Here is a 72,089-nt window from a genome sequence, read left to right as displayed (position 1 = left end):
AAGCACACTCTGCAGTGACCAAACCTCTCATCAGCAGAAATCATAAATAGGCTAGACTTGCCTTTGCTGCGGAGCATGTTGTGTGGTCCAGAGTACACTTCAGTGATGAGAGTTCAATTATTTGGGTCTGATGGGAAACATTATGTTTGGCGTAGGACTGGGGAAAGACTTAAGTGTGTAAAGAAGTCAGTTAAATTTGGAGCAGGAAGTGTCATGGATTGGACCTCTTGTACAGCTACATGGCAGGGTGAATGCACATGTTTATGTGAACCTCCTTCAGCAACATGCAATACCTTCACTGCAATTGTATCCTAATCAGCCTACAATTTTCATGCAAGACAAGACATGCCCCCTGTCACACTGCAAAACAGGTTATGCAGTTCCTTGAAGCTAAGAATATTGAAACAATGAAATGGCCAGCCCAGAGTCCAGATCTAAACTCCATAAAGTAGCTCTGGAAAATCCTTGTCAACCAAGTAATGTCTAAGAAACCCACTACAGTTACCGAACTGTGGAAGAGACTGCAAGAAGAATGGACCAAGATCAAACCAGATCAGTGTGAGAAACTAGTGATGTCCTGTGGGCGCAGATGTGCTGGAGTCATTCAAAGTAAGGACCTCTACACTTCCTATTCATTTTTTAATCCTATAGCCCTAAGAAAACATTGTTTAAATTGTCTCTTCTGACACAATGGTTACTGTTCTCTAATTGTGCTCACTGTTCTTTTCACAAAATGAAGTTTTTTGTTGAAGTGCCTTGGTTATTTAAAAAAAAAAAAAAATGCTAATACAGCAGTGGTATAGCCACAGCAGATATTCTATCAAATTCTGAACAGCAAAAAAATAACAGTATTTTAGGATAAATCAAGTACTTATACTTTATTCTCTAAATTTGATCTCCAGTGTATATACTGTATATACATGGCCCAATACATGAGCAAGGCCTAGAAATGAATCGGCAAAAACACCAGGGGCGCAAAATAGCAGCTACTAGTCGACAGAGCAGCCACTCGAGACTGTAAGAACAGACAAACTAACCTGAAAACGTGACTAACAAGAAAACCTACGACTTGATGGATGGACTTGATGGACGACTTGTGGATAATAGAATGCTTGGATCTGTATAACACCAAAAGGACACTAAGAGCCTTCATCGAGAACTCAATGAGACTGTGGAAGATGACCGTAGAGACTGACTGAAAGCCAATTGCACAAGTTAACAGCAAGTGCGGCATATACAAAGGAGATGCTCTGTCCCCGCTGCTGTTCTACATAGGGATAAACTCACTCAGTCAGATCATCACCAAGGGTGGCTAAGAATACAGGTTCCAAAGTAGAGTGACCATCAGCCACCTCCTCTACATAGCTTGCATCAAGCAGTATGCCAGGAGTGAGCGTGACATTGACTCACTGATACACATCACAAGGATCTGCAGCAATGACATCAGAATGTCATTCAGACTGGATAAGTGTGGTCGGATGGTATCAAAGAAAGGCCAGGGTCTACCATACCAGACAGTGTAAAGATGGCCCTGTGACAGTCCAGCATATAACAGTGGGATGTAAGATGCAGGCAGGTACGGCATATATGGAACGCCATAACCATCTGGTTGGCATAGTGTACAGGAACATCTGTGCCTAGTATGGGCTGGAAGTCCCAAGGTCAAAGTGGGAGGCACCTTCAAAGGTGACTGAGAATGACAGAGCTAAGACTTCCAGATTCAGAATGATGGTGATGTCTAACCAACCGGACATTGTGGTGATCGACAAACAGCAGAAGAAGGCAGTTGTGATAAATGTAGAAATCCCAAGCGACAGCAACATTAAGAGGAAGAAATACGAGAAGCTTGGAAAATAGCAAGTGCTTAGAGAGGAGCTAGAAAAGATGTTGAAAGTGAAGACAACAGTAGTTCCAGTGATCTGAGCACTTGGGGCTGTAACTGCATAAGTGTGACAGTGGCTCCAGCAAATTCCAGGAACAACATCTGAGATCTCTGCCCAGAAGATAGAAGAGAATAGTCTTTATTGTTACTGTACATATACAACGCCTCTGGTAGAGGACCCGAGCTTGGAGGAGAAAGACTGCCCAGACGAGTGGGGATTATATATATATATATATATATATATATATATATATATATATATATATATACATATAGGTTTGGGTGAGATGCAAACTTCAGCCAACTCAAATCAGACATGTGTTTTATTTATGCAGTTTCACAATGTCTTACCTTTCTTCTACATGCGTTTGAATCTCATTATTCTCTGTAAATATGCTAATAAGCTGTTAACACTGACTTTATTTCTGTCTGGTGGGAACAGAGAAGGATATTGAAAGCATGAGGATAAGTGTGCATTTGTGCTTAGCTTTTGTGAGTATCTTGTTCTGACAAGCAGCTAGCAGATTTCAAGCTTAATCCCAACCGAACACCGCTGTGAAATTCAGCCAGCAGGAACATTCTTTCAGCCAATATTGGTCGTGAGAGAAACAAGTTAGTGGGCTGCTGTGCAGTGTGTGTGTGTGTGTGTGTGTGTGTGTGTGTGCGTGTGCGTGTGCATGGGCGTGTGCGCGTGTGTGTGCGTGCGTGTGCGTATGCGTGTGTGTGTGTGTATGTGCGTAAATGAATATATGGGTTAAGCCCCAATAATGTAAATTGATTGATTACCTCATCTAACAAAACCAATTTAAATATTTTTAAATGCCTCTCACAGCAAATATTGATATATATATATATATATATATATATATATATATATATATATATATATATGATTGATTAGGGATTAATTAATTAATCACGCAGCATAACAAATTAGATTTTTTTGACAGCTATAATACTGGTACTATATATAAAATATTTCCATGTTTATACTATCAAGATATTGGAACTAGGTCCTTTAAGAGATAATAATAATTAAAAAAAAAAACGTTCTGTGTTGTACAAGAAATGCAGTGGAGTCAAATACATCAAGTCTGGGCAAATACCGAGAATATCTGTTACAGTGATTTATGTCAGATTATTCAAGGTACAATAGGGAGATGGAATGGAAAGGGTTGTATTCCCTGTGTCACGTATTCAGCTAATCAGATAATAATACACCTATTAAGTTGTCATGCACTGGCTGAACAGGATAAACCAAATGTCCTTCATTTCAAGCTGTAGGCCAGAAATAGAGCCACAACCTGCCCATTTGTGATTATGAGCCTGGCAGGTTGCCTCATGCTGTTAGTCCGTCCTCCTGTCACTTGTCCAACCAACATACCATGCAGTGGTGCATCTCAATTTACTCCATGTCCTCATGCCTGTGCTTGTACTCTACTGTTTTGGTTCTTCTATCATACCAACTTTGTTAGTATGGGGACACATTTGTACTACTGAGTAAACAATCAACCACTAAATTAACTGATATATAAATATATCACATTGAGATGAACAATTCGTGAAAAAGTAAAGAAATGTGCTTATTGATGGAAAACCTGAAACCTTGCAACAGTTTACATTGACAGTCATGAAAAACACCAAGTCAAGAGATAATATGATTGTTAAAAGAAGTTTTATAAGTGCAGGATCACACACAGTGAGTATTCCCTTTAACAAATTGCAACTAAACAGGTTTGTCCATTCTATGACACAGACCTTAATCAGTAGCTATAGTGACCAAGTGTTTTGTTTTCTCTGGAAACCAAGCTCCACCACAGCAAACAATTAAGTTGTATTTTATTATACTGTATCAAGGTGATGTGATTTACAAGTGTTAATGACAAAGACCTGTGTATCCTAGCAGCACCCTGTTATATAGTTTTGCAGAGTAAGCCAATGCTTTCATTACTGTATGTACACAGCTGACAGATGACTGATCTAATCTTTGAGCTGGTATGGAATACAGATTAGCCTCCAAAATGCCTGTTTGTTGTTACCTAGTGGGATTAAGGATAGCATTTGGCAAAGGAGTGGAACAAGATACTAAATCAGCAGTCAACATTTTAGGTGCAGGATCTAAGTGAATAAGTGTTATACATCATACAAACACACATTAAGTCAAACGTAGTGAGGAGCCAAACTATTGCTGCTGTGTCACACTGGAAAGAGTAAAATGTTGCAGCTTGAATGTCAAACTTAACTACTTTGCTTTTTTTTTTTTTTCAAAATCCAGTTCTTTTTAGTACAATCTGCAGTGACAGTATCTTTCTTTTGAGGCAGCATATAAACTGAAATTTATTTACCAAGTCCTGACATGATAAGGCTGGAAATATGTTATATATGTCTTACTGTAAACAAATCCAATGGGAAGACAAAAACAAACAATGGATTCATCCTACAAGTGGCCTCTATTACTGTCCAAAATATATTAATACACATATACTAAATAAACCACAAGGTTGCAGTGGGTGACATGCTCCTTCATTACAACGGACATGTCACTATAGTTTATTTCAAGTTCCACAAGTCATGTTGCTGTAATTACTCACAACTGGTTTAATCCATGTCTGAAAAAAAGACCTCAACTAATGTAGTTTTGAGTAGTGTTGCGCAAAACTACAGGGCCCACTGTGGTCTTTTTTCTACACTAACCTATATATTTGTGACCCATTTTTCATCTTCATAGGGAATTATTGCACCTGGGGCTGAGTGCGAGCAAAAGTTAGACACATACAAATGTGTTCATGGTTTTGGTCTTTTTCGGGGTTTAACTGAGAAAAAACAAAGGATAGAAAAACACTTGCGTTACCCTTTAAAGTGCCAACAGATGCTAAAACCACCACAAATGCCACTCGACATAGCAGTTACATAGTATTGATATATCGCAAAATATCTCAAGCAATGTATTCACTTTAGAAGGAAATTATTGTATGCCATAACTATATGTTCTTCAACACTGTCTAAGAACTGTTTTAACACATTCAATACCTTAGTGGAAACATTTACATACACAAAAAGGCCTCAACAGATAAAAGTGCATGAACAAATGAAGATTAATTTTGAAGGACTTTAACATTTGTGGCTAAAATACTATATACACAAATGCATGCAATTTCCCTTGACTCTTTACCTGCTAAACCATTAAGGAAGACATTGTCTGGAAGATTGTACACCTGCCTTGTACCTTTGTGTAGAATTTTAGTCTGAATTCTACACATTGGACATGTTTAACCTTAGTTTTCATCATGTTTCTTCACCGGATCTTCCCCGCATGATTAGCTCTATACAGCAGCAATAAGGATCTTGAGGTTTATTACTTCCACATTGTGCGTCATGATCATGGGACTGGTTGTAGGAAACAGCAGTGGATAAGCTCTTTATCAGTAGTAGCCTATGTAACACTTTTGTCATAAGGAATGTTGGCCTCTCACCCCAATCCACGTGAATTTCCTCTATGTTATCACCAGACACCAGAAAGGCATTTCGATTAGGTAACATATTGACAAGACAACTCATCCAGATCAAAAGTGTTGGTAATAGGGTTACATTTGACCATGGCTTAAACTTTTACAAACATGTAATGGTTTGGTGATGTTTACAGGCATATTCAAAAATAAGTCTACAGTAACGCAAGCAGCTCTGTGAGGCTGCAAGTAAGCACATCAGTGTGCTATATAAATACCATCTAAAAATACCCCTGAACAAGTATTGGATTCAAATGTACTTAAAGTTTCAAAAGTAAGTAGTCAGCATGCAGCATAGCTTCTTTCAAAAGTGTTATATTATTATAAAAGTTGAGATGGCTTAACGCAAACTTAACTTTTAATTAAGTAATTATACTACCTCACATATGTCATTGCTTTTACATGCTTTCATTATTTGTTACATATATCTGCTACATTTTTAATATTTTTATCATTGTCTGCTAAAGCTGCTGCCCCCGTGACCCAACCCCGGATAAGCGGTTGAAGATGAGATGAGATGAGATCATTGTGCGGTACTTTAGTATTGACATTAGGGCCATTTATAATAACCTGCCTAGCGACGACGACCATTTACAGTGAGGTGGAAACTAAAAAGATTGATTAATGTCCAATATTCCTGTTAAATAAATATTAGATTATTCTGTTTTTTATCACTATTGAATACATATAAGAGCATTTCAATAGTGTAACTCATCAATGCAGAACCAATGTTAGATACATTTCTACATACTACTGGGTAGATTAGTAGTTTAGCACCGCATTATATCACATTAGCATATACATTTTTTTTATGAAAAAACTAACTAATACTTATAAGGGTCAAATACATGTAGTGTAGTGGAGTAAAAAGTACAATATTTCCATCTGAACTGAAGTGAAGAAGAAGTATGAAGTGTAAAATGGAAATACTCATGTTATGTAAATACCTCAAATCTGCACTTACTGTGACTACAGTACTTGAGTAAATGGACTTTGAAAGTACAGGTACATTCCACCACTGATTTTACCTGCATATATTTTTTATGTTTTTCTCTATTATGTGTCATAGATTTAATCGCTTATTGCTTAAATGTTTTAGAACTAATCTGCTATTTATTAATCCTCTGAGAAGAACAAGCGTTGTGTTTCATAAACATGCTGTATAAACAATATAACGTAACAATTTTCCAAAATATAATATGTGTATGAACTTAGAATGCTGTTCTTCAACAGGAGTCAAATGATTGAGACTGGCTCATAATGAATTAATGAATGAATATTTAAATGCATGCTTCTTTATTTACCTGTACAAAACCTACACTAAATGGATTATTTACTGACTTTTGTGTGTCACAATATTGTTTGTTTGTATGATTGTTTTATACAAAAATAGATACAAACATTTCAAAGAATTTTAAATACCATGAAACAGTACGGGCAGAGAAATTCAACATACAGTATTTTACAAGAACAGTAAGACGTACTAAAAATACATCCTTCTAAAAACAGTTTTTAGACTATTTGTTATCTAATATAGGGAAAAAAAGTTGCGGTTCATTTCTACTAACTCTTGATTATAAATCATGCTGTAGTAAAAACTAAGACTTCAAATACATGTGGATTAAATCAGTCCACTTCTAGTTGTTGAACTTTACTTCCCAGCAGATGGTGCTATGACCTTAATCAGCTGCTGCAAGACTTCAATGTATCTACAACATATGTATTTCACTTGTCAGGTCAAAAGCCTGTATCTCCAAAAATAACCCTGTTGGATAATAATACATGTTTAAAAGCCTCGGGGGGGGGGGGGCACATGCAAATGATCATCATCAACTGTACTATACAGTACATGCAGACTGATTACCAGCCATTGTACCTTTCTGCCAGGTGTTTTCTATTTTCTTTATGTTTTTTTCAATGGTAGGGTTGGGATAAAATTATACATTATCGATACACTGGTGCCAAATATTGATACTTTTATTAAAGCAGCAAGCAGCTGCATGTTTTTATTAAAACATGCAGCCCCTCCTAGCAGATTCTTCTTAGTACATAGGCAACACAATGAACATGTATAGCCATCTTGTCCATCTTGTACATGACGGATAAAACAAGTTAGTTATTCTTGTTAAGCAATGAAATGTGTTGGTTTAATCTTTTTTTAGATTCAATTATGTTTTGCATTAATATTTTCTTTGTTTTCTATAAGATTAATTTACACAGATTAAAAGCTTTCAGTGAGTCATGGTTATTACTTTTAACCCCAGAACTGCTCTACATATTCAGCTTTCAGGTTGCACATTGGTTTTAACACACTTGCTCTTCTCCCTTCACTGCTATAGAGACTGCGATAAAGATGCATGCTGCCCTCGGCAAACAAGGTCACCCAGTGGCCGCAAAGTTCATATCAGAACAAATCTCTAGACATGATTACTATCTCCAGTATCCAATTTCCAAAGTAATAAAACCTAAAAGATAACATAGAAAATGTATTCTCATGATTTCCCATCATCCTTTATAGCAGTTATGGAAGCTTGAACAACATACATTAGTTAACTTAGAGATAGAGCAGAGTCTGAGTGACAGAGTGAGGCTGGATAGTTTTATATTTTTTACACACACCTACTCATCTAGACTTGCTGGTCAGTGACTTCCCTATGTTACAATGATCTAAAAGGTCCCTAAGGTGGCATGGTGTGTTGCTTTGCTGACACCTAGAGATGAGAGGTCAAAGGTGTGTAAATAACCCAAACATTGTATATCACAGCCACACATACACACTAACAGGAATGTACTATTTGCAAAAAACAGATATCTCAGTTTTTATCCATTTTCCCAAATCATTTTTTTTATGGTGCATTTAAGTGAATATCAGTCAAGCTGCTTTTGTTTTATTCATCTTAAAAGTGTACTTTCTCTATTTGCAGGTTGAGTCTTATTTCAACTCAGGGATATTTATATTACATTGTAATGTTTTCCAAGAAATGACTCACCTTGTCAATAATCAGAATCTGAATCAGAAATACTTTCATAATCCCAGGGGAAAATTGTTTAAAAAGATAACCAAATAAAATAAAATAAAATAAAAAGATAACTAAACTTTGATCAAAAGTTGGGAATTTTCTTTGACCAATTCAAAACTCAAAATCACACACATTTGAGTACAATAAGTCCAACATCAATTGGTCCCAAAGGAATTATATAACACAGATGAGGCATGGTGTGAGAGATGCAGGAAAGAAGCAGTGACACACAGACTGCTCACCGTTAATGACTATACCATACCTTGTAGCCCATTTCCCCCCTTGATAAGTAACAGTTAAATGTTCTGCGTAAATGTGCCTTCTACTCAGTAGCTGGATTTCCACAGTCTTGTTCTCTGTCTGAGTTGAGTAGATGGAAAAAACAGAGTTATTATATTCTGGTTGAGAATAATCGAATAGGACACACCTACATGTGTAATGCAGCTATTCATGGCGTAGTCACTCCTTTGTTTGTAAAATATGTTGCTATTGTCAGGTTATATTTAATTTCTTTTTTAATAAAACCTTTTACAGAATTTTGGAAAAGTGTACGCAGAGTTCTGTATACTGTAAATACTATAAAAAACACAACTAATGCAACTTGATAGGTCCAGGTTTTCCAGCCTGATTATTATTATTTTTTTTAGAGAATAGGATCCCTCTCTATGTGCATAGTTACACTTAGGAACATTACCATTAACCATAGACTAGAGGACACACTTTGTTGCGTGAGCTCTGTGAAAATTGATAATGAGGTTCACTTTTTTGTTTTAGTTATTTTTCTCTCTTCCAGTCTTGGAGCAGGTCAAGTCCAATATAATGTTGTCAGTTTCCGTCATCTGCAATGCTCCCGAACTAATAATAAGTCAGCAAAGTGGAGGTTTTGTCTTCCCCTCCACCATATGAGGGTGGAAACATGGAAGCTTGCCTTTGCTGTTCATTGCTGTCGTTGTATCACTTCCTAAGTTGAACAATGTGAACAGACACTGGTTTTGTTCAGTAAGAAATAAGGTCATAGAGGATAAATGGCTGACTCATCTCTTCCTTCTTTAGACTTCTGTGCCTTTTCAATGTAGAGGTTTCTGGACGGGTGATAGTAAGACTTGTAAAGCACTCAGATTTTTCCTGTGACAGAAAACTTGGCCTGCCCTTAGGACACAGAGAATCTGAGAGGCCTACTGGGTCTGAATGAGATCACTGAGTCTCGTTTGATTTTGACGGTCTTTTGGCATCTTAGACATTATGAAATCATTACAGTGACTGTTGAAGGATGATTTTATTACCAGCTCCCTCATACACAGATAATATTTTATCCGTGCACAATGGAGATTCTGTTAGGATTCGGCATTAAATTAACATTACAACTCCATTTCTTATTAGCAATGAACTGCATTGTATAAAAGCTCTAATTGTGCTGATGGGGACTTTGGTCAGACATTCATATTTTTCTTTTATTATTTAAGTGTATTAATCACAATATTGTTAGATATAAATGTCCTTAATTTCATTATGTTGCATTTTCACTAGTAATCTAAATGCTTTCTTTTGTTTTTAGAGCTTGATGCAAGTAGCATTTCAGTAAATTGGAGGTCTAACAAGGTCATCCAAGAGGTCAACCATTAAAAAACAGTAATTTCTAATTAGCTTATTTGTTTAATTGTTATAGTGTGTTGTCATAAAATTATGTAAGGAAAGTGTGTGTCTCCACATGCTTGACTTTCTGAAGGGACTCAAAGCTAAGTTGGGACACTGGAGGAAGGACAGGTACAGTAACATTACTCAGGTTAGGCATCATAACAAGTGGAATCAGCAGTGCAATTAGAAACAAGTAAAGTGACAGTAATGGTGCTAAGGTGATTTTAATGATCTGACAAATTGTGGGGGGAATATTACAAGTCAATGAGATGATGAAGAACGAGTTTTTAGGCAACTCTCCAGATAACAAAAAAACAAACAAACAATTATGCAACTTGTTTTCTATAAAATATGAAGTTACAACTTGTTGATGTTTAATGACATATTCGTTACACGTTTTTAAACATACAGTATATCAATGTGTACTATATTTACTGTTTGCATGACATCATCATATTTGTTTTAGCCTGGCCATTCAATTTTCACAATAACACTGATCAAAATACAATCTTGCCATTCTCCTCTGTAACTTTCACCTGCTGCATCATTTTACACACATCATGTTTGCATATGCGCTGCAAAAATGTATTAGATTTAATTTCTGGAATAGATTCTATGTCTATGCTACGAGAGAGATTAGTCGCATAACTTCTGTCATCATAATGTATGCTGGTCAAGAAGTGTACATTCTCCTTGATATTCCATTTTTTCTTCAACTTAATACAAAATGTATTATCTTGTACTCTTTTAATGAACTGCTTATACAACTAAGCTTCTTACATTCTTATACATATTTGTAAAATGAATACAGAGTTGTGCTCTTAATTTTATGCAGCTGAGAAAGTAAGAGTTTTTTCTCATAAATGGCATTTTCAATCAAAAAGAAAAAATTACACGTGTGTTCAAAGTGCTGCTTTAATGTATGTGCAGATGAAAGAGAATGCTGATCAACAGAGAGCGGGACAAACAGGACTACCAGCTGGACCTCGATATCCTCTAATGGAATGTACTGTTTTTATTGGACCATTAGGGCCCAAAGGACCACAGTCCTGGGTCACCCAGATCAGAAACATATGTTGTCATGTTTTCTTTGTGTTCAGTCTGTGATGCCTGTGGTTGTAACCTCTGGAATCACGGGGAGTTACAGCAGCTAAACATGGCAGGAAGCTCAGAGCAAGGCTGTGGGCTTGGTGCTGCTGTACGACAGAATCATTCAACCCTGACCGAAAAGAGTCCTGCCTCACCAGCCAGATTAAGCTTTTGAAATCCTTCGTCCTGTATATTACTTGCTCAACTTTCAAAATATGTGACCTATTTTATTTTTAACTCACACTGACTTCAGAAAGGTAAAACAGACCTGAAAACAGATATAACTTATACGTATAGGATGACCTCTTTCTCTGCAGGACAAGTAATGTTGCACTGAAATTTTCATCTAAACAAGTGGCTAAAATTCATACTGTGTGTTCAAATTGATTGATTGATTTATTAATTCAACTATCTTGCTTTAAGGTAAGATAATACTATTAAACTAGAGACCACCTTGTGGTGGGATCTCACCAGTTGCGGTGCCAAGGGGCGTAAAGTCAGGGGTACTTTTGGCACCCTTGCATTATCCCCATCCATCTTTGAGTTTGGCCTTCATTTTGATCTCCACTTGATATCTGTAAAATGTTTTGAGCTTGGTTAGCTATCGGACCAGAGGTTAAGGGGAGGGGGCATAGTCCCTTTTCTACTTTACAGGAACTGTGTGCGGTAGTTTTCGCCACACAACCACATTTTCCCATGATGGCACAGACCAAACAGTTCCTCTGTCACAGATGACAACAATGTTTACACCAAATCATTTCTCACTTGTTATGACTATGTAACATGACAACATGTCAAACGTGACATTTTTCTCATCACAAAATATTTCTCGATTTAGACAACTGCATGTCTTTTCATTCATTAGGGCCGTCTTTGAATTACACACAAGCTACAAACCAGCACACAAAATAAACAGATTTTTTAATTCACATGTGTGACCAAAAATTCATCTGGAGTAGCAGAGCGGTGGAGACCATTCAATTATTACCATGGTAACCCAATCATTGCGGTCACGGGAATAAACAAAGCAGTAAACACATGAGTTTACAACTCTCTGGAATGACACTGTGTTTTCCTGGCATGTTTACACTTACCAAGAATGAGGTCAGATCCACGCACACTAACACATGACATTTGTGCATACAACTGCACATCAACCAATGGCATCAAAATGATTAAAGGTGCAACCGAGTACAACATTTTGACCAAGGGCCAAAACAATGGTCAGAACAAAAGACGAAGTAGGGAATGGAAAATGTCTGTTTTGATCTGTTTTCTTCTCCCTGCAGTAAAAATAACTTCTGTTGATCAAAAACTGACTCACACGTTCCAGGCGGCAGTAAAGGATGCATGGAAAAAGACAAAAGGGAAAAAAGGGGGGGGGAGAACAAATGGCTCACTACATGAGCCAGTTTGATCCTTGCACTCCTTCATTGTACCCCACTGTGTTTTTCCGAATATGACCTGTAAAGAGAATAGGTTGAGCATGTTAAGCTGGAGCATAATTTACGAGCTGGATCTAAATAAAACGTGCACAGATCAGTATGAATGCACCAAAAATACAGACAGAGCAGTGAGTGCATCACAGCTGAAGGCTGAAAGCTTAAGTGACTACAAATGTTAAACCATACTGTTCACATAAGTTACGAACTCCCCCATCTTCAGCACTGATGTAATCTGCTGTATTAAAGCTGTATTGCGTTTCTCATTATCACATTACAAAAGACCAATGAAGCAAATGTCTCAGTACATTTACGTTCCACAAACACAATAATATAGACTTTTATATACATGGGTTTTTACAAATATTTTTCAGGTTTACTAGTAGCAAGACAAATTGTGTGCTTATGAGCAGACTTTAAGTGGAAGGCAAATTGACAGTTTAGCAATGCATACAGAGAAAAGAAAAAATACTGTTTATGTCTTTCTGTGTTGTTTGAAACAGCAAGCTGGATTCCTAAGAAACTACAGAGTGACCTCTAGTTTGACATCAAAAAAGAAAAACATCATTAGGGAGCGCAAACATTGTTGACACACTGCAGCCAACTAGTGGAAACAAATTGATTGGCTGTTAAAGGTGGGACTAATTGAAAACAGCCATTTAAAATACTGCTAATATGAATGTTTGTCACATAGCATATAGTACATTTTCAGTGAACAATCAAGGTCCATCTGCCCTCAATTCCACCTGTAAACACGGCGCTGTGATATAATTGGCCGAATTTATTCTATTCCCTTATCTGCCCTGACAGAAAAATCTGCACACACAGAGACACATACACACATAGGCAAACGGTAATAAGTCCGCCGACTGCTTCTTCCAGTCTATGCTGAGGACTCTGCAGCAGTTAGGAAGGGTTGGGTAAGGGATATTAAACATGACAAAGTTCAGCGGAGTTCAGTAGAGCACTCTCCTCAGAGGCCAATTGAATTAATTCACCCCCAGACTGTTGAATTCTGAAGAACAAAAAGCCAAAAACAAATTCAAACAGCTAAACAGAGTTTTGCCGGTATAGGCGGTATAGAAAATGAGAGGATAGGGAACTGAGTCGAAATCAATTACTTTTGTTTATCTCACTCTAGGTTTTTTTTCTGACCTCTGTTCTTGTGTATATTCATAAGGCTCATCTAGCGGTCCTCCCAGAATCTCCAGTGTTTCTTCACTATAATGAGCATTTTCTGTGTAGCCAAAACTCTTATCCCTATCGCTGTGATTAACAAGCTCACTGTCACAGAAGAGAGACAGTGACATATTTGGAAATCAGCAATGACCAGGTCAATGCCAAACAGCCATGTGGATTTCCAGGGCTCCAATAACATATCTGGGTAAAAATATCACCAAATTCCAAACTCTCCGAGCTCAGCAGAAATGCCAGAGTTAGACATAAGCTGTAAACTTGTACCAATACACTGCATGACATACTGCAGTGCCATATGGCCCAGTTCAACAAATCTCTCTTTTTTGAGTTCATGATGGAAATAAATAGGCTCATACAGTAGAATAAAAAAAGTAATAAAGGTTACTTCTTAAACATGAAAACTGTGATGTATGCCAATTGCACAGTGATGTATTTATTAATGAAGGAAATAATACAAATTGGAGATACTGGCTGATCATTTAATCAGTCCATCACACTATCACTACAATGCATGGATGAAAGTCTTGAGAGAAAGTTATTTTAATACAAATAGAGTGAGTCATTTCCTCGAGACACTTCAAAGAAAACTTCACACACACACACACACACACACACACACACACACACACACACCACACACACACACACACACACACACATTCATACGCACACACAATCACAAGAGGAAAAAGAATGTGTGAACTGTCACAGACTATGAATGTCAGCACAGATCATGTTTCTTAAAGCTCCAGGAGGTGTCACAGTGCACACTCAAGAACAAACACATTTAAAGTCTTGGTATTCAGGGTGGCAAGAATCTGACAAATGTCAAGTAAAATTTCAATGCAGATTAAAAAAGCCGTAACATCTGATTCTGACATAAATTAAAGTAGTCCTCACCATTGCGATTCAAATACAGATTGCAATAACTCCCAGATTGATTGACAGTGGTTTTTACAAACAGACAATTATTGGCCAACAATATTTCCACGTTAATGCTATAACTATGTGGATACACCTGTAACTGCTTAATAATACTATTAGAGTAATACTACCATTAATAAACATATACATCAAATTGTAAGCAAAAGTTTGTAAATTATGCATGATTTTAAAATTGTGCTGTGGTTTTCAAACTTTCCTGCTAAATTACCAGCAAACCAGTTTGTGACAAAAAGTGAAGTATAAGGAGACTAAATTATTTGAAAACCTGTTCTACTGTAGTCTGTTAGAAGCAACTGGGGCATATCTCAATTTGATGTAGTAGTGAAACATATGTAAACAATGCGCATGAGGCATGAAATAGACCCACCAAAAGATGGCCTTGTTCACAAAAATAATCACACATGTTTCTGACAATAGCATCTGAAGCCAACTGAGAGCAGAGGCTGTAGCTCCCTGACAAAAGGTCAAAGTCCTACAGGTAATGATCCGGGGAGCAGACTTTTAAGAGATGCTCACAGATAACCAGACAGTTGCTATTTTGAATCCCAAATGACTAGTTCACTGGACACTGGGGATTGCTAGGGCCAGGTTTCATAATAGAGCAATGTCTCATTGACGCCCATGTTAAACCGGCCATTTTCATAGCATAATTAAAACTTTTTAAGACCTGATACAAAAAACACATTCTAGTCTGTATGTCTAGGTCATATCTCCATGACAACAGTGAGGGGGGTGCATTTTTTTGTACCAGGCTAGTTTTAATTTTATTGGAGGTTAAGGTTTATGAATAATTAGGGGCACTGCTTCTTGAGTGACAGCTAGCTGCTGGCATTATTCATGTGAGGCCAAAAAAACTTGAAACAAACAAACAAGTACACATCTTTTTGACAGAGCCAGATATATTGTGAGCTGCTGCAGCATCCCTGTCTCACACAATAGTAGCAATGCCATGTCATGACCTGAAAGGTTACATCAGACTAACGACAGACAGCTGTTAACATGTGTGACTAAAGTCACTTTGGTCAGACGTGTCAAGAGAACTGGACTCCTTTTCATCAGTGCTGTTGAGAGTCTATGAAACCTGAGTCAGGACGTGTGCAGAAGTGAAGTCACAGAATTGAATTCCAGGAACTGGGTTTCTCTAAAACTCACATGTCACACAAACACTGACACTACCTATCTAAACAAAGAAAAAACACATTTTATTTCATTACTAACATTAACAGTACTTTTTGTGCATGCCCAGTGAGATGAAGACTCATTACATCAATTTAGAACTTCATACCATCCCTCAGGACAAGGAGCATCTGCAACCACATTATTCATTTGTGACATAAGGCTACAACCACAGGGAACCAATCTTTCATACTAGTGTTAGTAATACTAGTCTACTACAGTCAGGGATGAGCACACACTGAACAAACGGGCAGATTATGATATAAGGGTCAATAAACTGGTCACTCCCCCAAATCACACAAAGATGGATTCCTGTAAGTGAATCCACCAAAACAGATATCAGCATCCATCAAAACAATTACCGACAATTTGTGCAGCAAAGGCAAATAAACAGAGGAAAAATGCTAATTATGCCTGTCTGGAATGGTTGACTCAACAGTTGTGAAACCAAATTGTTGCTGGCCATTTCCCCTGCATCATTCATGATACCCAGGACCTTTAAAAATAAAGAAAAGAAAACTCCTGAGTTTATGTCTGTCCATGTGCTGGGCTTGCATTTTGTAATCCCTTTCTCAAACTACCGAAATGTAGGATTAAAAAATAATAAATACTGAATATTCGTACTTCACTTTGATGCCTATCAAAACTGTGAAAGATGTATTCTCTGTTTGTTTACCACTCTGTAAAACATGCTGCTTGAGCCAGCACACAACTGATGTTTAGACGCATAAACTTTAACTACGTTAATATCTTGTTTATCACAGTAGCCACAGAAGCACTTTGATTTAGACTTAAACCATGTGCAAGTTTACATTACTTTCTAATGTAGACAACTAATTGTGTCTAATTAGAAATATTGATTGGTGTGAAGGAAAGAAACAGAATAAAATAAAAATCTGCATATCAAAAGACAATCCCACGTTAGGAAAAACATGACAAGGGTGTTGAAAGAGCGTTTCATGTAAGGTGATATGTTTTTTTTTCTAAACCACACTATTCCTGTCATTCACCTCCCACAGAGGTGGGCCCCCAGTCATAACCGAGCAGTGAGTGTGAGGAGCTGAGGCCAATACCGTATGTGTCTACAGATTCCTCAGAGCCTACCAGCTAGCTGTGACTTTTACCAGCTGACCCATTCCTCCACATCCCCTTCAGCCCACACTGAGAGTAGACAGAAGAAGAGAGCAATATCAATTTATCATTTCCAGTCAGTGAGGGGATAAACTGTGTATGCAAACACGTGGAATTTCCTTAAGTTAAACAACATGCTGCAGAATCAAAGTAAGCCACCAAGAATCACAAATTTACCTCCAGAACATTTTAAGTATTTTAGCTTGAAGAATAATACAGCTGCCTCTGTAATACTCCATCATCTGGAATAAATTAAAACCAAAGGGAAACTGTTTCCTTGGCAAGAAAAAAACATGGACCAGATTCAACTTTGTGATTAGCAGAATCCCAAACAAACAAATCACATTGTGCTGGCCACAAATACAAATACAAACACACAAAAAAACCTGTTACAAGCTATGTATGCTCATCTCTTCTCATCTTTCTCTCTCTCTGTCCACTCTTCGACCCTTTGAGCCTCTTGTCACTTTAAATTAACATCTCTAAAAAGAGGTTTGACTCTTCAGCTATAATGACGACTTGGATTAAGACATAATTAACTCTACTATGTGCCTTCCTAAAAGTTCTGCTCTATTAGCAGAACAAATCCACTTTGATTGGGATTTAGAAACAGGCATGAAATCCTGCATAATTGAATTGAGTCTTGTTTGTATTGAGATTGTCTTTGAGAGAAGAGAATAGAGAATCCCTAAAACCAACTAAGTTGTTAAGCGAATCATGTGTGGCTATCAACAAGCCTCTGAAAATATAGGATTACTGCAATAGTCCTCTATAAGGGCTGTTGGTAAATCAAGAGAATGTGTTATTGTCAGTGACTGTTGCATTACTCTTCATTAAGAGAAACAACAGCTACAGCTAAATAATTGAACTTCTTGGTTTCTGGCTGAGAAATATGACAAACAAAAAAAATCTGATTTAAGCATCAGTGAGGCAGGCAGAGAAGAGGAGGGTAGAGAAGGGAAGAGGAGAGAAGAACGGAGAAGAGTTGTCCACATGTGTTGGTGTGTTGTCCAGATGTTCAAGTAAACAAGCCTGTGACCTGAAGTCATGCATCCCCATGAATCCTTATTCCATGTAAATTGTAAGTCCGCCGACACATTTGAAATTAAGTTCAGATCGTTTTGGTTATTCCTCTGTGGTCTAAATATGACTGCAAGTTTAAACAGACATGTCCTCTAACGTACAGTTACTGTACCACTAATGGCAGCATGTGGAGGAAAAGTCTTTGCCTCAAAGGCTACGTTCTCACTGCAGGTCTTAATGCATAATTCCGATTTATTATTAAATTCAATTTTTTGTTTGGCTGTTCACATTACGTCTTTAAATGTGGCCTGTCTATGGATTGCTGTGTGAACAGCTCACACTCCTGAAATCACTCCACAACAGTGTTTACGGAAGCGAACATGGCAACGGCATCCAGTATTGTAGTTCTTTATGTCTTAAAACAGATCGGTTACAATAAGACCCTTCAAGTCTAGCTTGCAACGAAGTGTCACCCCAAATACTAATGAGGTCTAAAACGTCACTATCCCTCCACTGGCCACCTGCTGTTCCTGGCTCCGATTCAGTACCACATTTAAAAGTGGCCTAATTCTGATTTGAAAATGTCAGATTCACACTGTCAAAAGTAAATCAGATATGGGTCACATATGAGCGAAAAAAATCGGATTCGGGTCACTTGTAGCTGCAGTGTCAGCGTAGCCTAAATGTGCTGATTCATGGGCACAAAGGGACTCATTGAATTCAACAAATCAGTCAAAATATTAGGATTTTGGAAAAACACAAAAATTGACACCCACATGCCTGGAATGGTGGTTGGTTTGTTGTTATAAGAATAATACACAAACAAAAAAATGAGATTCATACGGTGGAAAAAATAAAGTAAAATGCTTATTTAGCTAATCTGAAATGTACTGTATTTTTCCTTAACCTCTATGACTGAAGGATACTTTCATCTGAAAGAGATGAAATCAAATCAAAGAGTTTGTAGGATAAAGAAGCATGGAGCACTTGTTATATCATCTCCAAATTTAATCATGTAGAGTAGGCTAGTATCTATTATTATAATAGAGAGGCAAGTTCAAGCACACATTAATTCAGGAGCTAATGGGCCTGCCCTTAATCACATTTAGATTCTCCTTCTAAAATGTGCTTCTGTCCAAAACAATTTGGTGACCTACTTCTAAAACTTAATCAAATAAATTTAGTGTATTATTGTCTTGGCAGCAATGAATAATCTTGGTATTCCAAGCAGACCACTTCCACGAGTAGGGTATGTCATAGTTGCAGTTACTCTGGGATTACATTACAGCAGATTACGGGGGTGGGGGAGGGGTGGGGGCGGAGGAGACCAAAGTGTGCTCCCGGTTTGCAGGCGCTCACACAGAAATGACTCCCGTCCCTCTGCTCCTCAGGTACAGCGGACTCAGCTGACGAATCAAACTTGAGAACTACTGACTACCGTGGACTGCGGACCTTTTACTCTTTCATCGCGACTTTTACACTATAACAACTGAAGCAGTTATATCTGTTCAAGTACCGTAGGTAATTCAGATTATTGGGGGTTTTTTTGTTGTTTTTTTTTGCCGTACTATCAATGTTATAGGCTACATTATCCGATAGTTTTACAATTTTACACAATATTTTGCGTGTGACGTTTTTCTGTTTAACTTTATTACAATCCTATGTGTGCTCTTATCATATATTTCCCTTGTGATAAATAATATTATTATTAATAATAATAATAACCACCCAGCGTTACAATATGCTAATAAAAACCGTTTTATGACTTTTATGATTATAGTTTGTTCCGTCTATCCATCTATTCGGAGTAACGATGTGCTTCTCTCTCCAGGTGGGTTTTATTAATGGTTCAGGACTGAGTCTACCCCCTCTTGCCCATGCACAATGAGTGTGAGCAGCTGCAGCGCTTCATACCTGTGGAGGTGGCTGTTTAAGGCTCTGTTGTTCTTGGCTGCTGCGCTGCCGACGAGCGGTGACTGCCCCAAGGCATGCGCCTGCTCCGTCCCCAGTGAAGTGCACTGCACCTTCAGATACCTGACCGCAATACCTGACCACATCCAGCCAGCTGTGGAAAGAATTAACCTCGGGTGAGCTTGAGTCTTCTTTCCAGTTTGTTTTTTTTAGCAGATTGTGATTGAACTACACATACATCTGGGGAGAAGACTGGTTTTATTGTTTGATTTAAAACCCAGACTGTCAGGTTATAAGCAGGGATAACATTACAAAGAAGTTAACTGTTACCAGCCCCTAAGAGTTTAAACCATAAAGTTATACATGTCACTGGTAGTAAAGAAAGTTACTATCAAAACTGAAAACAAATGCAGTCAAAATCACCACTTTCCTCTTTTGACCAGCTTCTATTAACTAGCCTCCCACAAATACGATGTTATTAAATGTATGTTACTGGTGTTATGTGTCCACTTTTGTGTCTCTTGCTCTCAAATGTCAATGTGCATTTAAAAACTACTGTGAAACATAAAAAATAGACTATGGCACCCCTTGGGGCTGTCCTCCAGGTAAACGGGTTTTTTGTTAGTTTTTTCTATCGGCCTTACATGATAGTGATAAAAGAGATGTGTCATTAAGTGTGTTGCAGTGTTTCCCCAGGTAACACATTTTAAAGATATGAACATATTATAAAAGCTTATGTCTACACCGTTTCAAGACCATGCACACCTACAGTATGTTACGCCCCTACAGGTGTTTTCACTTAATTTGCCTGATTAATCCTCTTCTCAAGGTTTGGTCAGACCAGAACTTTTCTTACTTGTGACTGGGGAAGTCCCCTACTTAAAATGTTCATAGTCGAATCTGAAATGTCACGTCTTGCCTATAGTCGACTAATTAACAAATCAGTTTATTTTATTGATTTATTTATTTTTCCTCTGATCCGTGCTGCGCGGTCATGCGTGTCAGGCAGAGTTACTGAGAGATGTGATTTCTGACAGGGGAATCTTATTAAAAGTATTTGTTAACAAAATGCTTTTTGTTTGTATCTCTCTTTGACAATAGCTGACGGTATATTTAGAACTGTAGTTTCACTTTTCACTTTTCATTTTCAAATTAAATTATGTTAATGGCAGACTGTTGTATTTCTGGCGCCCAGATAGATTTAAAGCCCAGCCAAGATGCGCTCTGATGATGCCGGATCCTGGATAGTACATCTTAGTCTACGAGGGGAGGGGGTTAATCCCGCACACTAAGGAGATCGGCACATGAGTTGTTTTCACATTTTTAGCAACATTATTTATTAATAGGCTTATATTTATACCCAAATAGTCTATTTGGAATGGTTTATTGGGAGAAACCAAGCATCTATATGTAGCATCAGACATTCAGCACCCCCAGAGCCAGAATGAAATAATCAATTTTTTCGTAACCACATTTTGCGCATTTTGCACGATTCCACTGTGAGATCTATGTGGTCTCATGGGAGGGCGTATAAATAGCACGCCACTTTTCATGACTTTCATGACTTTTCGCATGTCTACGCATATTAAGCTTTTCGCGTGTCATTTAACGCCCGTAGTTCCCCAGGGTTAGGGTTAGGGTCAGGGTTAGGGGTTAGGGTTAGGGTTAGGGTCAGGGTAAGGGTTAGGGTTAGGGTTAGGGCATTGCACGCTCGTTATTTCAGCCATCCTTCACATGAAATATTGATTTAAAAACAACCCTCTGACAGAAAGCTCCACCACTTCGTATTTCTCCGGAAAGTAGCGGAGAAATACGAACACGTGGGTTTTCCCTCAATGACATTTGTGCGTCAAATGACAACGCCATCTCTGCACTATACAAGTCAATTGAGACTACATGGCGTGAAATGACACGCAAAAAACATGATATGCGTTGTAATTATACGCAAGATGGCTTGAGAGAAATAGCGTGTCATTCACACGCCTTTTGGTGAGACCAGGCTGGTGAGATTGGCAGTAGAATCAGGCTCCTCGGATCAAAGTGTTGAATAGTCGACTATTAGGGGTCACCCCTACATACGGCATTGACTTATTGGATGTACTGTATGGCCTGTGCCTGATTCCTGTCTCCCGAAAAAAAAAAACTCAAACCAAAGTTAAACCTGAGAAGATGTCTATATATGCCACAAGTGTGTGGTGAAGTAAGAGATTATAGATCTATTGATGGTGAAAAAATAAAACAAGTATGTTTCATTAAGAAAATACAATAACTTGTTGTATATAAGTAAAATGTAAGCGTTGCCTTAATCACAAAGTGTATATATATATAATTAATATAGAAATAAGCGAATATTTTCAAATTTCCTATCAGAAAGAGTAACGATTAAAGTCATGAATGTATATATAGGCTGGAATTAGTAACTAGTATAAAACCCTGCACCGTAGCACACTATTTCAATATTAAAGATTCACCCACACAGGTGTTTTCACGTATGTCTCTGATAAGATTTCTCATGACTGTGTGTGCATATACAGACGGTGCTTAATTGACATCCCCCCAAACATTTTAACCTGTTAATGCAGGGCGGCTTAAACTCAATAATGTTTTGCGTAAGAATATACATAGTGACATTATCAACCATGAACTAGCACAGCTCATCTGGAATACTAAAAGTGTAAAAAACACTTGTGTGGGTGTGCAGGGCTTTAAATTCAAATGTTTTTATTGTTCATTAACTTCCATGAAATAGTATTTGTTGTGTTTGAACTGATAAGATGATTTTTTTCTTTTATCTTTTCTCTGCTTTTAGGTACAACAGTATAAGTGCCTTGAGAGAAAATGATCTTTCCGGACTTGAGAACTTAGAGTTATTGATGCTGCATAGCAACACTATACACAGTATTGACGACAGAGCCTTCGAAGACCTCAAGTCCTTACAGGTAAAATCATGTGTTTGTCAGTCTCACAGATTACACACCTGTTTTCTTTAAATACAATTTGGCTGTACAAAATATCAGTCCAGTATCTATAATATTATAACACAATCCAGTACTTCAGCACCACAAGCTATGGACATTTTAGAGCTGCTTAAACTCCTCTCTGGCAGAGTCGTCACACAAAAAACACCACTAATTCCCAAAAGGAGTACCTGCAGGGCTTTGGTTTCATTATATTCCACTTTTATTTATTTTGTATAAAGGATTATTTTGCTCTCTTGTCAACATTTCATGGTTTCTCTCAAAGAAAGGGTTGTTGTGTGGTCATAATTCTCAATCGTGTTATCACAGGTCCTAAAGATGTCCTTTAATAAAGTAAAAGAAATCAAGAAAGAGACGTTCAAAGGCCTGGGCAGTCTGCTGAGACTCCACATGGACCACAACAACATTGAGTTCATCAGCCCAGAGGCTTTCTATGGCCTGACCAAACTACAATTGGTCCATCTGGAGGGTAACCACCTCCAGCAGCTCCACCCAGACACATTCATCACGCTAAGACACAGCCAGGTGTTCAAGGTGTCCTCAGTAAGAAGCATCTACCTGTCGGACAATATCCTCACCACTCTCCCTGAAGATATCTTCTCAGGCTGCAGCCAGTTAGAGAACCTCTTCCTTCATGGCAACCCATGGACATGTGATTGTCGCATAAGGTGGTTCTCAGTGTGGGCACAGAGAAACTTAGGTGAGGAGTGCATGTTTGCTTTGGAACAGTCTGAAGGTATAAAGCAAAACAACTTGATCTTATCCTTTGTGACGCTATATATGCTAGCCACTTTTTAATAGGACACATCTGATAACTGGTTGAAAACTGCAATAGTAGTTTAATAGGTTATTCTACTCAGACTTAAAGTGCTATGTTACAAGTAATAGTGCATGGAATTGTATCCAAAGCAAGAAGGTCATATTGTAAGGTATTGCACAGACATACCTAGAGGCAGAGATCATACCTTCTTATCATAAGGGCTACAGAAAAAAATAAAGACACAGATGAACAAGTTTTATCATCCTTTCATAACTTGGCTAATGTAAAAGTCATCTCATGAATTACAATTCTGTATGATGATGATGATGATGATGAAGAGGAGGAACAGGAGGATTTTTTGTGGTGCATAGGTTTTACTGATCAGTTTTAGTTTGGCTGCCCCATAATGTGTAAACTGTCCATTTTCTAAAGCCCAGTTCAGACCAAAGATTTGCGACGTGACAAAACGTTTTAGAATGTCGAGTGAGCAATACAATGAATAAGGAGAGCGAACGCCAGAAAAAGCCGGAAAAAAAGCAGTGAATCAGTGAAATAAAACGATATTTTTGCTGTTTTATCACAACTAGAAATACAGCTGTAACAAGTATCTTACAACCTCTGTCCTCATTTATATTTTATAATGCTACAAAATATATCCAGATGTATCTACGAAAAAAAGTGCCTGGAAAGTCGGATGTTAGAACGGAAGTACAGAGAGGCGTTGCTAAGGAGATGATACACCGTCTCGCCTCCTCTCATTCGTATAAACTGGCAGGTTACAGAACGTTGCAGACTTGCACATTGCAAGTAGTTGCAAGTTTTAACTCGTCTTTTTGCGAATCTTTGGTCTGAACTGGGCTTTACATGCAATCAACTAAACACTACACCATTCCATTTAAATGTTTCCAGGTGTGCTAAAATGCAAGCGAGACAGAAGATATCCGAGAGGTCAGCTGTGTCCTGTTTGTAAAAATCCTGCCCCTTACCACAGCAGACCTCTATCCCTTCTCCACAGTGATGCCTTCACTTGTACCAAACCTTGTATCCAACCCCATCTAAAGCAGAAAAACATCAGCCTTGATGAGGGGGACTTTACTCCAGTTTCCCCAAAGGACTTTATTGCCCCATTAGGCTCCATAAAAATGAACCTGACGGACCAGTTTCACAATGATGCCAGTCTGTCTTGCATCGTCCAGAGGCCATCTACTTTTGAAAACTTAACACAAACCTTTGAGGAGGAGAAGGAGGGAAACAATGTCACTGTGCTTACTGCTGGCATAACTACATATTTGGTGTGTAACATTGACTATGAACACATACAGCAGCTATGGCAGATTCTGGCCGCCTACAGTGACTCTCCCATGACGCTGGAGAGAGGCTTAATGCTGGCCAGAAGCCCAGAAATGGTGTACAAGTATATTCAGGTGAAAACAAAAGAGGGACACGAAGGTATCCAGACAAACATAGAGGCTGAGATTCAAGCCTCCCCTGCATGGTTGATGCAAGGAGAGGTGAACTTCCAGCTTGATCGCACGACTACCACTTACTCTACTTTGCACATAAAGTACCAGTCTGTGGTCAACCTACGGGTGGAAAACACATCACCTAAGAGGGATCGTTATTCCTGGACCATGATCAAGAAAGATAATCAAACTACGACGGAGCACACTGTAATTACAGGTGGGAGATGAAGATAAATTCTTAATTGCAGATTTGACCTTCACTTTTGTCTACATTTACCTATTATTAAACTTAAATGATGCATAAACAGTACTGATGATAATTCCTGTAGTAAAAAATATATTTTGTTATTAACGCAGGTGGTGTGGCGCAATTGAGCTGTCAAATCCGGGGTGAGCCAAAGCCTTTGTTGGAGTGGATTTTACCAGATGGAAGTAAAGTCAGAGCTCCATACTCCAGTGACGACAGGAGGATCATAATTACTGCAGAAGGGAAGCTCACTCTACGGGGCGCAGATGCCTCAGACACTGGCCTCTACCGGTGCATCAGCACAAACTACCTGGATGCTGACATCCTTGTCTTTCGAGTGACAGTTCTTTCCCCTGATGTTGAGGAAGCTGAGGTCAACGGTGTCCAACTCTCACAGCCACTGGGTGAAAATCTGGCTTTGGACTGTAGCTCCTCAGGAAGTTCAAAGGCCTCAGCACAATGGGTACTCCCCGATCACTCAATACTGGACAAGTCTCATGGGAACAGGAAAGTGTATGAGAATGGAACCTTGCTGATCCAGGGTCTCACAGCGAGGGACAGAGGATTTTATAGGTGTTTGGTTTCTAATCACCTGGGAGCTGATCTGCTTGTGTCTCAGGTGACAGTGACTGGAGAAACATCTGGTAAGGTGACAGTTTTGGACAGTGAGGGATCAGGGATGGAAATTAAAGACAAGGTTGATCCAAGCTTGGCTGAAAACAAATTCACCCTCAATAAGATCCCCTCTTCCAGCCCCTCTGACAGAACTAGTCAGGAATCCAGGACCATCACCTCGGATCGACCTTACCCCAGACTCGGGTTAAAGGGTAGAGAAGATGCTGCAGGTAAACTGGGACAGAGAAGGAGAGGGCCAGTCAGCAACCGACGGATCTGGAGTAGTAGGGTGTTTGATAAAGCTTCCAGGAAAGTGGACCCACAGAAATTTGCTGAATTCATGAAAAAAGCTCAAGATGGACCAAGAATAAAGACTGGCACAGAGAGAGAGAGGGTTAAATATGAGGACTCAAACACCGGTGTTTCTGGTGATGGTGAAATTGACTCGAGTGAGGATCACAGTGAAGATAATCTCATTATTGTGCCAGGGCTAGTTAAACCAACCACAGATAATCCACAGACAGGTAGAATATATGTCAGGCAGCCTGAAACTATAACAACCACACAGACAGGTCAGGGTAGTAATGTAGCAACAATGGGGGCGCATCGAACTGTTGGCATGGAAACCACAGTCAGCAATCACATTAATTTAAGTCAAGTGACAGCAAATACAAACACACCATCAACAGAGTTATATATGCAGTCAGATTCTACACCAATTAAATTCACATTCACACACAATCCATTAGAAAAGAGCAACACTCAACACACAAGTGATGCAGTTACAGGATATAACACATTTTCACACAGCGCAGGCCTTTCCAGCTTTGATGAGACCACTGCATTGTACACCTTGAAAAAAGCTACCAAGCCAGGCTCAAACAGGCACCCGGTCACTCTCCAACTTACTGTGACAGACACGTCACAAGAAACTCAGCTCCAATTCTCAGGAGAACAACCTGCAGAGCCAGAGACGTCCACTGGGGCAGCACTGTCATTTACCACAGACCCTCATGTCACTCCAATGAGGGATGGCCCAGGCCCAGTTGATCTGGTCGTTCACACATCCACAGACCCAGAAAGCCGGACGACATTCACAGCTGTCACCACCACAGAGAGACAGGAAGATGAGATAACCTTCCACACTACCCAAACAATCAAATCCCCACGCCTGCCTGCAGGATCTACCATCATCTCCCGACAGCAGATCCATATTATCCCAAACAAGAACAGCAGGAGGGGGGGGCGCAGAAGGACTTTCCAAGGCCGTAGAAGGATCATTAAACCCAACAGAATCACTGACATACAGTCATTTATCAATAAACTCAAACAGCCCCCCCTGAAGAGGGAAGGGAATGCAACAGTGCCCTATAGAATTGAACTGACCACAGGTAAGCAACGTTTTTTGTTAGCAAAAAAAAGCATTATTGTTTTGCTTTAATGTTAAGCCTGTTCGTCTTTTCCAGATGTTTTGTATCTGTATTTTATTTTCCTTTTTTCCCTTCAGACTGTGACTGTGATGAAGACAAAAAGAAGACAGCAACCATGGATATGCAGGTGGTCACACCAACTACATCTACCTCCAGTTCATCTTTAGGTAGTACAGAGAGACCTGCTTTTACACAAAAAACTTCAGCTTTTACCACAAACTATCACATTACATCAAATGCCCCCTTCACCCATACAGAGTCTAGGCCAGAATCTTACAGTGGCTACATGGCCTCTGCTGATGCCCCTGAGTTTGACCCGACAAAATATCCATTTTTGACCACAAATAACAGAACGACAGCTGCCACCACAACCGATACTACAACCACTTCTAAGGTTATCCGTGGAAGAATTCCATGGAACAGGCTGTTTGGAGGCAGAGAGAGGGAAAATATACTGGGCAGGCTAAGGAAGCCATCCATCACCCAAAAGACATTAACTACAGCTGAAACTACAACAATGACCCCGGCCACAACCCCTGCTGCCATGCCCACCACCAATGCAAACTCCCTTTCTGAACCTGAGACTCTGGCACCATCCAGACACACAGAGAGCAAAGAGGGTTCATTAGATGATGATTATGGAATTTTTCCCTCTGCAGATTTTGAATTCACAACATTGCGACCCAGCTTTCACCATCTAACCAGCCCGTCCTTTTACTCGAAGTCCGCCACCACTGCTGAAACTACACCAGAATCACAAACTCTACCTTCCCCACCTACTGTCAAACCACCTTCAGTTGGAGATCCTGATGAATCCTTATCATCTGGGTCTGGGGGACTCCCTGATAATTGGGTTTCAATCAGACAGAGGCCTGGTGGGAAAAGAGGGCAGCAAGGGCGAAGAAGAAGACCCTTAAGGGACAGGAGACCTTTCAAGAAACCTGCAATCACTAAATTAGACCCTTCTAACATAAGTAAGGGTTTAACTACAACTATTGGAACTACAATACAGGCGACTACACTACCGCAACGGACAATTCCACACTACAAACCTCTTTATACACAATCTAGGAAAGATGACAGAACTCCAGTAGTTGTTTCCACTGACCAAACATCAAAGGAGGAAACTGAGTTATATGAGGAATTTGACTGGAGCACATCTAGCAGTTTACAAGCCTATACTACAACCAAGACACCTTTGATCCCTTCAACCCCAATTACCCCCACCACCACATTCATGCCAATTACAACAAAAGTGACTTACACAACAAGGCGAACCAAAGTCCAAAGCAACATCAGACTGCCAACACAGAAGAACAGTAGTCACACCACTGGTAGGCCACCAGCAAGTAGAATCAGACCTACTGTGCAGAGTAGTGGTGCCAGAGACAGTGTAGATAAACACTTTGAAACAGTGACCATCCTTACAGCCGAGCAGGGATATACAAACACCGCTGTCCCACACAAAAACATAGGCACACAAAATGTCATCTCTAGTGTTTATAATCATTTTGCTGGCAATGAAGCTACAAGTGGCAATATCGCTGGGTTTGAGTCCACTACAAAGGTCATGACTAGCAAACCTAAGATAGTTGGAGGCAATGCAGCCAGCTTCACCGTGTTATCCAACTCAGATGCTTTCCTGCCATGTGAGGCTGTTGGAAACCCTCAGCCAGCCATATCCTGGAAACGCTTCTCCTCAACTACAGGTACAAGAAAATAATTAATCTGTTATTATCATTTTAGAAAAAAACTATATAGAAAAGGTTCAGGTGTAGAGCAAACATCTTTTAAAAGCCAAGTCAAAACCGTGTTCTTTATTTTCAGTTGCAGCTGTAACCAATATTTAGGATTTGGTAATGCTAAGTAAATGAAAGTGAGATAACTGTAATGTTTTCAGATGTCAAAGAGCAGGGAGCACAGTGTTGAGTCTTTAATTTGACAAGGGGTTCTGACATACTATACTGTATGTTGTTGTAACGTTGTCTTTGAGCATTTTTGTATTATCCTTGTCTGTTTTACTAAGATTAGAAGTGTGTGTGTGTGTGTGTGTGTGTGTGTGTGTGTGTGTGTGTGTGTGTGTGTGTGTGTGTGTGTGTGTGTGTGTGTGTGTGTGTGTGTGTGTGTGTGTGTGTGTTATTTGGAATTTTAGATATAATTTAATACAATGAGAATATAGTAGTCGCAATAAGGAAGGCAGGGAATTTTAAGAAGTTACTTAATGTGATGCTGTGGTTGATTTTTCTTTGTCAGTAATGGTGCAAATGCTGTTTTGTTGTATTACTGTAATATCATTTATTGGTTGTTTTTTTTTGATCTTTCTCTCTCTTCAGGAAGCACTGTTACTGTTAAGGGGAGGATGGGAAAGTTTGAGGTGTTGAGCAATGGCACGCTGTTGATCCAAAATGCCAACATTAAGGACCGTGGCCAGTACATCTGTCTAGCTGAGAATGATCATGGATCAGATAAACTTCTTGTCACCCTCTCTGTGGTGGCCTACCCGTCACGCATCCTGGAACCAAAAATGCGGGAGATAAAGTCTCATGCAGGAAACACTGTGGAGATGAAATGTAAAGCAGAGGGTCGGCCCACACCCATGATTTCCTGGATACTGGCCAACCGAACCCAGGTCAGAGGTCAGAATACAGAGAAGGGAAGGGTATCAGTATCTGTTGAGGGGACTCTGGTAATTGAGCAGGTGTCTGTTTATGACAGAGGTAATTACAAATGCATCGCCAGTAATCCAGCTGGAGCTGATACTGCTACAGTCCGTCTGCAGGTGGTGGCAGCTCCCCCAGGTATTTTGGAGGAGAAACGACAGCAGGTGAAAGTGGGTGTAAGCCAGAACTTGTGGCTACCTTGCACTGGTCAAGGCAGCCCTCAGCCTACTATTCACTGGGTACTCCGTGATGGGTCAATGGCACAGTCTAACAGACCATCCAGAGACACAAAAATATCAGTGTATGGGAATGGTACTCTACATATTAAGGACGTGACTCCAGCAGACAGTGGCAAATATGAATGCATTGCTACCAGCTCTACTGGCTCAGAGAGGAGGGTGGTGACTTTGACAGTAGAGAGGCAAGAGACTGCCCCTCATATAGTAGAGACATCTCAGCGCATGACAGTGTTGTTCTTTGAGGACCAGCTGAGACTAAACTGTTCAGCTACAGGAGACCCTAAACCTAGGATCATCTGGAGGCTGCCCTCTAAAGCTTTGGTGGACCAGTGGCACAGGTAAAAATGCCTTGATCATTTTAAATAGGCACACCTGCTCTTTAGCAGAGCTTGAGGCTACTCTAACACATATATTGTTAGGGATAATTGTATGTAAAATACTGTTAATTTTAACATTTAACATTGTGGTCTAAGGTTTCCAAATTCCTAATTTAAAGTTTCTTTCATTGACCGTTTCTATGACCTCCCTGACTGTAATATCAGAGTAGGAAAAAAAGCTAAGGAAAGTAACAGAAAGGTTGTTATTAGTTACACATGGCAGTACAGTGGCAGGGCATTGTTTTTCAAGTTATGCCCAGGCCTTGGCTGGGTTCATTGGTCAGTTCATAAAACCTGTACTCTCTAAGATATCAGCCACAATCTTTTCATCTTTCCATTTTTTTTCATGTGGTTCCGCTTTGTTTTATTTCCGTAATATACAAATTATTTGCTGTTATTTTGGAAATAACTGTGATGTGTGGAAGCACAAGAAAATTCATGCCATATGGAATTATTTTTCAAAATTAGTTGATAACACACAGACATAGAGATACAACTATATGGATTATGCAGTCGATATATTACCATAACTGCCGGCATCGCTCTCAGAATTCTTTAAATAATAGTTTTAGAACAGTACAGAAACATATACAGGGGCAATTATTTGTGTTATTTGTCCTTGTCATGCACTATAGTGAATTGTGATCACTTGTTTTTGATCAAGCTTTATTCCGTCCAACAAAAAATACTAAGTCTTTCTAATTTTCTCTCATGTATTTTTTCAGGATGGGCAGCAAAATTCAGGTCCTGGATAATGGCACTCTTATTGTTAGCAGTGTGAGTGATAAAGATGCTGGAGATTATCTATGTGTGGCACGGAACAAAATTGGTGATGATCTCCAACTCATGAAGGTCAGAGTGTCAATGAAGGCAGCCAAGATAGAGCTGAAGCTCTATGGAAAGAAGCAGGTACCCTATGGGAATGACTTTAAGGTTGACTGTAAAGCCTCTGGAGCACCAAAGCCAGAGATCTCCTGGGGTCTACCAGATGGTACAGTAGTCAACAGCGCTCTTCAGTCTGATGTCAGAAGTGGAGGAGGACGAGCAAGGCGCTATACACTTTTTGACAATGGAACTCTCTACCTAAACCAGGTATGCAATATCATGGAATCTTCATCCATAAATCATAAAAAACTTTGCAAAAGATTTACATCACGGTGTTGTGCTTCTCCAGGTTGGTATGTCAGAGGAAGGAGACTACACCTGCTATGCTGAGAACCAGGTGGGCAAGGATGAGATGCATTTACATATCACTGTGGTTACCGCTGCCCCTAGGATACGTCCAAACAAACAGACATATGCAAGAGTGAAGCCTGGAGGGAACATCCGCTTTGATTGTGAAGCACTTGGGGAGCCCAAACCCAAGATCCTGTGGATGCTACCCACCAACGATGTCATTGCCGCATCTAATGAACGCTACCTAATGCATGTCAATGGCTCCCTGGATATCAGGGATGTGAAGCTTGTTGATGCTGGGGAGTACGTTTGTATGGCTCGTAACCCTGCTGGAGAAAATAGAAAAGTCTACAAGCTCGATATAGAAGGGAATCCACCAGTGATCAATGGCTACCGACAGAACAGGACTGTAATCAAAGAGGTAGCTGCTAAATACTCCAGGAAATTAATAGACTGTAAAGCAGAGGGTGATCCCAAACCAACTATCACTTGGATTATGCCTGATAACATCTTTCTGACTGCACCATACTTTGGCAGCAGGATTAATGTCCACCACAATGGCACATTAGAGTTTCGCAATGTGCGGCCGACTGATACAGCTGAGTTCATCTGCATGGCAAGGAACGATGGAGGAGAAACCGTAATGGTAGTTCAGTTGGAGGTGAGCAGTTTACTCCGAAGACCAATCTTTAAGAACCCATTCAACGAACGTATTGTGTCTAGAAATGGGAAAACCACTGTTCTGAACTGCTCTGCTGATGGATACCCAAAGCCTGAGATCACTTGGACTCTGCCTAATGGAACACGGTTAACTGGTGGCCTCCACGTAGGTAACAATGGGACTTTAGTCATCTACAATCCTGGCAAAGATGATGCTGGGAAGTACCGCTGTGGTGCCAAGAATTTCATGGGCTACATAGAGAAGCTAATTATTTTGGATGTCGGACAGAAGCCTTACATCTTGACAAGGCCTAGGGGTATCATACGCAGTGTGTCTGGAGAACCTCTCTTCCTCCATTGTCTCTCTGATGGGAGTCCCACACCCAGGATCTACTGGACCATTCCTGGAGGCCACACTCTTACTCGGCCTCAAGTCCTTGGGCGCTACCAGTTATTAGAGAATGGTACTTTGGTTGTTCAAGATACAACTCTCCATGACCGAGGGAACTACATCTGCAGGGCACGAAACGATGTTGGCGAGGCTGTGCTCACTGTCCCTGTTGTTATAATCGCCTACCCTCCACGGATCACAACAGGGCCACCTCCCAATGTAAAGGCTTTGACTGGGACACCTATCCAGCTCAACTGTGCCGCCATTGGAATCCCCAAGCCAGAGATCACATGGGAGTTGCCCGATCGATCAGTTCTGTCAGCGGCAGAACAGGGCCGGCCTATGGGTAGCGAGCTGCTCCACCCCCAGGGCACACTTATCATTCAGAGGCCCAAAGTCTCAGACGCTGGTACATACAAGTGCCTGGCCAAGAACCACCTAGGTACAGACTCAAAGGTCACATATGTACATATATTGTGAGAAAAAGACAAGACAGGGGAGGAGGGGGCATATTTGAATGTAATAATTAACAGACACTAGTGGTACAGTGCATGTTTTCTCACACAAATTTTGAGTTCCCCGGCTTGTGGAATGTTATTTAAAAAAGTGACAAATGTGGATTTGAAAAATAAACAGAGAACAAGAAGAGAAAAGAAACAGACAAAACATGTTTTTTTAACTGGAAAACCCAGCCTGGGGCTAGAAGGTTGTTATTGTAACCTTGCTAACTGGGTGTCTGGAAATTTAAAGGGGGTTCTCATTTGGGATGGTTCTCATGGGAGCAAAAGGGACAGTGCATTGTGTCAAACTTAAAGTGACTTGTCTGGCCAAGCGTAGCTGGTCCCTCATAGGTATATTACAGCACATACAAAGAGGGAAAAAAATGTGTAGGCTAACAGATTGACACATTACTTTGTCGTTTATAAGCAATGAAAAAGACAACAGGCAGAATATATAGTAAAATCACTTTCAAAATCAATTCATCAAATTTCACATTGAAATAAAATTTGTTAAAAAAATAAATGAGGCTTGTTTTACACTGGATACGTATCTACATGGACAGTACAATACTTTTTTATCACATCTCATTTCTTTATGACAGTTTAAAGCGGATTAATGTATGTCTATTTACAGTGCAGTTCATTGGTCAAAAAAGCAGAAACAATCAATCAATTTATTGTGTTGTACACAAGAATTTACAGTAATGTTATACATTATGTTAATATGTAATAATACAGTACATGTATATCTTTTTTTGTAGTATCTACTTTATCAAAGTGTGGAATACAAAATGAAATTAAAAAGAAAACATTGTCCATGTGTGAAACATCATTGTTGAATGTAAACAAAACTGTCTGTTAGTACCAGTAGGCTATTATAATGTCATTGTAATGAAGGCCATTGGGATTATCCAGTTGTACCTCACCTTACAGCAGGAGGTTATGTCTCTAGCTGCAGTAGAAATCTTCCAGACGCCCACAATTTTAACTCTCCAGCTGTGAAAATAGTTCTTTACCCAGCTATTCAATGTGCAAGACCCACAGGGGAGGCTTTGATTTTTAGTTGAGATTGAGTCCTGATTTTACCGCCCTCCTGCAAATTAAACATAGAGATGGAGAATGTTCAGACAGAACAAGGGAAATGAGACATTTGGTGTAATATTCCTGTTTCCAAAGTTATATTTAATAAAAGACAAAATATATGCAACTCAAAAACTTAATTTAGTAGTGGTTAGTTAATGTCCTTGAGATATAGTATGAGTGTGATAGTCTACTATATAGCAATGCTTGCTTCAAAGAATTAAGTTGTTTTAAGGGCATTCATTAAGATACATCCCCCTTATGCCTTAAGGTCAACAACTGGAACCAATTTCTAAGTAAATTGTACCAATTGTGAATAGCCTTTAATGATGTCATGCTGCAACTCTTTTGGGCAAGGCCTCATAAATAATGCAGTGACTTGTACTAAGGTTAAGTATTTTTACACTAATTAGGAAACTGAGAGAGAAAACAAAAAATACATTAAATAAAGACACATAAATTCTTTCATATTCTTTTAATTGTATAAAATTTTATGTGATTGGGGTAGAGACTTACATTTGTAACTGAATTATCTGAATTTTCTTTCTAAACTTGTCTTTGGGCTATATCATAAAATAAAGTAAAAAGTATGAAGGTCAGATTCAAACACAACCGTTAAAATCTACATCATAATTTAAATTCTGCTTCCAATACTTAACGGCTGTGTTTTCATGGAGACTAAAAAAAAAGGTCAGTTGTTATTAACCATCAAATATATACCTTCCAATAAATCATTTTTTGAGATCTCAGAGAAAACAATTTTTTCCAAAGTTTAGAGCCAGTCTACAGCAGTGTGATTAGACCCAGACAGATATGGGGAAAGAGGGAATTGCCTTCCATAAACTTTGGAATGTAGGCTACTTGCTTCATGATTTGAGAAAAAACTGCTTTCATATGTGAACTGGGCAACAACCACACACAAATTAAATTATTAAGTGATATATAACATATAACAACAATATATTTTATGTATAGCTCTTCAATGTAAACAGTTCATCATTCCCACTATGTGCCCTCTGTGGATGGTGAAGAGTGTATTTGTTCAGTTCTGGTTTTGCACTCCATGTTTGGAGAATGATGGAGTTTACCGTCCACAGACAGATATTCACTATATGAGGATTTATGTGATTTTCCCATTTGCTTTTCTCCTCTTAGGTGTTTAAAGGAAAAGAGTGGGAGTCTAACACAAACCATTTAAAATATGGTTTCATGAGTAACTACTGTAAGGGGGTGTGTTTTCTGTATTAATTTCACCTTCATCAGGTCAAATATACTGTACCCCTAATTTCTGGTCACAGCTGTTAAAATGAGATGTGTCACATGAAGCACTGCACAACCACAGCCATTTAACAAGATTAATAAACAAAACTTGTTTTTACAATAGATGAGGTGGGTAAAAGTATGGCCACTCCTTGGCCACCTCGAAGATTGTGGAGAAACAAAACAAATCAGGATCAGTTGTCAGAAGAAATAACCATTCTCGTGGGAAGATTTTAATTTTTACCCCCAAAGTCAACCTTCTCCAAGGGACTCACACAAGTTGAGTTATATTTCCTGGAGGCAGACTGTTGATATGCTTTATACACACACGCGCACACACACACACACATATATATATATATACCTTTTTTTATCTGGATTCAGCTGCCAACCTCCTCCCACCAAGACAGTATTTACTTCAGTATACTGTTGTCTCTAAAATATGCTCAAACTGCAGGGAACATTTAACAATAGATGCTTTGTTCAACTAGTTATTCCTACCATAGTATTCTCCAAGTTTCCATCCAGCAGGCTGTCCATTTCCACTCCAGGAACCAACTGGGGTCCAGATCTGTTCAGATACTCAAAAAGTCAAGGATTCTAAAGATATGCTTCTTATACGTAAACACAAGTCTCTCTTATGCATATTTTCCTGTAGAATATTTTATGTTTAGTGAACCATTTTTAATATATATATATATATATATATATATAGATATACACTTTATAATGCAAATCCCCTTATTTTTCAGTGAGTATTGAATTAGTTTGCAGTATGAAACAGGATTGTTTAGGTCAATACTGATATCAATACTTAGGAATTCCAATAACAATAGATTGTGAGATTGTAATTTTTAAGAAGTCATATCAGTTAACGTTATTAATTACACCTGCTATGATGTCAAAAGGTCTCGAATCAAACATTCAGCTACAATAACGAAAAATACAGTCACTATAGGAAAATATTACATTCATTAAGAATTCATACCTACTTATGAAGCTGAATGTTTGTTGTCAAAAATATGTGCGTGGGCAATACTTGAATGAGGAATGACCAACAGTTAAAACAAAAAGAGAGGAAACTTAGAGCTGAGTGGTAAAAAGTGGAAAGGAAGGATAAAGTCCACAGAGTCGGTAGACGAGGGAAACCGGGGAAGGGTGAGACATATTTTTGGTCTGTGGTATGAATTCCATACTTAACCTAGAAAACTGAACAGCCTGAACATGGAAACTGAGATCTCAAGAGAGGACTCCTGAGAGCCAACCAACAGTAGTCTGAGACAGTACTTCTCTGTTAACTCAGAGAGTCCTTCTAATTTTTTTGATGGTGCAAACTTGGCAACAAGTTCTCAGCAGAATGAAGTGGACCCCTTGCTTCTTTTTTGCTGCAATCTAAGGCTATACATGGCAAGTTTTTTCAAACAACCAGAGTGCATCTTTCCGTTACACAGATAGCCTTGTGGATGCTCACACACACTTGCTCGTACAGTAGATCGGCATCTTTCTCAGTACCTGAGGCGATGGTGGAATTTCACACCAGCAGTGTAGAATCCTCACATCCACCTTCCAGCCACAAGTAAGACAGATTCTTTGCACCTCTCTCTCAGATAGGATCTGTCATGCCGTGATGTTGGTTGCAGGTTTCTCAGACCATTGCTTCACAGGAAAGGAGCTGAAGGAAAGGAACGTATGCAGGTGTCAGTTACCGTCTTGCACTCAGAATTCCATTCAAAACAATAGTTGATTTACAATGGGACTCTGTATATGCAATAACTCAAGGACTTTCTCTTCCTCAGATATCATCTGCAAAAGTCAGGTTCAGTCATGAATCAACTGACTTTGTCCATAAATTGTCCAAAGCTTTCAGTGATTGGACACTACAACCATTAAATGTAAGAGGGGTCTAATAAATGCAATAAGAAAAGGATCCAACACGACACACACTTTTTATGTATTTTATAAGGCACGGGATACCCTTTTAATGGGACCATATTCCTCAGACACTGTCCTGAGGGCAGTGGAAGTACATCAGTGGGGTTTTTCCGATCTGATCAGGTGCAGATGTGTTCCTTTGGACCCCAGAGAGTAACCAGGTGGACCGCTGCTGTATACCTAATCTTTCTCACTTCACTCATACAAACACCAGTCAAGAAACATCAAAGCATTTAAATGCACTAAATGATTGAGTCCCAAAGGGGGAAACACCTTTTAAACAAGCAAGTTCACCCAATTAGGCTGCATCAACAACGGCACTGCCACTTTACAGCATAGGCTGATGTTTCTTTCTGACAGGTTTAGCAATTCTGGGAGAAGTTTCAAGTTCAGTAAATAATCAGAAAAGATGAGCGGTTGGGTGTCAGCAGGTTGTTATTAATGGCGTCTAGTTCTAACATAATTTCATTAGCTGCCTTTCCACTACTGCAGCAAACATGGGAGAGCTGGTGCGTGCAAGGCCCATTGCGTTTCCGTTGTCACTTTTGGTCTTAGAACGTGCCTGGGTGGGGCTGTGTCAGGGCCAGTTTCCAGGGCTAATGGCCTACCAATTACCCACGGGCCAAGAAGGGCTATCCATGGCCTGAGCTCGAGTCAAGAGTCATAGGAAATGCTTACCTGACTATGGGCAGCAGCTCATTTCTCATCAACCTGGTTTTATCGCTGAAGAATAACAGAAAAACTAAAAATATACAACAACCGACAGTACTGGTCAGAAGAGGACATTAGGGCTCTGTTCACTATCTGAGCAGATAATAAATAAATCAGCAATTATACAAATGTGTTAGCTCAGGGGATCAGGGAAACATCTTGTTCATTCATATAGTCAAAACAGTAAAATGAATACAGAATCATGTTATGTTATGAATTGTAAGAAATCATGAAGAAGAACTGTTAAAGTTAAATATCAGTATTTATTTAGGAGTCATACTAAGTCATACACTATGAGGCTACCCGGATCTGTTAAATTGAGCAATTGCAAATGTGAAAATGTCAACAGAATCTGGAAAGTAGTCAGGTCACTGGACTCTAACAATTCTAGTAGTAAAATTGGGATTTCCTTTCTGTGCCCCTGGTTGTAGGAATAAGGTTTTCTATATTTCTCCTGTTTAACTAGTTTACCATATGTTTTTGAAAGTCATTGTTTCAGTACAAGATAACAAAGCCCAAGTTGGAAAGTTGTGAAAGAGAGTCAGGAGTTTGCAAATTACATTCCTTCACTCAGACCCATTCACAGTCAGCATTTCCTCTTCTCTAAAAATAATGTTTAATTTAACAGTCTGTAGTAAAGGCGATGTGTAATTTAAATGCAATCTGGAGGGGCTGTAACACCACTGAGGAAACACAAAACACCTATAAATAAAAAACGAGACAGGAGTCTTCACTTTAGAGAGCTCTATATATAAAAAAAATCCATCTCCAGTTCAAGTAACATATACATGTAGGTGATATGCATTTTCTCTAAACAGACCTATCAGAAATGAATTTTGTATTTATACATAACCTATGATTGTAAAATAATGATTCAATATTTACAATATAGCATATGTTCACACTTACTCTTTGAGCATTTACATATCTGGAACACATCAGATTAAGATCATAGGCTGTTCAGATGAGATAATATTACCCAGCCAAATCATGTACCCTGATTGTGTTATCCTTACAAACCAATAGATGGCATCAACAGCTCAAATTAACATACTGTATCTGTTCTGTAATTTTAAGTAACTTAGATAATATTAATATTCAGGAATTAAATATGACAATCTTCAAAAAAAAGTTCCTCCAGTGTTCAATAACCAAGTAACCAAAAAACAGAATGTGTCAATTGTGTCAATCTGTTAAACTTGTAAACTGACTCACAGGTTGAGTTTTACACCAAGCTGCAGTGGAATCAATTTACATGACATCATTTAGACCACCTGCTGTGGCTTGTCTGCTACATAAATGTCTTTACAACACCTAGCAACCTTCAAATACCAAGATGACGTCACAGGAAAAACAGATCCTCATTATAGCTCTGAGTTCACTGGTTTGCTACTTGGATCACTTGGATCCTGCTCTTGGTATTATTTAAAGTTGTTTTTATTCTTTACTTTCAGACATATATATTTATATCCAGTGTCAAGGAAATGGTTTGGATGGCTTTGCTTCAACTAACACATAAATGTGTTCCCATATGTCACCAGGCCTTGAAATGTCTTTGATGGGGCTTAGAATTTAAGCAGGCTATAGATCATAGTTTGCACACCAAGAAAGTGCATTTTAGGATTAGGTAATTTGCATCTACAGTAGTGCCTTCTTTCCTAGTTTGTACATGACACTGACCTTTTTGCACATGTATTCCCCACCATTGTGGTTAACAGCTGACACTTTCTGCCCTGTACCTTGGCCTATGTCCTGCCCTCTGTGTGCACACAGGTCTCTGCTGAGCACACAGAGACACCATGTCAAATATGCCTGGTATCCCTGACTGGACAGCCTCTCAAAGGGAGCTGTTGTCCCTGCTTTTTTTTCTAATTCTCATGTCACAGCACTGCATTAAGCTTTCTCAGGCAGCAGGACGGGGGACGATCAGACAATCATCAACACTCGGGGTGAAAAATTTAAAAGAGGAATGTCACTGCTGACAGGTGCCAGAGACACTCAAAAGTTGTTCACATTTTGGTGCCATCACAGCTGCAAATGAAGTTTTTCCTCATCACGAAGCTGATGTCTTACTGCCTCACTGCTGTGTAGTGGTGCTTTGAGTTGATTTGCCATTGTAAACTTGTTGTGCATATGCACATGAATGATATGTCTTTATATGATTGTTACACTGTAACAGTGTATTTGCTCCTTATGTAACATTATTAACTACTAGGGGTCCTGACCAAGCTAACGATGATCGTTACCATGTGAACAGAATGATAATAGACGTCTGATACTACTGGTGGATGTGGCAGGCTCCTTCTAATCAATATTTATGGGATTGATAAGCACTGATAACACCCATTCAATGAAGTGATAACATTTGAAATGAGTGGTACAATTTAGTGATAGTTGTGGGTTTGTCAGTATGTAAAACACTTTTGATATTACATTGTGATCGGATCCATCGAAAATACTGAGTGCAGCTTTACATTTTTGCAAAATGACAAAAGTTTGTTTTAAATTTGGATGCACATGGTAAAAAAACCCACCATTAAATCTTGTGTCTGTCTAAAGGGATGCATTTAAAAAAGACCACTTGAAGGTAGCCAGGTAGTGTTTAGTAGGTCATTCACTGATGCATATGCCAGACCTAAGAGATGAGCAATGATTTGTAGTAATACCCAAATAAAAGCAGTTGCTAGGAAAAAGTGTGAGCAACAAACTGGAGTTCAGCATGGAATCAACTACATCATTCACCGGTAGAAACTGAAGCCAGTAGCCAGTTGGAGTGTGTGTGTGTGTGTGTGTGTGTGTGTGTGTGTGTGTGTGTGTGTGTGTGTGTGTTTGTGTCTGCGTGTGTGTGTGTAGGTTTGATGCAGACGGTCAACACACCCATTCTGGACACATGGGGCTCATGAAGAATGAAGGAATGTACTTAAGTCAGCAGAACCAATGTAAAGCCCTCACAATAAAGCTTCTAAAGAAATAAAACTTGCAGTTACAGTAGGACAAATAGACCATTTCAATATTTTTTTATCATCAGTGTGTAATGATGCATGGTGCATGACAGCAAATGTTGTTTCATCCTCAATAAATCCTAGAAACTGTAGCTCACACTATTTTTAGTTATAACCCCCATCCCCCTTTACCTTTATATGAGCTGCTTTAGATTTGTCAGTGTAGATAACCATATGGGAGGCAGACCCACTGGAACCTACACTGAACAGCACACCCGCAGCAGTAGCCAAAGAAACCTGACACTGTTAAAACAAAGTGTGGTGCACACATTTCAACTATGCAAGTAGAAGTAAATTTGAAAACCTGCCAATGGAAATGTATACATGTAAACATTCATACACAAAGACAAAGACAGTCACAAATAAACTACAAGCAAGGACCACCCTGGATATTTTTCCCTCTATCTATGTGGTAAGGAGTTCCTGTCTTATATCTTTCTACCTGTCACCTGACAACATGACCAACTGTCAACCGCTTCTAAGGGTCAGGGGTCGCAGTTCATCTGCATCAACCAGACTTTTTAGGCAACAGCTGTTTCAGCTCTGACTGTCATTAACTTGATGTGTGCCCTCAAACACCAGGGTTTCTTTCCATTACGTTTTCCTTACACTCATATTAAAAAAGACAGGGTATTTTTGTTCAAAGCAGGGCTGCTACAGGCAATACCCCACGTGCAGAGAGGAAATTAAGTTTTCTCTCCTTCACTCTGCAGCTTCATCATCGCCACAGCGTGACTTAAAGTACAGAACGGTAGCTGTCTTAAAGCAGTCTTGTAGCATGGGATTGGCAGAAAGTAAAAGTGGTGACTTAAAGGTCAATGGGTGACGTGGGAGGTAAGGAAAGCATTGCACCTATGGTGGAATGGTGTGTGTGTGTGTGTGTGTGTGTGTGTGTGTGTGTTTATGTGTGTGTGTGTGTGTGTGTGTGTGTGTGTGTGTGTGTGTGTGTGTGTGTGTGTGTGTGTGTGTGTGTGTGTGTGTGTGCGCGCGTGTGTGTGTGTGTGTGTGTGTGTGTGTGTGTGTGTGTGTGTGTGTGTGTGTGTGTGTGTGTGTGTGTGTGTGTGTGTGTGTGCGTGTGTGTGTGTGCGTGTGTGTGTATGTGCGTGTGTGGGGGTGTAGGAGCAGGTTTTGAGTAGGCTCAGAGGGGTTTAAATGGAAATTCAGTCAAGTCTTGTGTTACGTTCTTTTTATTTCCTCCCCTCATTCCCTTCTTCCTGTCTGTCTGAGAGGGAGCTGACAAGGAGTACTGTGTGTGTGTGTGTGTGTGTGTGTGTGTGTGTGTGTGTGTGTGTGTGTGTGTGTGTGTGTGTGTGTGTGTGTGTGTGTGTGTGTGTGTGTGTGCGTCTGCGTGTGCGTGTGTGTGTGTGTGTGTGTGTGTGTAGTACAGCTTTGCCTATATCTGCATGCGTATCTGCAACTGTGTATTCACACATTATTTGATTAGGCCTTTGTGTAAATGATTCATGTAAATTTAAAACATTGATACAAGGGAAGGGCTTTGGTCATTGTCCCAGAGAACACTTGGAATGTTTTTAGAGATTGATGACCAAAACAAACACAAAAAATAGTTTGACCAACTTATGTCAAACCTGAGGTGACAGCCAAGAAATTAAATAAGGAAAAGAAGCAAAATAAAGTAAAATAAAAAGGTGACCGGCATGTTAAATTGAAAAGCAGCAAGTGTAGCTGTTGAATTCTCTCCAGGTGAGTGCATGCTTGACACAGTCCTGATCAGTCCCAGATGTGCAGAGATGACATCTGTGGAAAACATGACTGTAAATATAAAAGATTGGGAAATGGACCTCATGTACAGTGTATTGGACTAAATTTAGGTTGAGCAGCTTGTTACAAAACCCACTAGAGCATAGAACTGTAGAGTCATTTAGATAAGCATTTGTTTAGGAAGTGAATGCTGCTGACTTTGCCAATCTTACCCCAGACACAGGAAGTTGCAGCATGCCATGCTAACCGCTGGCACTCAATAGGATGAAGGGCAGAAGCCCATCAGGGTCATGTGATGGGGAGAGAAGCGGATACCAACATGTGCAGAAATTGGTCCTCAAGTTCTAAAATGATAACAATGAAAAAAGAAAAGATTCTGCTGTTAAACTTCCACTGGGAAATATGAACTGCAGCACACCCAAGGTCATCTCTTTATAAAGAAACATAATATTTACATTATGACTTAATACTTTTGAAATGATCTGAAAAAATGCTTTTGAATTTGATTTTGTGTGTTCGCCTTTCTATCATATTCTATCCAACAGTTCATTTGTCTTCTGCATTAACATTTAGAGGTCACAATGCAATAACAATGTGCATTGTTATTCCTGTGACAAACCCCAGACTCCATACTGGACTCAACAGAATGTCACACTAATGATGAAAAATATACCGTACATTACTCCAACTTGATACCCACACATGTCAGTGTGCCTTGTATTCTTGTGTCCTGAAAGGTGCGCAACTCTCAATGCTCAAAAACTCAAAATATTCTATATATTTAGAGGTCTAGACCCAGGTATACAGAGGCAACATAACGCCCAAATGTCCCAACAGTATTCTAGAGCAATATTATACCCTCAGTGATGGTTAACATGACATACACGAGCTGAGCATTTTTGTTAGGTACAGTACTAAACCACTCTGTCTTAACAAACAACATTATACATAATGTTGCAGCTGTTCTTACTTAACACACTGAAAAAGGCTACTGGTTAAAATCCTTTTTTACTTATTTTTTAGGTTTTTGTTGATGACTTCAACATGACTGTATCTGCCACAACAGACAATTTGGGGAAGTTTTCTGTGTCCAAAAGAGGGAGGTTGGAAGGTGAAACCACTAAAATGGGAACAAGTGTCTGTTTCACAACATGGGCCATGCCTTAGAGACCCCATGGTAGAAAATGTTACAGTCAACATGACCTTATACAGGGAGTTTAATGTCTGAACAGGATTGAGAACAATGGGGAAGTTTGATATCAGTGAAGCATCTGTCAATAACTGTTTTATGTTTTCCCACCTTGGAACTGAAGGTTTTACTGCCATATACATCCAAGCTTTTTCTTTTTAAAGCAATTGCATAATATTGTATCAAAGGTCCTTTTTATGCCTTACCTGCATTGGTCACTTGAGACAGTCCAGAGTGTTTACTTGCTTTTTGCCTAGTACAAGCTGGGAGAGGTAGCCGTTCACCTGCAGAGGAAACAGATGGCGTAAAGAAAAGAATGTTATTAATGACTCATGAAGAACAAATCCAAATGTTGTTTTGCATAACTCTGACTGTTGGTAGTTCTGTTGTTTTTGAGTATCTATCAGCTCATCACATTACAATTAAGCTGGTTTAAATGGACCAGGTGGCAGGTTTGTGTGATTGTAATATAGTTATCCAAATTTAAAACATTTACAGATGGCCAGATTATTTTAGTCATATTGTAAATTTCAAGTTAAGGAATACATAAATTGTATAAGAAAACATACATTTAAGTGTATCCATCTACTAAATAAAATCATTCAGATTTTGGTGCAGTGCAGATTATACAATATTTGTCACCAAAAGTAAAAGAAACGAAGAAGAGGAAACACATTAGCATGTATCACATTTTGAAAGAACAGTGAGGGGTCACGTATTTACTGCATCTTAACTCTTCAATCCAAACAATTTGTCATTATCAGTCAACCATAAAAACAATCCACAGTCACTCCCAGTCCAGCAATAGCTCAGAAGGTGATCTTCATAACGTGATCTTCAAATAAGCTAGACACTGTGTTTTTGTGCCTTTTTTGCTATTTATAAGACGCATTCTGCTTGTGTTTAATTTAGTGTTCATCTGCAAATCAGTAGCCCTATGGGGCCAAAATAAAACACCAAACTACTTAGGTCTTTGTGGCTGTCCGTTCCCCGTGACAGGAAAGAGAAAGGAGAAGAATAAGTGAAAGTCTTCCTGTGACGTATGTATCACCAACCAACACACACACACACACACACACACACACACACACACACACACACACACACGAACAGACACTTGTTTGAAACACTGAAGTTGTCTGGACCAGACACACGGGCAGCATCTGATCACATTTGTTCAGAATACAGAAGAGAAAAGGACCAAAGAACTTAATTGGGGGTTTGATAGGACTTCACTGACACTTATCAGCAAAATTAACAGGTCAGTTAGAAAACCCTAAATTGTATTTATTATATTATAAATGGATATATCTAAAGAACATAGCCTACTTAGATATTGTGCAAGGTTGAAATGGACTTTGATTTTAGACCTGCAGATTTATGTCAAAGGCATACTATTATTTTTTTAAATACTAAACATGTTTCAACATAAATTGAATATGTGCACAATATATCTTCAAAATGTCAACGTTATCTCAGTTTGATTTATATCCTTCCAAGTTTTACTACTTTGTCCACTCAACTTCAAGGTTCAAATGTTTTTTAAAGCAATTTTGTGAACATATTGAGAAAAATGTTCTTTTGTAATTTTCAGACAAAACTCATGGAGAGAACTACAATTTCCCCGCTGTTGACTGGCAATCGCAGCCACACCAACACCACTTGTTCCCGTGACAACATTTTGAAGATGGTGGTTTTTCCGGTTCTCTACTCCTTTCTTTTCCTGGTTGGGCTTTTGCTTAATGCTGTGGCTGTGTGGGTGTTTTTCCGCATCCCCTCAAAGTCTCACTTCATAATATACCTGAAGAATATTGTCGTTGCGGATGTCATCATGACCTTCACTTTCCCTTTCAAGGTTTGATTTAACTGGTACTATACACAGGCACACTTTAACTTTATTTATGAGCTATAACTTATGGCTTTATTAATAGTTATTAAACCATTTCTATTAGATTAGTTATAGCTCAAAAGAGCGACATTTTGGTTTCTACGTTGTGAAAACTCTCGGTGGTAGGTAATTCATATTCAAGTCAAATGAGTTCCTCACTTTCTAATAAGGCATCAAGTCATAGCTCATTAATAAAGGATATTAAACATACATTTTGAAGTTACACATGTTAACAGTCATTATTTAAGGGCCAGGAGTTCCTAGAGTTTCTAATAAGCTATTAGCAAAACTTAATAAATCATCCACAGTCATAAATGTTAATAAGTGGTTTTAGAATAATCAATCCAGTCTGCAGTAAAAACACAAAATAAGTGTGAGAAGAGTCAGAAAGATTTTTACACGATTTATTAACCATTGTTCTAATTATTAGTTTATGATTAAGCTGTAACGCATTATTAAATGACAAAGTCTTTAGTTACAAACCCTGTAAACGGTGGCTAATTAGAAAGCGGTACTGTTAAGGGATGAGTAAAATATACTGTATGGTTTGAATTTGAGTGCTTAGTGTTCAGCTTTTTACATTTGAATGTCTTGTTTCTGCAGGTATTATCGGACTCCAACATGGCTTCCACTGGGCTGCGTATATTCGTGTGTCGGGTCTCCTCTGTGCTCTTCTACCTCACCATGTATATCAGCATCCTCTTCTTCGGCCTCATCAGCATTGATCGCTGCAGAAAGACCCTGATGCCCTTTAGGGGGACTAATGCAGCCCGGTTGGCCCGTCGCAAACTCCTTTCCGGAGCCATCTGGACCTTTCTGCTGGTTCTCTGTCTGCCCAATGTGATCCTGACATATAAAACCCCAAAATCTCCATATTTCAAGTGCAGTGACCTGAAAACAGAGGCTGGGCTGTACTGGCATGAGGTGGTAAATCATGTCTGTCAAGTTATTTTCTGGGGCAACCTGGTGACCGTGATAATATGCTACACTCTAATCACCAAAGAGCTGTACAGATCCTACTCCCGCACTAAAGCCCACAGCACCGGTGGGACTATATGCCGAGCACCAAGTGGGGCATCACCTCGGAAATCCCACCAGGCCAAAAGAAAAATGAATGCAAACGTGTTCCTGGTTCTGGCTGTGTTCTTTGTGTGCTTTGTGCCGTTTCACTTTGCCCGTGTGCCGTACACCATGAGCCAGACCCGAGGGGTTCTCTTTGATTGTAAACTCAAACTCTTCTTTTTTCAGCTGAAAGAAAGTACGCTCTTTCTCTCATCCTTAAACTCACTTCTGGACCCTCTTATCTACTTCTTCCTCTGTAAGTCCTTCAGGACCACCCTGTTCAAGACGCTGCAGCTGCCTCCTGGTACCTGCAGCAGGCTAACAGGGAGGGGATCAGACACGGATTCAGGCAGCACCGCGCTGAGAGACTCCTCTGCCTGTGCATAAAACCACTGGACACGATTAAGACTTTTGTAATGTGGAATCTGAATCGGCACGTTCTCTGATGATGTCTTGTTCTAGAATTCAAATTCATATTCAGCTTTGTGACTAACATTAATGCATTTTTCATTCAACCTATATTCCGTCATTTGGCGTAATTACCATGTTGCTCACCACAAAACCATTCTAAAACCATCCCTCTAAAAACCTGCGGTTTCAACATCCTTACTTATTAACTAAGATTTCTACAGGGTTGCCACTAAGACAAGTACAGACATGAATGCATAGTTCGATGGCGGTGGATTGTGTCAAACCTGAAGAACTGATACTGTACTGGAATGATTTTTTGGTTTTTCTTTCAGTTTTCTATTCCACTTAATAACAACAATACATTCCTCTTGTGTTTTTATACCTGCTATTGTGAAAAAGAAAAAACTACCATTAATTAATTTACAAATTGAAAATAAATCTACATCCACAGTATTCTTAGTCTACCTGTACAATAAACCAAAAGTCTTACAAGATATCTCCAGTGATCTCTTATTGTTTCATCCGCATGAAGGTACTGCTGTTGTGTTTTGCTAGTATTGGCTAATTCTTCAGGTGAATCATATAGTGGGTACACGTGTCAAATTGTTATGTCTGCATAAACATGGCTACCACAAATCGATGTTATTTGAATGCTGTTACGCCCCACGGCAGCTCGCTCTTTTGTAAATTTGCATCTCTCCGGTTGAAGAGGCTGACACCCTTTGGTGATTTATCTTGGGAAGGTGCTAATTTTCCAGGCTACACAGAGTGAAGTAAAGGAGGTAAACATTGCTGGTGAGTGACTTCATATTATATTTCACTTAACAATTTATTTTGAAGGGGTTGTTGGTTTTTCCAGATTAGATTGGGATGTGATTGGAGAAATCAAACTTTCCTTTTGGTTAGAGTACTGTGTGATTTAGATTGAATATGAAATGAGAACAGCTACAGCATTCCTTAAATATGGTTTACTGAACTATATTTTTTCTTAGACGATAATTGTTCCAGTGAACTTTTCCAAAAGTAAACTGTGATATTTCTGTGAAAGGGGGAGAACAATCCTAAAATGGACCAATTATGTAATGATTTTGGAATGTTTTGTAATATAACAGTCTTATAAAATAGTATAGTGCTGAGATAATAGAGGGAGCTTTGATTAAAGCTTTGATTTGATTTCTAACTCTGATCCATTAAAAACAACGTACTTGCTTTTCCTTGTTCCACTGTTATATCAGTATCAGTATCAATATCAGTCTGAACTTAACAGCAGACATGGGAACATAATATCCAAATTGTAGGCTGGATACAGAGATGAGGTGAATCTAGGTAAAGCTTACTGATAGAACTAAAACTAAATCCAAACCAATTACAAAGGAGACAGATTAAAGAAGCTTTGAAGCAACAAAGATTTATCATCCAGAAGTGGCTGTGACTCAGTGACAGTCTTTGAAAGTTGGCAGATTCTGTACATGTTCTAAATATATTTATATATATATATATATATATATATATATATATATATATATATATATATATATATATATATATAATATCCCTTTATTTGCTCTTGTATTTGGTATGGTGAAAACAATCCCAACTATTACATAACTTCCGTCAGTTAGTGTTTGAGGTGTCAGGTTCAGCATTCAGGATGCATTCAAATTCTCTGGTTGAGCATTCAAAATCAAATCATAGTAACAAATGTCATTTAAACTATAATGAAAGATGCAAATCAGGTGCAACTGGGCAAGAAGGAAACATTTAGAGCAGTAGCAATTCTCAGTCTCAAACGAGTCATAGGCAGGGGCCAATTCCAGTATAACTCAGTCGAAAACCCCTCTGCCCTAAAACTAGATATTTTCTCACACCATTAATTGATAGCATGTGTTAAATCATAGTTAAGAAATATGTATCAAAAGCAAAAGATCTGGATGTCCGTCTGGTCTAGAGGCCCCACAGAACTCACTGTACTTATACTTTTCATGTTTAAAGTGTAATTCTGGGGCAAAATTATTCCATGGTCTTTTTCGGCACTTACATACATCAAATAAGCCATCAAGGGTTTTTTTGTGTATGAACTATTACAGATAAATCTGGTAGAGTCGCCAACAGCCAGACAAGGATAACACTGATTAGCTCTGGGCATTACGGTGATGGCATTAAAACAGCTAATTGTTCAAAAGTAATACCAAACCTCTGCAGTAGCATGATAAGTATCCCTACATTTAAAACGTAGTTATCAAACCTGAAGTTTATTAAAAGAGTGTTTTGAAAGACTTACCTAGTAGCCCCGGTAGCAGCTCCTCTCATAGTAAAGTCCATTCAAGTCGATTACCATATGCAATCCAAAAGGAAGGAGCCCATTGGTGCTTCGTTTTATGTGTAGAGACTCTTATCATGCTGCTGCAAAGGTTTGGTGTTATTTTGAGCAATATTAGTGGTTAAAAAATAACTTTTATGCCTTCAACGTAATGCCCTGAGCTTATCAGATTTAGCCACGTCCAGCTGTAAGCGACTCTACCGGATTTCTACGTTAGTAGTTCATACACCAAAAAAGAGACTGTCTCGATGGCTTATTTGATGTATGTAAGTGCCAAAAAAGACCATGGGATGATTTTGCCCCGGAATTACACTTTAAGGTTGAGAAAGCTTTAAGGGTAACCCTGTTGAGTTTTTCTTTGATATATATTTGTGTTGTTTTCTTTTTTAAATTCCAGGTTGGATGATGGTGTCGAACAACACAGAGCCCTCTGATTGTGCTTCTTTCAGCAATGTGACCATAGATGTAGCTGTCTCATACCTTTACTTCTTCTTGTTTCCCATTGCATTACTGCTCAATGGGATGGCAGCATGGGTGTCTTTGCACCTTCGTTCCACATCCACCTTCATAGTGTATCTCAAAAACTTGGTTGCTGCTGACCTGCTCATGACGCTGACACTCCCACCGATGGCAGCTAGCATGCTACCTGGGGCAGCAGTTGGTTTAAGGGCGTTCACTTGCCGTTACTCGGATGTCATTTTCTACTTCTGTTTGTACACAAGTATTGTTTTAATGGGTCTTATCAGCCTTGATCGCTTCTTCAAAATTGTTAGACCATGTGGAATGGTGTTGGGACAAAATGTGGTCTTCAGTCTTGTAATTTCCGCCTTGGTTTGGGTGGTGTTATTTGGCAGTACAGTCATCCCAACTATGATTCTAACAGACCAGAATCCTGTTAACATTACAAGTGATTTCTGTATGTCCCTGAAAAGTCCAGCTGGAGTGACTTTTCACAAGATTGTAGTTCTATCTATGGAGAGTCTTTTCTGGTTCGTCAGCATAATGATTGTGTTTTGCTACATCTGCATCACCCTGAAAGTCCTGCAGTCCTTCAGAAACTCTGGGAGCAACAACAGCCACGGAAAGAAGAAGACCAAGCTACGAGTCTTCCTGATCCTTTTTGTGTTTTTTGTCTGCTTCTTGCCTCTCCATGCCATGCGTGTTCCATTCACACTGTATGAAATATTTGACATTGATGTCTGCGCTCAAGTGTGGGTGATGATAATCCATAAATTAGTCTTGTGGGTCTCTGCCACTAATGCCTGCCTTGACCCTCTTCTCTCCATCTACCTGTGCAGGGAGTACAGAGACAAACTGGTTGATATGATGAAAGCTAGAGGAATCTGTGTCAGATTATATTCAGATGAAAATGAGAATGTTTGACTGTAGAAATCATTATTAGTCATCAAAATAAGTACCTTAAGAATTTAGTGATGAATAAGAAGCCGGTTGTCAAAATCAGGCTTGTTTTATGTTGGAAGTAAGAGACCTTAAACTGCAACATTTGTTTTTATTAAAGTCTATGTTGCACTACCCTCTAGTGGCCTAATGAGGATTACCATGTATTACGGTTCACTAAGAGAAACAAGGTAGAAATCTGGATAACATACGAAAAAAAATGATGTCAATGTTATTGATGTGCACTAATGTAAAAATGTTTTATTCTTTTTCAAACTAAGTGGTTGTATCTGTTTGTTCACACTATTTCTTTATTAAATCCAAGTTGTCAGAGCTGTAAGTTTATTAAACATGTACATTGTACTGCTTGTATTAATAGATGTATGTATTTATTCAATACATTCTTTCTTTTTCGCAATTCAACACTATGTAGGGGCGGCTGTGGATCAGTAGTAGAGTGGGTCGTCCTCCATTCGAGAGATTGGCAGTTCGGTCCCTAGCTACCGCATGTCGAAGTGTCCTTGGGCAAGACACTGAACCCCAAATTGCTCCCTGTGCTGCGCATGGGTGTGTAAATGTGGTGTGAATGGTTAGATCAGATTAGATGGTCTGTAGATGTCCACTGCCATCAGTGTGAATGTCAGTGTGAATGGATGAATGTGACAGGCAGTGTGAAAGCGCCTTGAGTAGTCAGAAGAATAACTAGAAGAACTAGAAAGGCGCAATATAAGTCCATTTACCATCCATTTACCATTTATGTTTCACTCCTATATTCAAGTGTCACTGTGACTAACTGGATCAATAACTTTGAGTTTTAAGTTGTTTTTCTGTGGTTGGCTCACCACAGTTGCAGTCCTACCATTAGCAGTTTTGTCTTAGTCATGATATAACTCTGATGGGTTTTTTATTTATGTCATTAGATTTAATTACTCTCTAAATAATAAACTATGTTTTTGCTTATTGCTGTATTGTAAATACCAGGTGCCAAGAAGTGGGATTAAAAATTAAAATTGAATTGCAATGCCCTCACTTTATTAGTCATGACAACATTCTAGATTAAACTCCAAGAATAATTCTGGTCACTGTTACTATACACGAAAGATTTTTAAGTAGTTTGACTGAAATGGAATTAAAACCCACACCCCTATTCAATCAACATTGGCAGGAATGACACATAAAAGTAGACATAAAGCTCCAGTAGGACTTTTTGGTTGGCTTTCACAGCTGGAGATTGATGGTGTCACTCCCCACTTGCTGCAGAATCAGCTCTAACAGTCAATCAAAAAAGCAAATAACCTAAGTAATTACAATAAAAACTACAAATGAGGAGCGCAAAGGGAAACAAATTACTTCTCTGTTTAGCTTTTTTAATCAAGGAACATCATCTGCCACAAAATGTCTCAAACTAAGGTGTATTTTCTTCTGCCAGCAATAAAAACAACACAATGATGGTGATTGTGGAAATAAATGATGTGTATTAAGCGGTCCAAATGATGCTCAGAGTCAAGGGCATGTCAATATCAGGAACATTTGCTGTGCTAATGACTCACAAGGGATGATGACTATCATTAAACATGCGGGAGAGTTCAGGTCAAGGTTTCTGTAAAATAAAATTAAAAAAATCTTACAGCTTGATCTTTAAGTAGAGATAGAGATTATGATGACTGAGGTTCATGTGGTGGTTAAAGGAAGCACAGGACCCCCTGAATACAAACATTCACGCCATCAAATCTCTGCCGAATCTCTGTGGTGTTTACACTGCAGGATGGGTGGATGACGTCTGTTCTGCTTTTGTCTGAAGACCAGTGAGTTTTCCCTATTTTTGCATATGTCCTGATAAAGTGCTTGTCTTATCACATCTGAAACCTAAATTTGTTTGCTAGGAAAATCCACAGTGTTTCTTAAACGTCTACCGTGTCAGTACATTGTCACACGGGACCATGTTGCAGCTTTGTGTTTGAGAAGAGTGAGTCAAGTCATCATCTGTAAGTCATCATCAACATGCTATTGACATAATTATTTCAGTAGTTATCAATGATGGGTTAATCTGTGATTACACAGATGGTGACGGAGCTTATTATTTTATACCTAACATAATCAAAAGCACAGCATGCTTACATAGTGTCACAAAAATGACGATGTAGTTGAAAGGCTGTCAAATAGGTATTCTAAAAACCAAGCACACTCAATAAACAACTATCAATTGGGAAAAGTCTAAGTTAACAAATATTTAATAATATAATAATATAATAATATTGCATGTGTTTTGTTTTTTAAACTTTACCAACTGTTACCACTGTTTACACAGCTATGACATACTGTAAAGTAATGGCTTTGGTTTGAGTTTGGAAAAAAACATATGCATGTTTTAGTAAGAGTGCTAGAATTAAGTTTATTATGACTACTGTGTACAGTAACAACGCAATGCTCCCTGTAGTCTTGAATCAGTTAAGTGATAATGAATGAACGTAGGGATCCTCCCTTTGACAATGTAGAAAGTAAAAAGTTAACCTAGACAAATTATTTACTTTGAATAATTTACTTCTAGCTACAGTATGTCTGACACTATTCAAATCATCAATTGTCAGAATAATTAATTCAAGTGGATGATTTAAACCCTCCTGAAGATGATGTTAATTCTGATATGTCTTTTAAACTTTTCCATTCTCCTCAGGTGCAGCGATGGCATTGACTCAAACATCACACAATGATTCGAAGTGTGGCTACTTCACTGACAACCTAAATGTTGTCCCGGTTCTCTACCTACTGATGTTCCCTATAGCTTTGTTTTTGAATAGTGTGGCAGCATGGGTGTCTCTGCACCTAAAGTCCACATCCACCTTTGTGGTGTATCTGAAAAATCTAGTAGCTGTTGACATTATCATGACCTTGATCATCCCAATCAAAGCTGCAAAAGACTTGCCGGGTGCGTCAAACACATTAATCATATTTACATGTTATCTCAGTACCATTTTCTACAGTACACAGTACACATGTATCGCATTGCTGGGCTTAATCAGTCTGGACCGCTTCTTCAAAATCGTGACACCCCACTGCAAGTTATTTGGTCAGAATTTAACCTTTAGCAAACTGATATCAGGCTCAGTCTGGGTAATACTGCTTGGATGCACAGCTTTACCAAATATAATTTTAAGTAACCAATCATTAACCAATACAACTGAGATGATCACTTGTATGAAGCTGAAAGGATCTGTTGGACTTATAGTCCATAAAAAAACAGTGATTTTCATGAATGTCTTCTTCTGGCTCGTGAGTGTGGTCATTGCAGTTTGCTATATTTGCATCGCAAACAAGGTTATCCAGTCTTTTCGAAACTCTGGCAGCGGCAACAGCCAGGGAAATCAGAAGATCAAACTACGTGTTTTTCTAGTTGTCATCGTGTTTTTTGTGTCATTTGGACCATACCACATTGTCAGGATCCCGTACACTTTTCAACAAATTTCTTCTGATACCGGCTGCTCTTACTTCAGCAAGTTTGCCAAGGAATTCACCCTCTGCCTTGCCAGCACAAATGTCTGCACGGTCCCACTTCTCTACATCTTTCTGTGTCGGGAGTTTAAGGACAAACTTGTGTCTATGATGAAAAATGTGTCCATGTCGTTCCAAGTTGCATCAGAAGGCAAAACGGAAGGCACTTCATCACAGAGTGCAGTCTGACAGAAGTCATGGAAACTCTGTCATGGACTGAGCTCAGATGTTATTGAAGATTGTGTAGACTAAAGGTCTGACTATTATTTTTCATATACATACAACATTTTGCCATTTACCATATCTGATGTATAAGCTCATGTTTTGATGTACTGTTTTGTGTCTTGTCAGTGTTGCTCTAAATAGCTTGAAAACCATTAACAGGAAACACAATAAGGATGGATGAGATAAACAGTATAAGACCAGAGGGTGCTGTTATTATGCTGTTTTTATATCAACAAAGCATAGTTTTATAGCAGCTCTGGGAGTTCAAAATCAGAAATTAATAGAATTCTAGGAAGGAGACTGTAAATAAAGCAGCCATGCAATGCAATTTACGTTAAAGCTAGTTAACTTTTACATATTGCACTGAAGTCCTATAATGTTTGTGGTGACAGTAAAAAATGGCTTATGTCTTAATGACATTAATCAATTTATCAGCATACTAAGTTTACTACAAATAATACATATATACTGTATCTATAACTGTTGTATTTGTGTATAAGCTGTAAAACAAATAAAGTATGCTGGACTAAGCTTTGATTTGCATTTGCATTGAAAAGATACACTGTAGCCTCTCATGGCTCACCATTGCGCCATGAGAGTTATAAACAAACTTTCTAATTTTTGCTCAGTTTGATCATCAGCAGTTACTGATTCTGTGTCAAAGACTCCTCTGCTCTGATTGGTCAATGGTCAGGCGCAATGGATCTAGGAGATAATATGAGGAGAGAAGTCGAGAAACATTACTTATTCACAGATCATCTGTGTGATACTTTCAGAATACAGTGACAGTTTCAGCAAATATATATATATATAATATATATATATATATATATATATATATATATATTATATATATATATATTATCTTTGTTTCAACTCAGAAATCAAGCTAAAACATGAACAATGTTTGTGTGAAGAACAATGCAAAAGTCCCAAGTAACAGCTAGTTGGGGCCTTAGCATGCCCATTGATATTTTACAGATGATATTAAAGAATTTATTTCTGTGCCAGTGTGTTTTAGTGTAAGTGTGTAGTAGTAACAATGACGACAGCCCAGATAATAAATGCAAAAATGTTAAAGGGTCAATAAATATACACCTTCATTAACTCTATAATTGTTGTTTTTCCAATATTGTAGGCTAGAAAAAGCAGAAAGCACCTTAAAATACTGTTGGACTGTATAATAGGTACTCAAATATCAAACCTAAAGTACTTTCACTTCACTGTAGAAGAGCAACAATCTATCTGGCTTTGATCATGGCAATACCTCTAACAAACATAGAAATTGTTTAGTCACATTTAAATTTTGATTTAATTTAAAACAAGTGAGTGTAGTATAAAATGTGTAAATACAGTGTCTTACATCACATCGTGACGTCAGAGGAATCCTGGAGGACCAAGGAGGACAGCTGTCATTCTGTTTTGGTTTATGCCCTAAAAAAAGACAACAGCTGGTGAAATACCGAAGCTGGAATCCTAGTATACTTTTTCTCAAAACCATGCTGAAAATGGGCTCATAGTAGTAAATAAAAAATATACAAAATAATATTTTTCATATACTGTTGCCTTAATAACTTCCCTATTCTCGCATAGGTTTCATTTATTGTAAATGAGTTCCAGAGAACCATAGAACCACATTTTATGAGAAGTCAGTACTTCATTATAGCCAGATGGCTTTTGTTTTTCTCTTTCTTTTTTTTGTCTCTGTGGTAACTGTGGGTTTTCGACTGACTACCGTGATGAGAAAAGGCGGACATATATAGGTGGGGTAAAGAGGCCGCAGAATGGAGGGAGGAGCAGTGGGGTGCAGGAGGTCTCTAGATGTGTGTCATGAAATGAGTCCATAGCTTTGGTGTTTGCCTGTCAACAGCTACAGAGACTGACGCAAGCTAGTGGAGGCAGGGGGACTGGCACGGAGCAGAACAAGCTTCTCAGCAGACAATTGGAACAGGAAGCAAGGAAGGAAAGGGTCTTTCACCCGGAGGAAGACTGGCAAACTCATTGGGATTGTGACAAGACAGCCACACAGTAACTCCAGAGACCACCCATTGTAAGAGCATCAAACACACATACATGTACATGGATAGAGGCACACAGAGAGAGAGAAATACTGGGAGAGAAAGACAGACCACCAAACTACTTTAAGCCAGAAGTAGTATTTCTTAATTCATGAAAGAACTAAAGTTACACTAATTGGGTTATTTTTACTTCCTCTGCAAAGGAAGAGGAAAGGGGAATTGAATTTTGTCACTTCTTTTTTTTTTTGAAATACTGTGGTTTCTCAGCTCTTTAATCATTCTTCTTCACATGCCCCACAGTCACTGACGATAAGGACAAAAGAAGGTAAGACTCACTCATTGACTTTACAACTACATATCACTCTAAGCAACATTAACATGCGCACCAAAACAGACAAAGGTTTGAGAGTATCGGTTGCCATGGCATCTGTTCCTGGCCTTAGTGTTATTCTTAAGGTTTTCAATGTAAAGGCAGCACCGCCAGGCAGAGATACTGTCAAACAGGAGGAGAATTCAGAATTAACAAATGCAGGAGTTGGTTGTTGGACGCCTTCATCACTGTACATGTATCTCTGCATTCTGACTGTAGAGTTCTACTGTGTAACCCCTTGTCTTAATACAGCAGTTACACTGTATTTGTATGTTCCTGAAAGGCGCAGAAAGTAAACTTTACTTGTTGAATTCAGACAGAAAGAAATCTAAATGTTTAGTCAAGTAAAACCACTTATGTAAGAAAGAGTTAAACAATAACCCCTAATCATACAGAGTAAGTCAGCTTGAGTTTTAGTTTTGAAGTAGGAAGGAAATTACATCCGTGTTTATTCTGGAAAAACACATATTGCACTCATTGTTCCTTCTTTGCATCATTTCTTATGTCTTCATGTGACTTTTTTTCGGTGTATTTTCCCATGTATAAATTTACTCTCACCTTCTATTATCCCCCTCTCGAAAGTCCACCGAAGATCAGAAGATGAACAACACCCTGTCAAACGCTTCCATCAAGTGTGTTCGGGATACGAGTGTGACAGCTGTGGTGTTCCCGTGTCTATACAGCATACTCTTTATAGTCGCCCTGATACTAAATTCCCTGGCTGCATGGATCTTCTTCAGCATCCCCAGCTCCTCAACATTTGTGGTCTTTCTGAAAAATGTGGTATGCCATGAGTGCTTTTGCTTTATAAATATTGTCTGTTAAGATTGTCAACCACAACAACAACAAAAAACCCTTCCTTCATTAACAGGTGGTGGCTGACTTGCTGATGACCCTGACCATCCCTTTGAGAGTATTAAGTGATGCAGGTGTGGGTTCCTGGCAACTACGTGCTTTCCACTGCCGATACTCTGCCGTCCTCTTCTACATCACCATGTACATCAGCATCATCTTGCTGGGTCTCATTAGCCTGGACCGCTACCTGAAGATTGTCAGGCCCTTTGGGAAGTGTGCCCTGCAGCGGGTTCCTGTTGGACAGGTGCTGAGTGCAGGTGTCTGGGCAGTCATGTTATCTTTGGCATTACCCAACGTTATCCTAAGTGACCAGCCGCCACTGGTCTCTGGAGGCAGACTGAAGTGCACGTCCATGAAGAGCAAAGCTGGCCTTCTATGGCACGAAGGATTCAACTACTTCTGTCAGGTACTAAAATTAAATAAAGGAGTTTGACATTTTGGGAAATACACTTATTAGAAAGAAATTGAATAAGCATATTTCATAAAAGGTCAAATCAGCAACTTTAAATACAATGCACTTTTACAGGCTGTCCTCGTTCACTGTTCATACATATAACTATGAAGAGTAATGCCCGACAATTTGTGTCTATTCAATGTATTATTTGTGTGCATTCCAGGTAAAAATCAGGTGACGTAGTATCTGTATAAGACTGCTAATCTCTGCTTAAAGTGAAATTCCAGCGTAAAATCATCCCAGGGTCTTTTTTGGCAAATACACTCATCAAATAAGCAATTGAGACAATTTTTTTCATGTAACAACTGTTAACGGACATATCCTGGAGAGACGCTAACAGTCGCTACCAGCCGAATGCGGCTAACAACACTGATTAGCTCGGGGCTGCATGGTAAACACATCAAAACGTTTTTTTTAACCACTAATACTGCTCATGATGACACCAAACCTCTACAGTAGCATGAACATAAAACAAAGCATCAATGGGCTCCTTCCTTTTGGATTGCATTTGGTAATCGACTTGAATGGACTTTACTATGAGAGGAGCTGCTACCGGGGCCAGTTGGTAAGTCTTTCAAAACACTCTTTTTAATAAACTCTGGGTTCAGTAACTACATTGTCTGTGCTTCGGTTAATGTGTTAGAACTCTTATCGTGCTACTTCAGAGGTTTGGTAGTATTAGTGGTTAAAAAGCTGTTTTAATGTGTTCACCTTGCTGGCCCGAGCTAATCAATGTTGTTAGCCGCATTCGGCTGTTAGCGACTGTAAGCATCTCGCCTGGATATCTCCGTTAACAGTTGTTGCACGAAAAAATTGTCTTGATGGCTAATTAGTGTATTTGCTGAAAAAAAAACTGGGATGATTTTACGCTGGAATTTAATTTAAAGGAGGCAGGTTTCTTCACCTAAACCAAAACCCAAACCACAACCTTTTGTTACAATCCTAACCAAGTCATTTTGATGCCTAACCCTAGCCATCACCTTTTGTTGCTTTAACTTAACTGGTAATGTAAGGGTAGTTTTGGTGCCTAAATGCCTAAACCTAACGTAACCTGCCGCCGTTCCATGGCATTAAACAGAAGTCATACTACACAAGATATCAAATGAATTTGTGTGCAAAACTTTTTATAAGATATTCATACAAATCTGTTGATGAGAATATTTTGCCTATTCATTACATATTTATTAAAATGTTGATGTTATAATTGTCCTTTGGAATTATTCAAATACAGCTGATCAAAATTGGTTGTGAAAAAAAGCTATGAAAAGTCACTGCCCTGCTTAATGTTTTAACAATGTGTTTTTGTAGGTGGTTTTCTGGGGCACACTGGCCTTGATGGTGGTTTGCTACACGTTCATCAGCAAGAAGGTCTATGAGTCATACAAAGCCTCAAAGAGCAGATCTCAAGCAGCCAATCGCAGAACCAAGGCAAAAGTGTTTGTGGTGGTGGGGGTGTTTTTTATCTGCTTTGCCCCCTTTCACTTTGTTCGGGTTCCCTATACTCTGACCCAAACCGGCAGTATGGCGAGTCACTGCCGGGCACAGAACGCATTTTACATCGCAAAGGAAACCACCCTGTGGCTGTCAGCCACTAATGTGTGCCTGGACCCGCTTATCTATGTGTTCCTGTGTAAGGTGTTTAGAAAAAGACTGACAGCTGCACTCTTCTGCAATCCCTTTCACAAAGGTGCCATGGAGTCAACCACAGCAACATCAACTCAAGTTGAGATGTCACAGATTGCCCAGAGAAACAGACTTTCATATAATGGGATGCCAGAGTAACAGGCTGGACAATGTAAAAAGGAGAAATAACTCTCACTGTCAAGGCATGATGAGACCTTGCCTGAAATTTTAATTTACTTGTAAATAGCATTTCATTTTGATGAGCGGTTGTAAAAAATCTAAAATTAATGCAAGGTGATGAGAATTTGTTGAATGGAGAATATGAGAAAAGGGCCAAACATGCCTAGGGGTGGTCATGAAATCTCTTGCAAACGATGACTACTGTTTCTGATACAGTACTAACCAAGCACTTCTGCCCTATGTCTGCTAAGTCATCAAACACATTTCGCTTACTGTCATATTCTGCTTCCTCCTCTTCCCTAATCTCGTTCAAACTGCACTTTCCCTTCAAAAAGGGTGACCAGGGACTTGATGATAACAAAATGAGGACTGCAATAGACACTGCTTAGAATTATAGCTTCTGTGCAATATAAATACCAGTAATAAGATAATAATAAAATTAATATTTTTGGTACTACAGTTGCCTGGTGTTCAACTTTTATGCTGGACTTTAGAGTATTTACATGTATAGGTACAGTATAACATGAGTCTACATGTGGTGTTATGGCTTTTCTGATAAGAATCTAAGACAAAGACATACAAAAAAGTTATTACTGTGCGCAGTGTTGTGCAATGAAGGCAGCCAATAAGTAAGGAGGATAAAACTCAGAGGTTGATATGATAACAATACCCAAGCTAATGTAAAATATAACCTATCATCAGAGAAAAAATTAGCACATTGTTAATTGATTTTTGATGAAGATGAGGGCTGTTTGTGGTTTCCTTTATGGTAAGGCCGTTTTACAAGCCTTTACAAGCCTTTTTATTATACTGGACAGACAGGAAATGGGGTGAGAGAGAGGGAAAGATATGCAGCGAAGGGCCACAGGTCGGAGTCAAACCTCGCCTCACCGCTTCCTCGAGGACCTTCAGCCTCTTTCCATGGGGCGACTGCTCTAACCACTCAGCCACCGGTTTACCCCCTGCTAGAGATCATTTTTGTTTATCTTTATGTACCACTGGTGGTGTACAGTAGGCTATCTGAGGCAGTTTTGAAGATGATGGGCCAACAGGATCTGGCAGACTCGTATTGCTCTGCAGATTCAGTGGTTGATAACACTGAATGTAATCCAAACCATAACAATGCCTAGCAGAACAACACTAAGAAACACTACACGCCCTACTTGCAAAAATATGCAAGTAGGGCGTGTAGTGTTTCACAATCTTGCAATAGAATCTCTGCATCATTAATTTTGAATTGAACAAGAGCAGAAAAGAATATATAGAACAGGAATAAATTGACTTTTTCCAACCACTGCAACACCCCACCGACAGGATTCAGGACATTCACAAACTGGTTCTGTAGGATTAATGTCACCTCCCACCTGATTTACAATTGTGTCTGCATGTGGGTCTGATTAATGTAATAATGAAATATGATCTTCCTCCATCCCACCCTCTGTCGGCTACGACAGAAGCTGATATTTGGGCAGGAAATTAATGAGCTACAGAGCGGCGACTGCGACTACTGGGAAGGGACCGTTCGTCACCCTCAGATTAAATCCTCTGACAGATGACCCTGCAGTAGTGAATTATGAGAAATTATAAATGAAATTCATGGAAATTAAATAAACCCAGCAGATAATGTTGCCTGGCAGTATGCACAGACACAAGTTGGGGACAGTAAAGAGCCAGATAAATGGGGGGCAGTTAGGTGTTGGCAGACTTGCATGTCAGAGAAAGATGACAAGTCTACATGTCATTGCCAATCAGCAGAAGTTTATCAATTGTTTCTTGTAAAAAGCCTCAGAGAAATGGCCTATATGTAGCATATTAAAGCCTAGACTAAAGCTTTAGGTTAGAAAAGCCGTTTTGACACATTGGTGGATTTTTCAAACTTCCAGGGCAAAGAAGAGAGAATCTTAAGACATGTTCTTAAAAAATGCAATAATCAATCGACACACACCTCCTCTTAGGTCAAAATTAAAGAACAACTTATAAATACTTGATTAATTCTGAAATACTGTTATTTTCTACCGTCCAGAAATTGATACAATATCCAATGTGGCTAAACTACTGCTGTCCTAGCATGTTTTTTAAATAACCAAGGTAGCTCAATAAAAACCTTTATTTAGTGCAAGATGGCAAGCAGTTCTAAGGTGACTGAAACCCTGTGACAGCAGGTTGTCCATATGAAGGCCAAGGGGATGACCCTCTCAGCCATGGCAGCCATGGGCGTTCCAAGTGTGTGATTTCAAGAATATTGATACTTTACAAGGACACAGATTCATTTAAGTCCGTCAATAAAGACTCTCAAGATGCAGCACTTGCCCTTCCCTCATTACCACTACTCTGGTGCCCTTGAGCAAGGCCCATAACCCCAAACTGCTCCAGTGGAGCTGCTCAGTGTCCAGCAGAGCACACTGCAGTTGTAATGGGCAGCTTCCAGGTGTGAATGTGTAACTGTGTGAATGTGATCAGGGCGTTTCTGAAAAAGAGATCATTGCTCTCAGTTTACTCCCCCTGAATAAAGAAAGGTAAAACAAAACAAAAATGGGGACTTAGTTCAACACTGCAGCTGGAGTTGCTCGCCAGTTTAGTGCTAAACAGGGCGAGGATCTGTCTCGGCACACAGTGTCTCGCTGTTTGAGACTTTTTGGACTGAAAGCCCACTCTGCAGTGACCAAAACCTCACTTCAGCAGAAATAATAAAAAGGCTAGACTTGCTTTGCTGAGGAGCATGTTGTGTGGATAGAGGAGAACTGGTCCAAAGTGCACTTCAGTGATGAGAGTACCTTCAATTTATTTGTGTCTGATGGGAAACATTATGTTCGGCGTAGGAGTGGGGAAAGACTGGACCCAAAATGTGTGAAGATGTCAGTTAAATTTGGAGCAGGAAGTGTCACGGTTTGGGGGATGTTTTCTGCAGCAGGAGTTGGGTCTCTTGTACAGCTACATGACAGGCCGAATGCACATGTTTATATGAACCTCCTTAGGCAACATGCAATACCTTCACTGCAAATGTCTCCCAATCAGCTGCAATTTTAATGCAAGACAATGCCCCCTGTCACACTGAAAAACAGATTAAGCAGTTCCTTGAAGCTAAGAATATTAAAACAATGAAATGGCCAGCCCAGAGTCCAGATCTAAACCCCATACAGAATCTCTGGTAAATCCTTGGCGACAAAATAAGGGCTAAGAAACCCCCTACAGTTACCGAACTGTGGAAGAGACTGCAAGAAGAATGGGCCAAGATCAAACCAGAGCAGTATGAGAAACTAGTGATGTCCTATGAGTGCTGATGTGCTGAAGTCATTCAAAGCAAGGGCCTCTACACTTCCTATTGGTTTTTGAATCCTATAGCCCTAAGAAAACATTGTTTAATATCTTCTCTTCTGACACACTGGTTACTGATAATTAATTCATTAATTAATTATAAATTTGCTCACATCTTTTTTCACGTAATTAAGGCTCTTTGTTGAAGTTCCTTGATTATTTAAAAAAAAACATGCTAGGACAGCAGTGATATAGCCACAGTGTTTAGCTTTAAAGTATTGAACTTAACGGTTTAAGGCTGTAACTCAAATTGGTAACAGAATCTAATCTTCCTTTGTCATTTGTACGCACTGCATAAACCGAGGCTTGGGCGAGATATTATCTTGACTTCAGAGTGCAAGCACGCCTATTTCCTGGAGGCAGTACATATAAAAGTATAGCCCCTTCTCTCTGTCCCTAGAGTAATCCTAAAATAATTTGTAGTAAGTAAAAATACAATATTGGTGCATACAATACTAAGATATTACATTAACATTATTAACATATTCATATATTTACACATAATATGTTTATGTGAAACATACATTTATTTGGGAGGCACATTGAATTTTTCAGCTCAATTGCATGACCTACCCTTTTTCACAAATTTAGCTTTGCTGATAATACGTTGCATTCATGTTAATGTATATTTTCAGACATATTTTTGAAAGAAAAACGTTGGAAAAATATAAATATAAAAACGATTTTGCGGGCCCCTTGCACTTACGTCTCTAATGTTGGGGTTGCCGCTGTGCGCGCTCCCGCGAGGCGCGCTCTCGACTGGCGCATGCCCACCTTCTTTGTTCTATGTCCATACCGGATGGTGAGAGCTAATAGGCTACAAGGCTAACGCCACGTGACATTCCTGCCGGGTCATGTGATCGATCCCCGTCCTCCTCACTGCCGTCAACTTTCCTCTCAGAAAAATCCCAAACAAACGAACATGGCGGACTATGAGGAGCGGCAGAGTCTGCTCGGGGATGAGGACGAGGGGAGACAGACTGATGGAGGACCCGGCAGATCGATGCCGGCCATCTGCGACCCCAGCCACTTACTACACCGAGTGGTTGTCCTGCTATTCATGTGCTTCCTGGGATTCGGTGAGCATTAAAATCCCCTAACTTCCTTAAACGTCCTGAATGGTTTGCAGAGTAAATGTGTCACTGAGTTCAAGAAGTTACATTCGATTAAAAGAAAACATTTATAGTGTTGTTGCCCATCGTAGCTCGTGTGAAGTTGAAGAAATGCAGTATGATTGTTTATATAGTCTGTTAATGTAGTTCATTTGTTCCAGGAAGCTACTTCTGTTATGACAACCCGGCTGCACTTCAAACTCAAGTCACCCAGGTAAATTCATCGTCTGTAAATGCAAGGTTGTACACCAGGCGTTACACCATAAATGCAACAATAGACAACAATATCCCAGCAGCACAACTGTGCAGAGAGGAAAATCTGCAAAACAATCAAATCGGAACTATCGAATGACTCCCACTCCTAAGTGCTGCTATAAGAAGGATTTATTTGTCCCATGGTGGAAATTAAAACCAAAACAGGTCAAGTGTCCAACTGATGAGCTTCCTTCCTTCCTTCCTGACTGTACTAGGATCTGAACCTGAACACTGCAAAGTTCATGCAGCTGTATGCCTGGTACTCTTGGCCCAATGTGGTCCTCTGCTTCTTCGGGGGATTCCTACTTGACAGGGTTTTTGGCATCAGGTACAGAGAAAAATAAGTCACATCAATTAAGAATTCAGTATTAGTCGTGAAAGCGAAGTTTCAGCTTTTGGGCTTGTTATTTTGGTCATCTGTCGTTTTTTTTTCATGTTTATAGGCTGGGAACCATCATCTTTTCCCTCTTTGTCTGTGTTGGACAGGTACGTTTACTTTGAAGGTATTCTATGAAAGAGAGAATATAAGTAGGCTACCAACATAGACATGCCATTCTATTTATTATTATCTAGCCCAATGGTAATCAATAGGGGCAGAAAATGGATGGCAGTTGTTTTTGTTGCATATTACCTTTTCCACTCTGCACAGCTAATATTTGCTACTGGAGCTTTGGTGAATCGTTATTGGCTGATGGAACTTGGACGTTTCGTATTTGGGTGAGCTTATCATTTTTGCCATAGTGATAAAACCTGTTCATGTTACAACACACAATCTACCAGTGACCAGTTCTCGTCACCGTTACATATGCATGCTACCAACATACATTACACAACACGTTAGGCTGAGGTTGGTATCGCTTAGCTTACGCGCTTTCTCTCCCTGTTTCTTTTTTCCCCGGGCAGTATTGGAGGAGAGTCATTGGCCGTGGCCCAGAACACCTATGCAGTCAACTGGTTCAAAGGAAAGGAGCTCAATCTGGTGTTTGGCCTTCAGCTCAGCATGGCACGCCTGGTAAGGACACTGCCAACGGAAGATGGCATTTTTTGACTTGAGCCTGCTATGTAAAATCTGTGTCATTGATACAGTGAATGTATGCCTTTTTAAAGTTGGTAACTTTTTATGAAAAATATGTTATTTTTCCATATTTAAACTGTTGCTATATCCTGAAAGCACAATAAGATAGACTTCTCGTGAAAAAGAAATGTATCTCTAGCTCCATTTTCTGTTCCTGTCTGCTCCCAGAGCCCTCTCTGTGTGCTCCTAATGACTTCTGCCAGTTTCCAACATGGCCGGAGTATAAAGCCACTTGGGCTGAGCGAGTCTCTGGTGCTGTGTAAACGACTGCTCTGGACTCTGGACAAACTGTGAAACTAATTCAAATCAAGGTTCTGTTCCTGTATTGCCTATTTCTTGCATGAAGTGTTTTCAGAAAAGTTTTTAAATGTACTGTTTGGTTCTAAAATGAGAACTTTTGTGAAGTCGAGTCTAAACTAGCCTCGCCCACCAACTGACCGGCCGGATGAACATTCTCACTTTACAGCGAAATGGTAATATAGTTTCTGAAAACAAATTAAGTGAGAAGTATGCAATACAGTAACTTGATTCATATATGATCAGCGCTGCCTATTTTCACAGTTTGATCTGAGTTCATGAGCAGTCATTAACGCTGCATCAGAGACTCCATCACTCTTATTGGTTGTCGGTCTGGTGCAGTGGAACTAGCACATGACATTAGGAGCAGACAGAGAGAGGTAAAGATACCTCTGTCTGTCTCATTATGCTGTCAGAATATAGTGTCAATTTCAACAAATATGAAAAAAATACATATTTTTTTACAGAAAGTTACCAAGCTTCAGATTTAAGTCCATTCACCCTCTTCTCCACTCATCTCAAGGGCAGCACAGTGAACATGAACATCATGGGCTGGGTGTACAGCAGAGTCGCAGACCTGGTTGGCTCTCCTGGATACACCGCACTAGGTGCATCACTCATGATAGGTAAATAAAAGTCATACAATTTTGCTTTTGCTTGAGGTACGGAGGTTAGCTGTGGCTCAAACGCATTAGAAAGATCATCGAATCCATCCCTGGCTCCTCTGGTTGACATGCCGAAGTGTCCTGGACCCCAAATTGCTCCCTGTGCTGCGCATTGGATGTGAATGGCGATGTATTCGAATGTGGTTTGGATTATATTAGATGATGGGAAAGTAGCCTCTGCCATCAATGTGAATGTGACAAGTAGTGTAAAAGCACCTTGAGTAGACAACAGATTAGAAAGGCGCTATATACATTAAGTACAACTCCATTTACCAATACATGCCTCACTCAAGGGGAGGACTTGAAATTTTCAAGTGTTAAACATGAAGAATCCGGTTACGTGTGCTTTACCTCGGTCTCTGCTACGGGATCCTTTCTCTGTAACTAATGATCTCAGATAACAAACACAGCAAGCAGAGACGTGGAGAGAAGTGGTGTAGAGAACTAAAAGTGCTGCTGGCTGCTGCAGACGAGTTACATGAAGTGTCACTTCTTCTAATTTACTCTAGAGTAACTTCCTAGTTATGCTAAGAGTGCTTTCAGTTTTGCACACCTTGCAGTTGTGTGTTTTCTTATAGTCTGTATCCACTGCCACTGTTAAATTGACTATCTGAGATCAATTCATATGAACAATAGACTCAATGATCAGTCATCAGGCTGTGGGTGCTGAATCTGGGGTGAACGAAGAGGATATGTCCCCCCTTAATATTTGGATCATGTGCATTTGTTCACCACAATAGCGACATGAAAGTTGCAGAGGACTTATATTTTGAAGAGCTGCTTGACCACAACTCACTCTTCTCCTCCCCGCTTTATATGTGTTGAAAGGAAATATGTGCCCTCACGTCAGGCAAACTCATTTGAACTACTTGATAATTGAATCACTAAATGACATGAATCTGCATTTTTTTCTCCTCCATATGTATTCATGTCATTTCATTTCTTTCTTCTCTCCTTAGCTGCTGTGACCTGCCTGTTTTCACTCTTCTGCGCGTTGGTGTTGGGATTCCTCGACAAAAGAGCAGAAAAAATCCTCCATAAGGAACAAGGAAAGACAGGTAATGTATTCAAAGATTGTGTCTTTTTTATCTTTTGTTTTTCCTCTTTGACCTGATCTGTCAATAACTACTACAGTGGTTCCCTAAGTTAGTGTGCACCTTGACAGAGTGTAAGGCCACGTTTTGTTTTTGTTGTTATGAACAATGAACATGAACCGTTGTGTACAGCATTTTTCTCAGTTGCGGTGTGGCGTCTTTGTAAAGACAGAAACCGTTCAATTTAGTGTGGGGTGTAATTTTTGCTTCAACTAAATTCCTCTTTTGTCAGGGAAACTGTTCATCTTTTACAGTTGTTGTCTGATCTGCATGTGTGTGTTATTCTTACATATTAGGTGAGGTGATCAAGTTGACCGACGTGAAAGACTTCCCCTTCCCCCTGTGGCTCATCTTTATTATTTGTGTGGCCTACTATGTCGCCATTTTCCCCTTTATTGGACTGGGACAGTGAGTAAAGACACACACACACACACACACACACACACACACACACACACACAAACTTTCCGTCAGTGGTCCTCACACAAATTTATACCACTTAAGCTATACACCTAGAACATTGTCTCATCTGTATAACAAAAGTCAGTGCCTCTCATCTTTCTCACTCAATTTTTAGTATATGACTAGACCATCCTTATATTAATTTGTACATTTAGTTTACTTTAAATCATGTTATTTTATGCTTATACTTGGCCTGTTGTATTTAAACCAGAGCTTTGCAGGGTTTATGTGTTGTACAATATTATTATTAAAAGATAAAACTGACATTATAATAAATATATTTTATAATATTACCCACCCATTGCTCACTTTATTAGGTACACCTCGGCAATATAACGCAGTCCCATAAAACTGCTCTACCATTAAGATGACTTTTATAGCGCCAATAATGTTCAGTTTTTTTTGACACTCTCACGGAAGTGTTCATTCATTATGTTTTAGGACTGGGGTCATAGTGAAGTGATGGTGTTGAACTGGGCTGCATTGTATTCAGAAGTGATATTAATATTCTGCCCGACTCATGTATGTAAATGGAAGGACAGAAAATTAGAAACACCTCTCAGTATAATATAGTACAACACCAGGACTGTTGTAATAGATAGTACAGGTGTGGATCATCTGATTAAGGGACCACTGATTCTATTTTTCTTATGGCAACGAATCCTACGATAAGATTCTAACCACCAATGTTGTTTGACTTCCATACATTGTGAGACTACTGTAAATAAACAATTTTGTTTCACTTTTTTTTTTTAAAGGCTACGCAATGTCCCAGCTATAGTAGTTTATAGCAAACCAAGCTCAAACAGGAGAAAAAGGTGTAGGCTTTTCCCGCTGCGTATTACTACACACGTGGTGCTCTAGTGAGCATGGTAGCAGGACAGCGTATGTGGGATTGACTATTGATATGAATATCACCAAACTTCTAATTTAAAAGACTACTTCGCCCAAACGACCATTTGTATATCAATTAAGCACAGTGTTATCTATAATTCATGGAGAAAACTTTTATTGTCGCATGCCTCCACGCTGAACAGTGAATCACAAAACTGAGAAAAGTCTCGATACATTAGTGGTCAAGGTTTAACAACAGCAAAACTATATTCAATACAATTCAATTCAATTTTATTTATAGTGCCAAATCATAACAAAAGTTATCTCAGGACACAAACTAGGTAAAGACCACACTCTATGACTTATTTATGATTTACATAGACCCAACAATTTTCCCGTAGAGTACGGTGGCAACGAAAACCTTCCCTATTACAGGCAGGGACGTGGGACAGACCCAGCTCTGTGGAGGACGGCCATCTGTCTTGACCGGTTGGGGAGGAAGAAAAGGAGAGATAAAAGACGGACAGATGGACAGAGAGAGACAAAGACAGACACAAAGACAGAGACAGACACACTTCCAGTAACTATAATAATATCTATAGTAATGTGAATATGACTTATATGTTATGGCAGTTAATACAGCAGAATAGTAGAAACAAGCACAGCTAAGGTTATGAATTATAAAAGTAGCAGGAAGCGTCATGCAGGACCACGGCAGCAGGCACCACCACCACGATCAGCAGAGATCTGCGAGACGACAAAGCGGGGAAGAAGTTGAATTAGTAACATGCATTGATGAGACATGAATGATACAGACAGAGAAGAGAAGCTCAGAGTATCTGGAAAAGTATTATTCCCCCGGCAGACTAGGCCTATAGCAGCATAATTAAGCAGAACAAAATCAGCTTAAAAATATCAAAACGGGTCCTCACGGATGAGTAGTGTGCCTCCACAAGTGGGCATTGTTGGGCTTGTCACTCAAAAAACCTAATAAATTACTGATTACTCATTTCAAAAATAATATTATTACTTTACTTATTACTCAATGAGACAAGTAATTTGTTACACTAAAAACATCCCCAATCATGTCCTGTTTGTCCTGGAAATGAACCGTTAAAGAGCTCTCTGTATGCTGTGATATTGGAGTTGGCTTGAAGGCAAAAAGTTACCTGACTTCTACTACTAACTAACCTGACATAGTAGGCTAATGTTGAAAAACGCTGCACTAAAAGTAGGCTAAAAGTAGAGACAATGTCTATATCTTTGAAAGCTTTCTTCTGCTCAGCTTCCATCAGAGTGTGTTCTTTGTCCAGATTACTTGAAAGAGATTTTTTACCTGGGAGTGTTCTGGTACCTGTGGTCGGTATTTTTTCAATGATCTGTCTGAAAGGCGGTAAGTTTTCAGAGAACTATGGAGATGGGCAACATATTATCCATCACATATCCAGGATTAAGCTTCATTAATTGTTTGTCAGTTGTCGCCTGCTGTCAACGACCATGATTAAAATCCAAATTTGGTTGTTTAGCCACTGAGGGGCTACAGTCCTCCTCCTCCTCCTCCTCCTCCTCCTCCTTCTCCTCCTCCTCCTCCTCCTCCTCCTCCTCCTCCTCCTCCTCCTCCTCTGCAGTAGCAGCAGAGGGCTCAACATTTTGGGGAGTTTTCCCACCAGCCTTACGTTGCTGTGCTGCTGTAGCAGGTTTCAGGAGGTTTGAAGGTGTGTTTCTCACAGTGGAGAGTCTTGTCACCCGCCCACAATTTACATATGACCACGATGTTCTTACTTATCTTTTTTCTCAACAAAAGCAAAGTCATGATTATGTATTTCAAGCCGCTGAATGTAAACGTTCTGCAACTATGAGTCTGGTTTGCGATTTAAAAGAAAAGTAAAAATCTGTCCAGGATTGCATTTTTATATTTAAATCAGTGACAATAAGTAACGTTGTAACAATATGTTTTTTGGAGGGGTAACATTATTATTATATTGTAATATTACTCTAATATAAACTTTTTAAATTATTTTTTTAGTTTTAATTCATTAAACAAATCGTTATTGGAAAAAGTAATATTACAGTTACGCGCTTCTAATGCTGTAGGTTTTATCGAAAAAGGTTTGGGAAGTACTGATCATACGACGGCTAAGCGAGATAGGATTATACTGCACAAGTTGTGTGAGAGTTTCTAACCGATGTCTTGATATAGCTTTGCTGTTGCTATTTTTTCAAAGTATAGGCACCGTGGAGGCATGCCATAAAATGTTTTCTTCATGAATTCTAGGCAACTCTCTGTGAGTAATTAATGCAAGAATGGTCATAAGGAGGTAACATATGTGAAATCTGC

The 72,089-nt window shown here is 39.2% G+C and overlaps 6 protein-coding genes across 6 annotated transcripts in view; all 6 read left to right on the top strand.

The window, feature by feature from the left end:
* Positions 1–19,475: 19,475 nt before the first annotated feature.
* Positions 19,476–33,433, top strand: igsf10 (immunoglobulin superfamily, member 10; the record flags this gene model as incomplete). The annotated part of the gene is made up of 10 exons (XM_083913703.1): positions 19,476–19,567; positions 19,878–20,133; positions 22,767–22,896; positions 23,245–23,635; positions 24,605–25,375; positions 25,516–27,411; positions 27,528–29,159; positions 29,784–30,687; positions 31,452–31,818; positions 31,901–33,433. The coding sequence occupies exons 2-10, from the start codon at positions 19,931–19,933 to the stop codon at positions 33,431–33,433; spliced, it is 7,827 nt and encodes a 2,608-aa protein (XP_083769829.1). The 5' UTR covers positions 19,476–19,567; positions 19,878–19,930.
* A 12,044-nt stretch (positions 33,434–45,477) lies between these two features.
* Positions 45,478–48,172, top strand: LOC310947094 (P2Y purinoceptor 12-like). Its single transcript, XM_083913759.1, has 3 exons — positions 45,478–45,610; positions 45,944–46,204; positions 46,841–48,172. The coding sequence occupies exons 2-3, from the start codon at positions 45,953–45,955 to the stop codon at positions 47,684–47,686; spliced, it is 1,098 nt and encodes a 365-aa protein (XP_083769885.1). The 5' UTR covers positions 45,478–45,610; positions 45,944–45,952; the 3' UTR covers positions 47,687–48,172.
* A 2,263-nt stretch (positions 48,173–50,435) lies between these two features.
* LOC310947438 (P2Y purinoceptor 13-like) lies at positions 50,436–51,413 on the top strand (the record flags this gene model as incomplete). Its single annotated transcript, XM_083914226.1, has 1 exon — positions 50,436–51,413. The coding sequence occupies one exon, from the start codon at positions 50,436–50,438 to the stop codon at positions 51,411–51,413; it is 978 nt and encodes a 325-aa protein (XP_083770352.1).
* Positions 51,414–54,110: 2,697 nt separating this feature from the next.
* LOC310947437 (P2Y purinoceptor 13-like) lies at positions 54,111–55,106 on the top strand (the record flags this gene model as incomplete). The annotated part of the gene is made up of 1 exon (XM_083914225.1): positions 54,111–55,106. The coding sequence occupies one exon, from the start codon at positions 54,111–54,113 to the stop codon at positions 55,104–55,106; it is 996 nt and encodes a 331-aa protein (XP_083770351.1).
* A 2,027-nt stretch (positions 55,107–57,133) lies between these two features.
* On the top strand, positions 57,134–60,649 carry LOC310947176 (P2Y purinoceptor 13-like). The gene is made up of 5 exons (XM_083913894.1): positions 57,134–57,192; positions 57,461–57,485; positions 58,113–58,313; positions 58,402–58,791; positions 60,148–60,649. The coding sequence occupies exons 3-5, from the start codon at positions 58,131–58,133 to the stop codon at positions 60,619–60,621; spliced, it is 1,047 nt and encodes a 348-aa protein (XP_083770020.1). The 5' UTR covers positions 57,134–57,192; positions 57,461–57,485; positions 58,113–58,130; the 3' UTR covers positions 60,622–60,649.
* Positions 60,650–64,826: 4,177 nt separating this feature from the next.
* mfsd1 (major facilitator superfamily domain containing 1) overlaps positions 64,827–72,089 on the top strand; it is a 12,791-nt gene continuing 5,528 nt past the window's right edge. Inside the window, exons 1-9 of the mRNA XM_083914082.1 lie at positions 64,827–65,036; positions 65,231–65,283; positions 65,540–65,652; positions 65,768–65,810; positions 65,974–66,041; positions 66,228–66,336; positions 67,220–67,322; positions 68,321–68,419; positions 68,752–68,863. Of these exons, the coding sequence (XP_083770208.1) occupies positions 64,880–65,036; positions 65,231–65,283; positions 65,540–65,652; positions 65,768–65,810; positions 65,974–66,041; positions 66,228–66,336; positions 67,220–67,322; positions 68,321–68,419; positions 68,752–68,863 (857 nt within the window). The 5' untranslated portion in view covers positions 64,827–64,879. The remainder of the gene's footprint in view (positions 65,037–65,230; positions 65,284–65,539; positions 65,653–65,767; positions 65,811–65,973; positions 66,042–66,227; positions 66,337–67,219; positions 67,323–68,320; positions 68,420–68,751; positions 68,864–72,089) is intronic.

Source organism: Echiichthys vipera, assembly GCF_963691815.1.
Source record: "Echiichthys vipera genome assembly, chromosome: 5".
Taxonomy (NCBI): domain Eukaryota; kingdom Metazoa; phylum Chordata; class Actinopteri; order Perciformes; family Trachinidae; genus Echiichthys; species Echiichthys vipera.
Note: the sequence above shows the minus strand (reverse complement) of the source record. Positions and strands in the feature narration are given on the sequence as shown.

What these genes read in the sequence shown, in the direction of transcription:
- LOC310947094 (XM_083913759.1), top strand. Translation starts at nt 45,953, where the DNA reads ATGGAGAGAACTACAATTTCCCCGCTGTTGACTGGCAATCGCAGCCAC. An exon ending in CCTTCACTTTCCCTTTCAAG is followed by an intron (nt 46,205 to 46,840) that starts GTTTGATTTAAC and finishes TTGTTTCTGCAG; the next exon opens with GTATTATCGGACTCCAACAT.
- LOC310947176 (XM_083913894.1), top strand. Translation starts at nt 58,131, where the DNA reads ATGAACAACACCCTGTCAAACGCTTCCATCAAGTGTGTTCGGGATACG. An exon ending in TGGTCTTTCTGAAAAATGTG is followed by an intron (nt 58,314 to 58,401) that starts GTATGCCATGAG and finishes CTTCATTAACAG; the next exon opens with GTGGTGGCTGACTTGCTGAT. An exon ending in GATTCAACTACTTCTGTCAG is followed by an intron (nt 58,792 to 60,147) that starts GTACTAAAATTA and finishes GTGTTTTTGTAG; the next exon opens with GTGGTTTTCTGGGGCACACT.